The sequence below is a fragment of the Pinus tabuliformis genome, chromosome 2_2, assembly GCF_031772625.1.
Source record: "Pinus tabuliformis cultivar Carrire ecotype Pingquan chromosome 2_2, CPIR1, whole genome shotgun sequence".
Lineage (NCBI taxonomy): Eukaryota > Viridiplantae > Streptophyta > Pinopsida > Pinales > Pinaceae > Pinus > Pinus tabuliformis.
Window position 1 is genome coordinate 579,924,463 of NC_142300.1, and position 72,089 is coordinate 579,996,551.

Consider the following 72,089-nt stretch of genomic DNA (forward strand, 5'->3'; position numbering starts at 1 on the left):
GAATTTAGCCGAAGCCGAATTCATCAGAATGCAATCTTCTACTCGCTATGCGTCTTCTCATGCCTTCACGAAATTACAGAGGAGGAATGGCTGATCGTGAGCAAGGGTCAGTCCAAGAGGTTTTATATCTGCATTCCTTATGGCGGCAAGGTCCCCCCTTGAAAAGGACTCGGGCTGTGGATGTTTCTCCTTCTGAGGAAGGAAACATTAGCAAGCAGGCGAAGATTGAACCTCCCAACGAGAACAAGAAGAGAATGAAATAGTCTATAACGCGACTTTTTGAAAGCTTTTCTGGCTGGTTTTTCCGGTCGAAATCCGACAGGAATTTATTGGAATCGCAAGTTTGATAGCTAGTTTCTGCACAATGAAAGCGTCCCATGGGTTTTCGAGGGTGCTGAATCCAAATATGCAGTTAAAAAACCATTTTAACTGCAACAAATCAAGATTTAACCTCAATTTCTTACGCCAGATTCCGTCACCGGAATCTCCAAAAAGTCGCATTATAGACAACTCCAGGAATTGTTGATTTGGTGGGAACTGGTCGTGATCCAGAGCATCTACTGTTGTCAGACTCAAAGGCGGCGACCCATTGGTGTTTGGAAGGAGCGGCAGCAAGAATCCGCAGCAGAAGTGTGGTGGGCCCATAATCCACAAACCCGAAAAATGATTTTATTAGGGAAAAGGGATTTTGGTTCACCCCAGAATCTTGTCCTCATCATTTTCCCTTCCGGACATTTTTACGATTCTTTTAATCTAAAAGCATGCTTTTTTTGAAATGATAAACGTGTGAAGCAGGGTGGATGAGTGAGATACACGAGATGACAATTGGGGCAAGTAATAATTAATTTATTTGGAATTTGTATGTAACACTTGAAAAACACTAGAAAATTTGCGGAAATCTATAAATTTTATATTAGATCTTGGAATCGTTGAATGAAATGTCGGAAGGCAGGACGGGATGAGTGACATACACGGCATGAAAGTTGGGGCAAGTAATTTTTAATTTATTAATTGATATGTACATTTAGATTGACGTTGATAGAATGTGTGAATTTATATTTATTTTAATGATAGTGGGATGCCGACGGTGCAGAAAGTTTGTGGAAAGTTGTTAGGTTTTTTTTGGACTTTCAGTGCAGAGCGAATTATTTCGAAATTCGGGTGGCCAATTCACACCTTGAGCCTCCACGCCATTACTGTTTTACCAAAGAAGAACAGCTTGTGAGATTCTTGTCATTTCCTTTAAGAAAATAGTTTTTGACAATTATGTCATTTCTTTAAACCAGAGAAATTCCACTTCATTATAACTTCCAAATCTAATGATTATTGTATCTCTAAAATCAATAATGCATTTTGCTCAATGCTTAATTAGAGATCCAAAAACCTCCTCCTATTATCTCTTTTAATGCTCTCAATTCTTTTATATTCAAGGTGATTTCTGATTATATCTCAAAAATCTTATCTAAAAAGAATATTAAAACTTTTTTTCAAGTTCATAAAACACTTAAATATCTAATCAGATCCACTAAAGATAAATCTAAACCTATGTTAAACCAAGAGGTTTAACAAATTCTTTACTATTATAACAAGTTTTATATTGGACAAACAAGTAGATCCATCAAAATCCACCTTAAAGAGCACATTTCTTACACTCTCCACAACTGCATTTCTAAATTAACCATAGCCAAAGATTTCCACGATTCTAAACACCTTATATGTTTTGACCAATACAACATCCTAGCTTCTCATCCTTATTACTCCTGTTGCATCATATATGAAGCTCTTGAAGTCAAGAAACACCCCAAAATTTTCAATTATGATGATGGCTATAAATTCAACCAATCTTGGAAAAATTGCATCTATTACCTTAGTCAACAAACCTCCTTTGTTGCCAACCCTACTCCATTTCTTTTTAACTAATTCCCATAATTCAATTATTCCACACCATTCTTATAATCTAAGTTTTTATACCCTAGGGCTTGTTATTTTCACATTATTGTGTTCTTTTCTTTTCCTTTGATATAATTTCTCCTCAAAATTTACCTGCAAGTATTTGAGATGCTTCAATTTTCTTGTGCTTCTCTCTAAATTGGCGTTTAATTTTCTTGTTTTAATTTCTCATCCTACTTGCCAATGGTCATTTTCCTTATCATTTTTTTTTCTCTTTGTGAACTCGTGAAAAAGACAACTAAGCAAGCTCGTACTCATGTGACATGAGGTCAATTCCATCCATTACCATTATAACCTCCAAGCATGCCCACGAGGCCCCAGTCATGACACACAGGGGTTGAAACAATGATATCAGAAGACATGCCTTTCTAGTTTACTCTATTAACAACTAATTTATACCCTAGGAACCATTTACCTTTATTTTTTACTTTTAAACAATTACTTAATCTTTATTATTATTTCTCAACGTTCCATTAATTATTTTAATAATTCCCTTAGGATTTTTCTCATATGTATCCCCCTTAATAATTATCATTACCCCAACATTCTCTCATCAATCTTTCTTCTAGCCTTATTGCCATTGACTATGGGTGGAGTGTCCACTCAAAACATATGACATTTCAAAAATGCAACATTGTTCAACTCTAGAAAATGGTTCAAGCATTATGACAAATTATGAAAACCCTCACACTCAAGTTTTATTTAATAAATAAATTATATGTTTTATTTTTTAACAAAAAATATTATAGTTTAATTCTATTAAGATTTCATTTTTTCTCATGTTGCTCAAAATAATGGAAAGGAAAAGGGAAATGGCATTTATTTCATCTAAAATCTTGGAAAAATTGCATCTATTACCTTAGTCAACAAACCTCTTTTATTGCCAGCCCTACTCCATTTCTTTCTAACTAATTCTTGTAATCTAATTGTTCCACACCATTCTTAGATTCTAATTTTTTATTCCCGGGGGCTTGTTATTTTCACATTATTATGCTCTTTTCTTTCCCTTTGCTATAATTCCTCCTCAAAATTTACTTGCTAAGTATTTGAGATGCTTCAATTTTCTTGTGCTTCTCTATAAATTGGCGTTTTATTTTCTTATTTTAATTTCTTATCCTACTTACCAATGGTCATTTTCCTTATCTTTTTTTTTTCTCTTTGTGAACTCCTGAAAATGACAACTGAGCAGGCTTGTACTCGTGTGACATGAGGTCAATTCCATCCACTACCATTATAACCTCCAAGCATGCCCACGAGGCCCCAATCATGACACACTGGGTTGAAACAATTATATCAGAAAATGTGCCTTTCCAATGTACTCTATTAGCAACTAATTTACACCCTTGGAACCATTTTCCTTTATTTTTTACTTTTAAACAATTACTTTAATCTTTATTATTATTTCTCAACGTTCCATTAATTATTTTAATAATTCCCTTAGGATTTTTATCATGTGTATCCCCCTTAATAATTATCATTACCTCAACATTCTCTCATCAATCTTTCTTCTAGCCTTATTGTCGTTGACTATGGGTGGAGTGTCCACTCAAAACATATGACATTTCAAAAATGCAATATTGTTCAACTCTAGAAAATGTCTCAAACATTATGAAAACCCTCACACTCAAGTTTTATTTAATAAATAAATTATATATTTTATTTTTAAATAAAAATATTATAGTTTAATTCTATTAAGAGTTTCATTTGTTCTCATGTTGCTCAAAATAATGGAAAGGAAAAGGGAAATGACATTTATTTAATCTAAAATCCAATATCCAATGATAATTATTTTAGACTTATAAAATTGCAAATGAAAATTGTTAATATTGCATTAGGTCGTAGAAGGGGTATTTGGCAACATGAAATCCATTTTTGCATTAAAAACAAAACAAAATTGCAATTTCAACAAAGATTTTATAGCCAGATTTCAATGATGGAAAACAAAAAAGGGAAACTTAACATATCGTGTGCCAAAGAAAGAAAATATGGAATGAGTAATAGAAGGATATGAATTTAACATGTTGCATCCTAGAGAGGGAAGAGATGGAATTATAATATAGGGAGGGCATCTCTTTTCTACACCATTTACTCTCATCATACCCTCAAGCTCTTGGATGGATCTACAATTTTTCAAATGATAACCTTGAAATACTTTAAAAAATGATGTCTAATAAACCAAGCAGATGACTTCGTTATGGTTTTCAATCTATGCATGCCCTTTGTTAGAAATTCTTGCGTAAAATATATTTTTTGTGGAACAAGGGAAGTCCCCACTCTTAGCTTTTATTTTCAAGGTGTTTTTGTAGGTAAGAGGTAATTTAGATTCAAGGAAATGATGGCCCTTCAAAACTAGAATAATCCTAAGAGAAATGGGGTAGAGGATTATAAGAAGGAAAAGCCAAAGTTGGGGATGAATATTGTTTCTAACCCTAGCCTCAAAATAAGTTATGAACACCCCTGAAAGCAAGTAGGTCCCCCTCAACCAAACATAATTAGGAATACAAGAGACTAATAGAGATGAGAAAGTTGAGTGTATTTTACTCAAGGATCTGAGTCCTTGAAACAATAAGGTTAATGATGCTAGCTATGAGGGGCATTTCTTCTCTAGGTTTCCAAGGAAAGTCACTTAAAACATCATGATTTTCTTTGGAAGAGAAATATAGAATGAAAGTAAGGGCTTATGGTAAGGAATATGGGGGATATATTAGCAATGACCACCTATATGACCCTCTTTTCTTGCACTTCTACCATATTTTGGACAATAAAGAAATTTATGGCTAGAGTTCTGGAAGGCACACATAGATTGATGGGCAAGCTAGGAGAGGGAAGGGAAAGACCTATATTTGATATGATTTGAACAATGCTAGAGATCAAGTAGGACATTCAAAGGACTACAATCATTCTTAATAGCTTAGGGATTGTTGTTCTTGATGACATTGTAAAGGAACCCTTTATTTCCATTGAATAAGTCTTTCTTGGTATTTGTTTATCTTATGCTGACTTGTTATACTATGTTTTAGAAATCTTTTTCTATGGATGTTTAAGGTTTGCACTTTATACATCTCTATAGTGACATTTTAGATGCTTCTCATATTTTCAATTTTGCTACCTTTCATAGATATAATAAAAATTAACCATGTTATTATGACTTGAAGACGTGTAATTGGCTTGGCATGATCCCTCTCACTTTATATCAAATATCAACATGTAGGATTTTTTTCTTTTTGAAAATAATATATAGTCTTTGATTGGTTATAGAAAAGTATATCCTATGAGTGGCTTGATCAACCTTATTCTCATCATAACCTACTTGATAATTGTATTTCTATTGTATTTTCATTATAAGTTGGTTTTATTTATTAAATAGAAAAATATCATATAACTATAAAAATAAACATGTAAATATTAGTTTTAAATAATAACATCTTGTTTAGATTATATGATAAATTATTTGCCAAATAGTGAGATATGTAATTAACATACACACAGACACATAATATGATAAAATTCCAACAATTTAATTTTTATACATCGTTATATGTTAGAGAACATTTTTGATTACCTTGTAATACCAATAACTAAAGATGTATGATAGTCTCCTTTATATTACATGCTTTAAAATTTCAAAAATTCTAAGTTTCTATTCCCTAAAATTTGTGCCAAAGTCATATTGACTACTTTTGTTTTCCCATCTCTCTATGGGTGGAATGTTGTAGACCTCTTCAACCTCAAGTCCATCTTCTCCCACAATGTAGTTAAAAATACACCAAGAAATCATGGTTCCATGTATAAAATGATGCTCCTTGGGATTCAAAAGTGCACCCAAAACTGTCTTAAGAACAAATTTGTTGCTTCTTTCTTGTTGACGGTCTTTCTAAAAGGCATGAGAATAAACATGTTGTTATACCTATCAACTACCAAAAATATATAGTCATGTTCCTTTTTGGTTGTTACTAAACTTCCAACAAAATCTATGTATGTTTTCCCAAGGGAAAGTGGGTATAGGTGAGGGATGGTATAGACCTTGTTTCCTATTACTAGGCTTGCTAGTGCAACAAAGCATACATCCTCCTATGAACCTAACTACATCTTCTTACAACCTAGGCTAGTACACATATCTTTGCAAGTCAACCACTATCTTCCCTACACAAAAATGACTTACAAGCTTGGAGGTGTGAGCCTCTTTGATTAGTTGTAGTCACTCACATTTAGGAAGACATAACTTGTCTATTCTATAGAGTAACCAACTCTGTAGATGATAGTAAAATATGTTTTCACCATCGTGCACATGACTCTAACTATATAGCTATTGAAACACCTCCTTCAAGTCCTCATCCTCTATATATACTTGTTATATGTATCATGGGTAAAAGGCTTCATGTACATAAAATTTCATAAAACTATGATCTTTGATGTTGGTGACCTTGAAAGCATGTTAGTCAACTAGTTTGTGCTACCCTTTTTTATAATTAATCACTAAATGAAACTATAGTAAAGAACTCATCCACTTGTAATTCTTGATCTAATGTAACTTACTTTGGGCATGTAGTTATTTTATTGGTTGCTTATTTATGCAGATTACTATCTCCTTTCCCATCAAATAATGTATCCAATTTTTCACGATTTACTCCAAATCATAGGTCTCCTTATTGTAGGTAGGGTATTTAAGAACTTCCCCATGAAATACTTTAGAATGGTAGAATACAATCCTTCCTCCTTGCATCAAGACTGCTCCCATAATATACCCACACACATTTGCCTCCACTTTGATGGAGTGTTGCAAGTTCAATAATGCTATAATTGGTGCTTGGCTAATTGTCTGCTTTAAATCCACAAAGGCCCTTTTCTAACCATCTTCCCACTATGAACTCTTGCCACTTTATATTATGGCATGGTGTTGATGTTAGGAATTTCCATAGGTAATATTCTACCCCAACAAAACTCCTGATCTAGAAAAATTGGTAGACACCACCCACTTCATAATGGCCTCCATATTGGTAGGATATAACTTCAGCTCTCCTCCACCAATCACATGTCTTAAATAAACCAAATATTATTGTAAAAACTCACAGTTATTGAGATTTTCTAGTAACTGATGCTTCTTCAATGTTCTAGAACCTACATCAATTGTGAGATGCGCTCCTCCTAGGTAGGACCGTGTTAATGGTTGGAAATGACCAAGCCAACATTAGGGAGATAACCTAGTCAAGGTCTTAATTAGACCTATATCCATTTGGGATGGTGATTCTGATCAGTATGTGGGCACAATTACCAGCTAAAGAATTTCTCCTCATAAGGAGACTTTCTAATGTGATTTCCTAAATCCAAATGCAGCTTAAGCTAATATGAAAACAACATAAAGAGAGATATATTGTTGATCTAAAACTAACTCAATTTATCCTATCTCGATCAAGAAAGGGAACAACCCCAATCTCATCTAAGGGCAAGGTGAATGGACCCGAAATGAATCTAAGATAAAATTAAACTAATAAATCACATAAATAGATCATATGACTTACAACAATTACAAACAGATGTCCATATGTGGTTATCTAATAAGCAGTTACCATAGCCTCACATGTACATAATTAGATTAAAACATTAGTAATTGAATATAGAATTAGATACATTATTGTATTATAGAATTAATTCATATAATACAACAACAATTAGAGTGAAACAAATAAAAATAAATAAATAAATGTATATGTAATTAAAATGCGAAATAGTTATCAATCATCACACATAGGTTCTCTTGAATCCAACATTTGCATTATGATCTAAATCTAACCAACCTTGGGAAGATAGTTTTTCATTGGTTTTAGATAAGCATGAAATTAATAGTAGATCCAAAATCAAACAATACGTACCAATATGGAACATAAATAAATAAAATTTCAAAAGTTTGAAAGGCCATCAGCTAGCCTTCAAATTTAGACAAAAATCTACAAAATTGAAGATCTTGCTATAAGATTCAAGGCACAAATGATTTCAAGGATCGCTCATGAGAACATGAGCTCCTCCAAGCGTAAGTGTTTTCCCTCTAGTCGAATCCTCTAGGTTCCAAAATTCTTCCAAGAATCGAGTTTTGCAACAGTGCAAGCATTTCCTCTTGCTAAAATTGGAACTTGTAAGGTCCCCTAATAATAATAAAAATAATAAATAATAAATAATATAATATAATATTAAAATACAAGTAAATAAATCATTATCAATAAAGAAAAGGTAATAATGATAAATAAATAGTAAAAATAAATAAAGAAATATAATAGTAGTAAATAAATAATAAATAATAAAGAAAAGATAATAATAGTAAATAAATAATAAATAATGAGGAGAATATAATAATAATAATAAATAAATAAAATAGTAAATAATAAAATGGAGTTCTAAATAAATATATATAAAAGCAAACTATAAAAATTGTAAAGATAAGTAAAGTTAACAAAACGTAAAAAATAATAATATAAGAAAGAGTTAAATTAAGATAAATATTAAACTAAGTAGAACTTAAAATAAATAATTTAGATTTTATAAAAAGTTTACTCTATATATATATAGAGAGAGAGAGAGAGAGAGATTATTTTATAATAAGAAGTGTATAATATATAAGAGCTATCCATCAAGATCTATACAAGACAAAGGAACCACCGACATATGTAGTGTGGATTGAGTTTGTCCCTAGCCCATATGGTGTTACATATTCTCCCTCACAGGTATGGGCTCCCACGAGATCATCAAATAAACCCAACCCTCTCAGACCATTGGTAGAGTTCTTATCAGTTACCACATCTCAACATGCAACCAATGCATTAGTTATAACCATAGTATCATAGAAAATAATCCACATGTCAAATCTTGCATGTCATCATGAGAAAATAACATCATTGTTATCACAAAATTTTACTGTTCATAAATCTACATACAATTACCACATGCTTCACATCATAATATCTTCCTAAGTTATAACATCAACATTCAACATCAACGAACCACATGTCAATATACCTCAACATAACATCATAATCCCTATGCATATCATATTCATCATGAGAATACAACATTATTATCATATAAAACTAAATGAATAAGAACCACATGTGTATCATTATCCACTTACCTCATATCATGAAACATTCACAATATGAGAATCATCTCAATACTTATCAATATCGAACAATAATGCACTATGAATTAATTTCATTTACTTATGTAAACAATGAATACCAACTATAAATTAAGATTATTCAACATCCATCTAGAATATAGGCTATCTCACTAGAATACTATTAATGTCATGTTTTCATCAAGATACCAATTTATTTTTGATAATCATTTCCACTTCTTTCGGTTAGGAAGTTGACCATTTACAACATAGGTATACTAATTTTAAGTAAATCATTAAATTTTAAATGAGTCTCATCATCTTGAGCCATAATCTCATCATGTATCCTTCATTCCTCAAGGAAATTTTAGTGAAATTTATTGTTAACCAATTAGAAATTGTACAATTATTCTTTAAATATTCAATATTAAATGAATATTCCATGATCATTATACATATTTTGCTTATACATGTACACTAGGTCATGCTTCTTTAAGTCTTTGGTCATGCTTAATCCACATGCATGAGGGCTTGTTGAACCTCGGGTGATTTATCCATCACTCATGTAATTATCATTGTTCATCCTAAAATGATTTTGTTATCTCATTAATTTCTCACTTAATCTATTTTATTGTATGCTCACCCCATCTTTAATTTGGACCAGGAATTCTTTAATTTTCACTCATTGAATCTTTAGTTTAGAATTTGAAATACTTGGAACCATTACCACCATTATCATCCACAAAAGGTTTGATATGCCTAATGTGTTTTGCAATAACTTCTTTCAATACTAGTGACACAAACTAGTAATTTGTTTTATATGAAGTAATAATAGATGATCAATCTACCTGGGAAATAATGGGTGAAATTTAGTCAGGTGCACCCTTTATTAGTTTATTCTCACTTATTTTGTCAATTATGTGTAATCCTTTTCAAAGTCTCATTATAGAATTTCAAACGACATTTATTCCTACACTTCATGCTTGGTTTATTCTCATTAGTCTACATAGTTTATTTCCTTTTCCAATAGTTGTTATCATTGAAACATTTTCTTGGTTTATCACTTGTCATTTCTCACCAATTACAAGTGCTCACAAATCCCTACCTTGACACTTATAAATTATATAGGTTGTCACATTGGCCCATACTAATCATGTTGATCATTTCACTCATCAATTTCCTTAAGAGAACTTTCTTCTTGATAGAATCACATTTTCACTTCCTCATACCAAATATTCATAGATATATTTTTGTTTTCACAAGTAGTCTCAATTTCCTAATATTCTATGTCTGCTAGCTTCAAACATGGAAATATTGTCAAATTGGCCTTGATTTCTCATGTTGAGTCATCATGGTTTCTTTCCCTCCTCTCTTAAATGCATAAAATTTTTACACTTGGAAATGTTATTACTATTCCTCCAATCACGTAACTTATTTCCTCCAATTGATCAATTTAATTATGGATTCACTTCTTTTATCCAATGTTATCATATCCTTCAGGGCCCTTGAAAATGACCTTCTTTAGTATTCAAATTAATTAGTTGATCATCAATGTCTCCTTCCTTATATGCATCATCCTTAAATCAATCTTATATTGATTATCACCATATTCTTATATGGAAATAATTATATGATTCCACAACCATTTGCCACTGAGTTGTCCATTCAGGGATCACTTTTAGAATATTTTGACTATTCCAAAATTTGCTATCATGTTCTAGGATAGGTTATTACTTCTTGTTGATTTCTTATATTGGTTTTTGATGCCTCTACTCGCTTAGGGTGTATTTCTATAACTCTTTTATATTTATATCCTCCTTCCAAATTGGGTATGGTTACAAGGATACCATTCATTGTCGTTATTTTAAATTGTATAATTTCTTCCCTTTTTGCCTTCTTCCATACCTAAATACTACTAGTGTTGGAGATCAAACTTATAAACCTTCCTTCCTTTCTTAAAATTGTTGTCTCATTATACTTAATATTCCATCATCTCATTCTACTAATATTTTATTTTTCTTTCAACTTGGTTGCATACTATTATTTTTTCTTCCATATTCGACTTCATTTGATGTGTATCTTCAATGAATTGTACTACTATTTTCTCAATTTGATCACTTATAATATCTCCACATCTTGTGTGAATAGCTAATGTCTTCTTTACTTCTTCATATTACCTTAGCTAGTTGAGTGTATTATATAATTATACATCACTTCATATCTAATGCTCTTTTCTTAATGTCTATAGTTAAGATTTCATTATCATTCTCCCTTCTTCTAGAGCCTACATCCTTAGAGAAAAATCAACCAATAAACCATTAACATTCAACATGAATCCAAAATTTCAATCACTCCATCTTCCTTAACCAACTAATCCACATCATTATTACTAGGTTTATTTTTATTTACTTCTCTTCCAATGTAAATAATAAAATATGATCTCAATTATTGCATCCCTTTTTTTTCACAATATTCAAAGAAATTCTTTATCAATAATTAATTTACACTCAAATTTCTTATTAACTCAAAATACCACACTCAAAAAATATTATAAGTAATAATAATATAAATATTCATACTTCCAATAAATAATAAAATAAAATAACAACTTATCAATTCCAACATAATATCTTAATATTAACTAAAATAATTCAACCTTTGTTACCCATTTCAACATAATACTTTAATAATAATTAAATAAATTCAAACTCTATTATCTAATTTATTAAATAAGTAAAACTATATCATATAAATTTATTTTCATTCCTTAAAACTTGGTCATTCATTTCTATACTATGCTTCATATTAATACCTATTCCACATAATATAAGATAACACTCATTATTGTTATTAATATGTAAATTAATTCTTATCTATTTCTTGTATAACTAAAATAATTTTAGCTTTTCTTTCCAAATAACAAACTCTTTCCTACGAAAAATTTCCTTATTTTAGGCACAATGATGTATTATCCCTACCTCTTAGGAGTTTGAGTTTGGGTCAATATTTTTTATACTTAAAAAATATTCAATTCATTTTATCATTATATATATTTTGTGACATATAAATTATTTTCCTTTTCCTAATAATAAGAAAAAACTATTTTATTTTTGTGTTATTTTTTGACATATTTTTTCTATATTTCTCTAGTTTTTCTAAATTATTATTTAAAAAAAAAAAAACCTTCATAGAAAAATTAAAAATATTTATTAATCACTATTAATGTTATAGTTAGTATTATGATAATGATAACTTTGGATTTTCTCTTCTTATTAAACCACAAACCATGCGTCATATCTAAAGGAAGAAAAGTATACCTTCAATGTTATTTATATTAATATAAAAATAAATAATATCATATATTACATTTTAAATATATAGTAGAATTAAGATATATTGAGATTATCTTTATATTGATGACGTTTCATGATAGGATCGTATGAGGATAATGACACACATGTGGTTTTTATTTATTTAGTTGTTATGATAATGATGTTGTATGCTCATGATGAATATGATATACATAGGGATTATGATGTTATGATATTAGATATGTTGACACGTGGTTCATTTATTATGTGATGATATATTTTTTATGTTGATATGTTGATGTTATAACTTATGAGGATATTATGATGTGAAGCATGTGGTAATTGCAAGTAGATTTTATGACATGAAGGAGCATACAATTATTTACTATTCATAATGTGGTGATTGACAATGATGTTACATTATCATGATGACATGCAAGAGTTGGTATGTGCATTATTTTTTATGATACTATGATTATAACTTATGCATTAGTTGCATGTTGAGATGTGGTGACTGACAGGAACTCCATAAATGGGTTGAGAGGGTTGCGTTATTTGATGATCTCGTGGGAGTCCATACTTGCAAGGGAGAATATGTAACACCATATCGGAACATAGCTACCGATCAAACGAGAAAATTACCCAGTACCCATATTTTTGAGGTAGCAAAAAATCACTCAATTTTGAAAAATGGTGATTCAGAAAACACCTTTTTTTAAGCATATTTTTGGTACTTTAAATTTTTTTATGTATCAAGTATGAACAATTTTTTTAAATGTTAGTGATTTTTATGTTGATTTTGAAAAGTGTTGACGCAACATCAACACATATTTTTAGAGGGCTTATTTTTGACACTTCAAATTTTTTTATGTATCAAGTGTGAACATTTTTTTTTGTTAGTGATTTTGATTTTGATTTTGAAAAGTGTTGATAAGCATCAACTCTTTTTGTTTAGAGGGCTTATTTTTTACACTTTAATTTTTTTAATGTATTAAGTGTGGAAATTGTTTTTTAGATATTGGTGATTTTCATGCTGGTAATAAAACATAAAAAAATAAATAAATAAATAAAATAAAAAATAAAAAAACCAAAATTAACTTGTAAAAAAAATTAAATAAATTAACGGAAAATAAATAAATAAATAAATAAAAATAATATATATATATATGTGTGTGTGTGTGATATTTTTTCAAAAAAAAAAAATTAAACAAAAAAAAATCTAAAACTATTTTTTATGTTAAAAAAAAATAAAAATAAAAAAAAATAAATAATAAAAAAAAAAAAAAAATTGCCCTCCTCCCTCCCTTGGCCTCACCCCACCGCCGCCCTCTCTCACTCACCCCCGTTCACCCTCCCCACCCCCTCTCACCTCCTCAACCCCCCCTCCTCTGCCTCCCCTTCCCCCACTTTGCTCTCACCCCAGCCCCCCCTTCCTTTCCCCTTTCCCCCTTCCCCCTTCCCCCGCCCCCCACATCAACACTTTTCGATTTCAAGGTTTTTTTGCACGAAACAAAATGAATTTTATTGTTTTTCACTGTTATTTTTAAAATATATTGAAAATTTACTCTAAAAAAAAAATGGTGATACAGAATCAACATTTTTTTTATTTTTGGATTGTTTTTTCAATTTTTTTGGGTTTTTTGGGCTCAAGTACCTATTTTGAGGTAATATTTCCCATTTGATCGGTAACTATGTTTGGGTTAGGACAAGACTCAATCAACACTACATATGTCAATGGTTCCTTTGTCTTGTATAGCTCTTGATGAATATATCTTGAGGGCCTATGGGACCATCTTGAGGAGGCCAAGTGTCTGATATTGGATTGGGATGCCAAGTATGGTAGGGGTGTAAGGACTTCGATGCCTGGGGCTATACACCTTAGTGATTGGGGAGAGAGTGGGCTAACTTTGTGAGATACTCGGAGTCATTGAGTACAGGGATCGGATGCTTGCCTTGGGGCAGATGAGGTTTGAGTTAGGCACAAGCCTTGGGGCTAGCCTTGGGCTATGGTATAGACTGATGAGGCTTATGCCTAGTTCCAAAAGTGGGAAAAATGACAAGGATTCCTTGAGATTTCCTGGGTGTTGTGGAAATTTTCGATGCATGTTGGTTATACTGGTTCAACAAAGAGTGTATGGAAAACGTGAAATAATATATAACTAAGTAAATAAAGTGTTAAATGATTCAACTTAACTTCGGGACAAAGTTCTTTAAAGAGGGGGAGTATGTAATGTCCGCTAATAATAATAATATAATATAATATTAAAATATAAGTAAATAGATAATAAACAATAAAAAAAAGATAATAATGATTAAAAAAGTCAAAATAAATAAAGAAAATATAATAATAGTAAATAAATAATAAATAATGAGGAGCATATTATAATAATAATAATAAATAAAATAGTAAATAATAAACTGGAGTTCTAAATAAATATATATAAAAGTAAAATAGTAAAATAGTAAAAATAAGTAAAGTTAACAAAAAATAAAAAGGAATAATATAAGAAAGAGTTAAATTAAGAGAAATGCTAAATTAAGTAAAACTTAAAATATAAAAATAAAAGTTGCATGTTGGCACATGGAATGTGTGCATGCGGTCCCCTTTCCATTTTTTGGTTAATTTAATAGACGACGAAGAAGATGAGATTCATCATTCCTTCATCCATTCTCTTGGGAGAAAAGTGTTGTGAGACAAATGATTCCATGATAGTAGTATGTTGATTGATTGCTTGGGGTGACCAACTGTAGAAAGATGAAGCTAAGCCTATGGTTGGGTGGAAAGTTGTCCCCAAAATTTTGTTGCGGTTAGTGAGATTCAAATAATGTTCGACTCTAGAGTCACAAATAAGGAATATCATTGCTACAGGTAAGTTGTCTCTGCTCATATTTTTCAAAATTTTATGCTAATTAGTTGAATAGTTGTGTATTGATTATAAATCACATAAATTAATATAATTATGTGTATATTTTAAATCAAGGTTATTACAGGTATGTTTGATTGATTTGGATCAATTTTGGCAATATAGCAATGCACAACTTCTTCTTATTTTTGGCTCTCCATGCTCTTACATTTATACAATTTTTTGGACACTCTCACTCCTTTGGCTCATCAATGAAGTTGGTTGGCTCATAAATGAGATGAGAGCTACCATCCTCCTATCATTAAGGATTCTTGAGGCTCAAAGATCAAATGGTTAGCTCATCATGTCAAGAGTTTGAGCGTTTTTCAAGCAAGTTTTCCTCCCAAGGTATTGATTGGGCTTCTAGTGACCCTCACAACTATTGAAGAAAAAGTTGTGAGGGTACAATTAAATTCCTTTCGAGCACCCAAAAGGGTTGGCTTTTTAAGTCAACTTTAGGAAAACCTTTTGATTTTTTCTTTTCATAATGTTTACAGATCAAAATGTGTCATTTGTACAAATGAGTGTATACCATTTTTTCATAATAACAGTTTCCCCCTGATGTGTAAGGTTAGGATCAAACATATAGTGAAATAAATCATATTTTGATTTTTTATGATGAGTCTTACTGACTTCTTGAGAGAGAGAAACTTGTTGTGGAGATAATTGGGGGAAATTACCTTGACTACGAACTGAGATAAAACCATGCACTAAAGAAATATTGATAAAAAAGTATCTATACGAGGAGAACATGTCCCATGCTTGTTATGATTACTATGACTGAAATATTACAAACACATAGAATAGTCATGTCACATTAGCATTGAAGCAACTGATGTGTTGCTAGCTGAAGAAGATCGTTGTTGTTGTCTTAGGGGGCTTCTCTGACAAATAAATTGAAATGAGTTCCCCCATGCACCAGATACAAAGCACTACTAAAGGAGGTGTGTTCTAGACACATCGGTCTTTGACTAAATGAGAAAACTGCAATGGTCATAATGTATGATACACCCCTGATGTGAAAACTTATGCTGGTGTCGAACATCAGGGGGACTGGTGAAATCAATGGGCAACGAGGGTTCCCACCATTCCACCTAAGACTATCCCAAAAAGGTGAGAAAAAACCAAGGTATTTCTTTGATTATGGAAGATGAGTGTTGATGTCGACAAAAAAGAAGTGGCAACAGTGCAAAAAATGATTCTGACAATTCCATATGAATTTAAGGTAGGTATTGTAACTTGGTGAGTCAAAGGAATGATATTGAAGGTTGACAGTATATTAGGGATATGGAAAACTACTTGAGGTTGGAGCTATAATGCAAGTGGTGGAAGTCAAAACAAAAAAATCTAATCGATGGGCCCTTGGGGTCGAGAAGGCACCAAGGGGAGGTATATGTATGTTATGGCTGTCGTGATAGGTGAATGAACAAATTGTGATCAATGATATGGGTATGAGGTGAGTAAAAGTGAGCTCCAACAAAGGGCGACTAAGGACTTCTGCCAGGTATTTGACACGAAAATATGGGTGAGAATTCTTTTCCAAAAAATATTTGTACATTTTCCAAATGAATTTAAAAGTGGTTTTCGGTGTACAAACATAGAGACTAGTGCCCAAAGAGTATGATGGTCTGCTTAATGATGCAAGTGGGTAATTGGAGAGAGTGGGGGACCCATGGGTTGGTCTCAATGTGAGGTGGATGAAATGAAAATTATAACACATATGATCTAATGCAATATGGATGGATGGTAAGCCAAGTGTTGAACACGGTGGTGCATTCGTCACTATTCGAAAAGAATGGCGACTTGAGAGGAGGGTGGTAAATAGGGAACTGAAGAAGAGAGATGAGGCTTATCTTCAAACCGTGCAAATAAAATGGTTCATGGGCCTGAACAAATGGTCATGGATACCAATAGTATCAAGGGAACTATAAAATGGGATAATCCATGTGGGTGGAAGATCTATCAACCAATGTGAACTTTTACTGAGTGTGAGTGGAAGGTGACGATAAATGTGGCCGAGATGATGGACCTTATGGTAAATTTCAAAGAAATGATGTCGAGATATTCAAAGTTTTTACGGAAAACTATCATTCTAGTGAAGAATGATACCTTAACTATCGATTTGTGCACCATAGGATTAATTTCAATGTGAAATTTGTTGATTACCTGCAACTTAAAAGGAAATACCCCAAGTGAAAACATATTCATATAAAAATATGTATCCTATAAATTTTGAAGAAGATGTATTCAAAAACAGAAAGGTGCACCTGTAGGAACTCTAGATATGAAACAAGCACAAAAATGAAAACTTGGCATGAGTTGGGCCAGTGGGCTTCACAAAGTCCTGCCAGTAGATCGTTGGCAAGTGGCTTGGGTGTTATGTGGGTGGCTCAAGGTCAAACCCACGTGAACTCCCACTATAGTGTGTTGCTATAAAAGTGTTTGTATTAATATTTAAAATGGTTCATATGAACCATCTATATATATATATATATATATATATATATATATATATATATATATATATATATATATATATATATATATATATATATATATATATATATATATATATATATATATATATATATAGATAGATATATAAGGTTTCTATATGTGTTAAAACTATCACTATGTTTAAACAAACCGCTGAACCACCGCCATATTGACCCATCACCAACTTTAACCATGTTATCTGGTACCCCTCTAACTTATCATGTGCCAAGTTGGATTGGCCAATTGCAACATGCCACGTGGCACCCTCTGATTAGCCCACATGGTGCCTATAGGTTGGTCCACATCAGCTACCAACATATGCCACATGGTGTTGCCTGGTTGGGCCACGTTTCCTCTCTTGGTGGTGCTATGTGGCACTTTCATTACCTTCTTTTTTTGTGTTTGCACAAACTTTAGATGAGCATAATTTTTCCATACCGTCTCATATTGAGGTGTTGTTCACGTCGTTGGAATCGTCTCAACGAGATCTACGACTTGGTGTCATTTTTGCTGAGATTTGAGGACTTAAAATTTTGAGCCTTTTTGGATACTCCTAGATCACACATGGACTTTGATGGAAAGGATTTTTTGTGGTTGACCCATAACCATGGGTTTATGGGCAGCCTAGAACCATGATGAATGAAGATCCAAGGATTGAGTTACCCAATAATGATTGTGGGCCAAATTTGACAATGGTATTTTATGACCTATCAAGTGGACTTTGAGATAGTTTTCTTGTCGATATGCCAAGGTATGGTAGAAATTTGGTGGCTTATCTTTGTAAATTATCACTATCCAATTAGATGTTGTAAAGGATTCCTCTAAGTACTCAAGTTTCACATTTTTTGTTCCCATTGTTTTGATTTGATAGTCCCACCATGACGTTCCCTTAGCATCAAGAGGGTATTTTGTCACAACTAGAAGTATGCTTCAATATACTCAGCAAAGATATCCTTGTCGCCATGGGAACCCTTAGTAATAATAATGATAGTGGGAGACGAATATGCCTTTGTTATCACCCAGGTGCAATGGGTGGCATATCTCATAAGTAGATTACACCTAAAAGTATGGAGGTATTGAACCAATCAATCTATTGTGGGATAAGTCAATGATCCTTAAATTTCCTTCGAGAAATTATCTCTTGGAAAAGAGTATGGTAGTTATATGGTCTATAAACTAGTTTGTACGAAGATCCATTGTGTTGAGATATTGTAGGTCGCTTATCTCCATTGGAATTATATATGTCGATTCATTGTTTGACAAGTTAAGGGAACCTATTTTTGTCATGTTTCCTAGCCATGGTGGTATGGTTCGCATAATTCTATTGCTTAAAAATTCAAGCAGAGAAAGATGCCCCGACATTGTCAATAACCACTTGGGAATTCTTCCCTCTATGCCACAACCAATAAGGGAAAGCTCATACAATCTAGGAATCTTTGATAGCATTGTGGTTACACTCACAAAATTGAAATTATTGAATGAAAAATCCAATATTTTCATATTAGAAAGCTATAATAATTCTTGCAGAAGGTTTCCCAAAAGATTGTTGTGAGATATATATAGAAACAGGAGCTTGGAAATCTTTCCTACTAATTTGGGAATCGAACTTGATAACTTATTATCATTGACTCGGAGGTTAATCAACCTTGTTAACTTCGTGAGTGACAAAGGAATGTAGCCAGTGATGTGTTTGAGACCCCTTGAGTCCAAAATTTGGAGAATATAGAGATCTCATAAGGACTTCAACAACATGCCATTTATTTGGGTATTTGATATGAAGTTGTTCCCCAATAACAGTTGTGGTAGAAGAAGCCCTATAACATGTCAAGCTCATCTATAGCAAGATACTCCCGGTCAGTGACAGAATTTGGAGCCATTTCATGACTACAAACACCCAAATATGTCATCGATAATATTTATCTTAATGCCCAAAAATTCCCTTAGCCTATCCTCCTCAACATTATAGCTAAACCAAAATAAACAAGGAAGAAAAGATTTTGTCATTGAGAAAGCCACTATGAAAACATGTTGTGACACAGCATCCACTAGTTATAGGCCACATGGTGGTGTTTCTGATGATGATATTACCTTGGTTGAAGGGTTGGAGAAGGCAAAAATATTTGAATTCAACCTCACGCTTCCCATCATAGTGGGAGAATTCCTTCTGCTCATAGTAGTGCCAGAAAACATCTAGTTTAATCCCATCAGCAAGTTCATGAACGAAAGGGATGAGGTGATCATGCAAAAGCTCTTGAGCATGTGGGACAACTCGTATGAGATAGAAACTATAGGATGAGGCAGAGGCAATACTTAAGTTCGCCCAAGCATAGGTCTCAGCAAAGCTAAACCAAATGAAGAAGGAGATGTTTGCGGAGCTTGATGAAAATTTGTGTGAATCCCGAGGTTGGATTGAGTTCTCGCTTGCTCTCAAAAATCTAGAGGCCTAGATAAAAATAGAAAATTAAAAAGGAGAAAAATTAGAAAATGTAGCAAAGTCACTAGGGATCTAAATTTTTAGCACAGTGGAGTCGCCACTTGTTAGGAGGAAAATTCTAGATGAGTGTACCAAAATATCCTTTTTAATGTCAATGACAAAACAATTTAACAACAAAGGGAAGTGTGAAATAAACTTCAAAACCTTGCAATAGTCAACAACTATCTTCATATAAGCACAATATGTTAGTGGAAAACCCGCAAAAAACTCTCGAAATATGAACATAAATGCTAAACAGTATAGAAATGGAACCCAATGAAGAGACAAAGTTTTTATTTTATTAATGAAAAGTAACACATGTGGAGAATAATTTTTCGAAGTGAGTCTGTAAAGTCCTCTTTAGTGGGAGGGTTCTTTTATGTATTTACGCTGCAATTGGATTCTTCTCTCTCATTTGTTTGCAAATGGGCAATGTGATAAAATGGTAGAAATCAAGGTGAAGAGCTTGAATGTTGCAAGATCAAAATAATGACCATGATAGTGATCATGTGTGGGAGATGAGAGAAAAACCTCTCTATTTATAATAAAATGCTAGACTAGACTATATCTAGTCAAATAATAAATATTTAGTTGACAAGATCAAGATCTAACCATTATGAATATTGTATTATTTTTACGAGAGGAAAAGACTATAGAAATGGTAAATGATATTTATTTACTTAATGGAGTAGTCTACGGAGGCAGTAGAATGGCCCCTTTTCCGGCACCGGCCGGAAAATCGTCCGGCTCCGGCTGCCGGAAATCTCTCCCTCTTCCGCCACCATCTCTCCTGGTCAACGGTCGAATCACACTCAGTTTATTTGCAGAGACACACCCATTCTTCGACTCGTGAGGCGTTTGGAATTCATGCAAAACCCGGATGCAAACATTGTGGAGCCAAAAAATAATTTAAAACATATTGAACTAGCAACCTACAGATTCTAAAGAAGGAAACCTGGGTGATTTGATATATAATGGCAAGTTCCAGCTAAGGAAAGCTGGGTGCAACTAACATAATGGAGACCTGGGCACTTAATCTCAGAACCGGCCCTTTAAGATCGATATTCAATAGATTTTCGCTGCATTGTTTATAGCCATATAATTTGTTTTCAAGTAATTTAAACTACATCTGTTTGGTTGCATGTACCGTCGACATTCGCTGCATTGTTTATAGCCATATAATTTGTTTTCAAGTAATTTAAACTACATCTGTTTGGTTGCATGTACCGTCGACATTCGGAAGAATATCGATCTTAAAGGGCCGGTTCTGAGATTAAGTGCCCAGGTCTCCATTATGTTAGTTGCACCCAGCTTTCCTTAGCTGGAACTTGCCATTATATATCAAATCACCCAGGTTTCCTTCTTTAGAATCTGTAGGTTGCTAGTTCAATATGTTTTAAATTATTTTTTGGCTCCACAATGTTTGCATCCGGGTTTTGCATGAATTCCAAACGCCTCACGAGTCGAAGAATGGGTGTGTCTCTGCAAATAAACTGAGTGTGATTCGACCGTTGACCAGGAGAGATGGTGGCGGAAGAGGGAGAGATTTCCGGCAGCCGGAGCCGGACGATTTTCCGGCCGGTGCCGGAAAAGGGGCCATTCTACTGCCTCCGTAGACTACTCCTTTACTTAATTAACTAAAAAAATAATGATTAATTGAGTTAATTAAGAAAAGTGGGTGAAATAATTAATAAATAAATAAGATTTATTAATTATTTCATAGGAGGAAAGTGTAACAATTAAGGAATAATAAATAAATAATTATTTATTTAATTATTCTTGGGTGACATTATTGTCAAAATGTGTTAGAAATGATTACTAAATAATGATTTAACAATTATTTCATGGGATAAAAGTGAAATCATTAAAGAATAATAAATAACTAATGACTTATTTAATTATGCATATGGATGGGTGAAAATATTTTTAATTATTTTCATAAAATGGGTAAATATGAATGAAAGTAATTATATGGAAATTTGGGTTATTTTCACGTGAGTATATTAATTAAACATAAATATTTTAGGAAAAGTTGTTCTCTAAATTATTTCCTAAGGTGAAAGTGGGTTTAAATGTGTAAAACCAATAATATGTGGTGTATTTTGATTATCCTACTGAAAAATGGCAAGGTGATCACTTTTTGCGTGATAACAAGAAGAATGAAAAGTAGATAATACCAAACATAATAAAAAAATAAAATGTTCCTAATGAGATACAAAGAAAGTTATTAATAAGATGCAAGGAAAAGTGCATTACACAGTTACCAACAAGGTGAAAACCAAAAACAAGAAAGGTCGTAATCAATTTGTTATACATTTTGGAAGTTTTCAATGTATTTTTTGGTGTGATTTGTCTAGAATTTGATAGGGATTTATTGGAATCCAAGTTTGGGTTGTGAATTCTCCACAATCTAAGCACCCCATGGGTTTTTCATTGTGTTGAATCCATATATAAAACCAAAACCAATTTTAAACAACAAAACTCAACATTTAACCAAAAACATTCCACCCTACTCTAGCTGAAAACTCCAAATTGTATAATGTTTAAACAATGCCATAGGAATGACCAAGTCGACGCTCACGATTGGAAAAGGGTGGACAAGACACAATACAATAAGAAATGCACGTTCAAATAAATTATCAAGTGCTTTCAAGGGCGTCGTTAGATATGTTTTTGTTATATATATATATATATATATATATATATATATATATATATATAGTTGGTGAGTAGTGGGTTTCAAAATAGAATCGGCAAGCAAGCACTTTAGGTGAGTAGCTGGAAGTAAGTGTATATAGTAAATAAACTGCTCATGGCATTCATTTCTTGTGTTGTGTACTACCAGCTTTAGCATTCAGACAATGCTTTTTAATCGAATACCAGAGGTAACTTCAATTAATCACACTTGAGTCTAGGCTTAAGAGAGTCTGGATTTAAGAGAAAATCCAACAGTTGGAAATTGACACTATACACACTGCATATTATGCACCCCAAAAAATACACTAAAATTACAGATTTTTTCAGAGTCAACAAATTGAGTCTGATGTTGTTGGTGCATGTTGCATCAAGTTCAAAACTTAAGGGATATAATGTATCATCCACTTAAGGGATATAATCTGTAGTCAAGCTCTAAAACAACAAATTGGAATCGGAATTAAATATATACACTAATATTTTGATAGCCATTGAAAAACATAAAACTCAAAAAATGTTATGCTCACCACACAAAATGCAGTCATATCGACACCTCTTAATAAAAAATGATATACACTAGTAGTTCGATAACCATTGAAAAATAAAAAATTAAAAAATTGTTATGCTCACCCCACAAAATGCAGTCACTAAAAAGACTTTTTTGTCACATGCCAATTGTCATCTAATGCCATCGTTGATCACTCTGCAATACATATACCCAAAAATTCTCAAAGCATTTCACTGAAGTATATGTATTACCAAAGGCATCAAACAAGAATATCATATGAAATAGTCCTTCAATTTTCAAAGGATAATAAATTCATAATTGTCTAAGAAGATAATCTAGAAACCTTTGTAATATGGGTGAATTATTGGTGATGGAATGAGCACACCAAGAAGGAAACTAGTATAAATTGAAAGCAATGGTAGTCTATGTTTATGAAAATAATCTCTTCCCCGAACATAGTCACTAATTCACTGGATGGAATTACTCAAGTGTACAGGAGACTAAGGGTTATGAACTGAACCTCTTTTGATGTGCCTTTGCTTCCTTGCCTAAGAGAGCCTCAGTAAAACAGAGTTAGAAAGAGGGCGCATCAGTTGATGGCTTCCTTTCCTACATTACTTAATTGATGGACCACCTTATCCAAAGAGGATGAAAGGGATAGGTATAAGGGACAAGAGGAAGGACATGCTTGGGCATGCTATGTCAGTGTGGATAAGTGGTCAATATATGGGCCCATGTCGTGGTTATCTTTTCACCACTTATGCCAATTTTAACATATCATGCCACTTAATTTTTAATAGTGATGATCATGGTTTTGATTACCACCATTGGTTGATATTTAACAAAGGGTTAATATTATTTGAAGGATTCCTTGCATGTTACCTATGTTTCTCTCAGAGAAGAAGATGTCAACCTGGTGTTGAGTAATAAGATTTAGCTTAGCCAATTCATATATGTTGACATACTCAAACTTGGGTCTCCTATCTTAGTCTTCCATGGTGTGGAGCCTCTACAAGGTAGGCTCCACTCATCGGGAGTCCCTAGGATTTGATCACCATTCATGAGAATTAAAAACAAGTGGTTATGACAAATTTGTGGCTCAAACCGATCGAGAAGGGGTTGCAGAGTTGTAACCTATGGACATGCGAGATAGATGCCAAAACGTTTCCTGTTCAATGACCCTATTATCACCATGATGTGGTCAGTTCAGGTAACGATTATATGAGGTATTTGTGGTTGTCTAGAGTCAGTAGGAGCTCTGTAATTAGGTATTTTGTTAGCGAGATCCTTAGAGTGAATTCAAAGTTTTTGAGAAACAACTTTGGTGAAGATGTTAAAGACCAATAAATATTTAATGTTTCACTTTTTGTTGTTGTACGTACATCATATGTCTCATATATAATGGGTTGTTTGGAATTTTTTAAGTTGGCATAACATTTTATATTTGGTATTGTAGGAAAATAATTTTGCAATTCTTGTGAGGCCATGCCTCCGACCTAATGAGAGATCAAGATGGAACATTGATGCTTTTGATCACAATGGAAACATGCCTCGAGAGGGTTTCAACACAATTTTTCCAGAGAAGCTAGCAGCGTTGGGAAAGGTATGTGATTTTTTCTTTTAGGGTTGAGAGAATTTTCATATTTGACATGCTAGTAAGTATACTTGGGACCCTTGATTGGGTTTTGGATCAATGATTAAGCAAAGTTGATGACATTCCTCGGTGAGGTTTAAATTCTTTATAGAAATATTTCACTATGTATGAACCATCTCAATTTTGCAAGCTATGAGTGAGAGTTTTATAAGGAGTTTTCTTAATAAGAGAAATCTTCTAAAATTTGAAAAAGGGTCTCTGCAACAATACATGGAAAAACTAGTTTAGTCTTGGATTTTCTCTCCAAAGGCATGTTTCACCTTTCATAGGTCATGTCACATGTGCAAGATATTAATGTTGTAAGGAGAGCAACCTTATCGTGATAGGGGAGGCTTTTCAAACCAAAAAGAAATCTTCTACAACAATAAAGGACAAGGAAAAAATATTTTAGTTTTGCATAGGCAATGAAAGATGTGTTTGTAGCCCAACATGAAGCTTAAGAATTAATCAAGTGTGCTAAGGCTCAGAGAGCTACTGTGCTTCTATTTGCACAAAAAGGAAGTGTTATGAAAGAAGTAGTAGTAGTTACTTGTCAAGCAGTGGCCATTGTTGTTTAGATGAAAGGTTTGTATGTTAGGCATAGGTTTGGTTATCTATTTCGTAACTCAGAGACCAAAAATCCAAGCAAATAAAGTAGCATGTATAATTTATTTTATTATCTAGCTCATTAATATAGGCTATAATTTATTTTATTATCTAGCTCATTAATATAGGCATTATTTCATTGTTTTTTCTCGGATTAGCTCATGAACTAGATGAACATGTGTGTTTTGATTTACACTCACTATTTGATTGTTACAGAACTCCAGTCTACTAGACAAGCAGCCGTGATGCCTAAGGCATAAGGGAATAAAGAGAGATATTGAGAGATATTTCATTTTTTAGGTTTGTAGCATATTTTAATGTTGCACAAAAACAAGAAATTAAAGATTTATGTACATGAAAAAATAGCGCATACTTGTAACTTAATTTGAAATATATCCCCTAGATACATTCGCTATGGATATGGATATAGTGTAAACTATAAAATTGAAAAAATTAATATAAGAACTTCCTTGATGTAAAAGCGAGGAGGTATAAATTGATGTAGTATGTCCAATGTCTTTACTTACAAACATAAAACGTTATGATTTAATGCTAGCCTAAAGACTAGCATCAATCCCTTCATTGTCTAGCAGATCTCAGTTTCATCTAAGATTTTCTAAAAAAAAAAATATACATTGGCCGCAATAAGACATTGATTTGTTTGTCCAATCAAAAAACATGAATTTCTTTATAAAATAATTTTAAATATAATATGTTAAAGAAAACTTTGTTTAAATGGTAATATGAAAATAAGTCTAAAGAAATTAATAATGGTCAACGCGATATTGATTGCTATATCCCATGTCGTTTGGTAGGTAAAAGAAGTTCTAGTACGTTATAAACATGTAAATTTATTAATATATCAAATTTATAATCAATCAAAGTACTAGTGAATGAAATACATTAAAATTACATTTATATTATGACATGTTTTTATTTTCAAAATATATGAATCTTTAAAAGACTCATTCCAATATTACTTTTTAAATAAATGATATAAAATATTTAATTTTTTATCTTGAATTTGGTGTTTCTTTTTTCTTCTTCCTTTTAAAGTTAAGTCTTCATTGTTATATCATAAAAAGTATATAGCCAGTGGGGTTATTATTTTGTTATATCATAAAATTATATAGTCATTCGGGTTATTCATCTCTGACATATTATTAGAGAAATTAAACCAAAGATAAAATAATTGTTTATTTATCAATGTTTATAACAGTATAAAAGGTAATAATATCTCACAAAAATTGATGGAAGTTGTTCAACTAGATATGAGTTCAAAAATATAAATAGAGTATAACAACTTTATGACAAAAAGAGAATGGCTACCCCCAAAAATCTATCCAAAAATATAGTAACAATTGTGATTGTAAAATTAGAAATACTAAGCATCATAACAAAACTAGCAAAGAGGAACCTGGAAAACATGAAGATAGTGAAGTATCTAGGTCAATAGGATGGCCTACAAGTTTGGACGAGGGAAAAGTTTTTCAGCCTAGAGGTGAGCCCAATTTAAGGTGCGTCGGCCTTCTTTTAACATCCATCAATATCTCCTTCATTTCATCCAACTTTTGAAGAATGTTATCCTTGCACTCTTGCTTGTTTACTAGAACCTTTCCCATGAGGAGTTAATTTAGAAATTATGGTGTAGATTTGAAACTGCTCATGAATTTTTAATCAAAATCACAAGACACAACCCTACTTTATTGCTTTGTGGATGTTAATTCACAATTTAGAAAAAAAAAATCAAACATGCAATAAGAAATAACACATATGCATACTATATTTTTCCTGGGGAAAGTAATCTATTAAAAACCTCAATGCCTACTTGTTTTACTCTGATGAATAGAGATGCATTACAATTTATTTTCTCAAGTGAACACAACCTGCAAGTGAATAACCTATCTATCTACTCACTAATAAGCTCTAACCTAGAGTTAGTCAATTTTTGCCTCTGCTTAAGCCCATATTTCCTTATGCAATTCCTGAGAAATTAGGCCCCTATTATTTAGGAATTTATCCAAAATGGATTGCACAATTCCCAAGGTAGATCATCTGACTGCATGCAACACCTATACACTCAAAACTAGTCTACAACTAATGTTACACTGCCTTGGAATCCCCACCACAACTGGGGAACTCAAATTCTCAACATGCACTAGCTATTTTGAACCAATTGATCAGTTAACTAGATGATCCTTGAGTTTGAATGAAGTCCCACTGCACAACTGACCTTCCACTAGTTCCTCCAACTATTGGAACTAGTTTAACTGAAAACAACTTGAGATCACTGAATTTGATTGCTACAAATTAGCAATCGCGCATTCTTAATTGAACTCTAACTCCTCCAACTCGAATTTACTGAGTAAACTAGGTGACACAAGCCATGGCACACAATTTAATTACATCCAAGTTGTATGTTGATGTGGAAATTCAAATTTTCTCAATTTAATCAAGGCAAAGTCAAATTGAGATTTTCTTGCTGCATTTTTTCAACACTCCCTCTTAGCAAGAAAGGGATTATCAACCACCCCTATCCCACGCCTATGGAATTTGAACTTCCCTCTTGACAAGGCCTTTGTTAAAATGGCAGCATCTTGTTCCTCTATCGAAATGCACTGAAGCAACATTATCTGCCTCTGCACACAGTCCTGTAAATGGCGATACCAAATATCTATATACTTCGATCAATTGTGAAAATCAAGATTCTCAGAGAGCTTCATCCAACTCTGATTATCAAAGTAGATCATAGTTGGATCCATCATCTAACCAAACAATCCAACAAGTATATTTCTCATCCATATCGCCTTAGATGCTACTTGACTTGCAACCATGTCTTTTTGTTTTGCTAAGATGAGCGCCATAGATCTTTGCTCCCTACTATACCAGGGAATAACTGTGGACCCAACACTGAAAATTCCCCCCGATGTACTCTTTCAGTTTGATGGACTCCTTGCCTAATCTGCATCTGTGAAACCACATAGCTTCACTCCCTTGATCTGTCTATACTATAGTCCAAACTAGGTAGTGCCTCTAAGGTATCATAAAACATGTTTAGTTGCCTTCCAAAATAATTTGGTTGGCCTAACCATAGCTTGGCTCAGATGGTTGACTACATAGCACATATATGGTCGTGTGTTCACAAGATAGATGAGTGAACCCACTAGTAGCTAATAAATGGTAGCATTCACTTCCTCACCTGAAGTGGCATCCTCCGTCCTCCAATTGGCTGCTAGAGGTGTCTCCATTAGTTTACAACTCTCCATGCAGAACTTTTGTAGTATCTAATTTGCATACTTTCCTTTAGAGACAAATAGTTGCTTGTCGCCTTGCCATACATCCAACCCGAGGAAGTAGTGCATCATGTCCTTCCTTTCAAATTCCCTTGTAAGGTCCTTGCAAGATCTAATCAGCTTCTCATCACCAGTTAAAATCAAATCATCAACATATAAGACAATAATAATAAATTTTCCTTCAACTAAGATGTGATAGAGGTTTTCATCCACTTCAATTTTGGTGAAGGCCAAGCCGCTGAGATAGCTATCGATTCTAGTGTACCAAGAACAGAGTGCTTATTTGACGCTGTACAATGTTCACTTGAGTCTGCACACATGAGGCTCTCGATCAAATGTCTAAAAACCTTTTGTTTTCTCGATGTACACCTCCTCCTAAATAAACCTATTGAGAAATGTTGTTTTTACATCCAACTGGTGGATCTTCCACCCCATCTGCATAGACATAGAAAGAATTGATCTAATGGATGAGTACCTTGCTACAAGAGCAAAGGTCTCCTCATAGTTAATTCACTCAACTTGAAAGTACCCCTTGGCCACAAATTTGGCCTTATACCTCTCTATGCTTTCATTGGTGTGTGATTCACCTTAAAGATCCATCTCGAACCCACAACTGATTTATCTGTTGGCCTTGGGACCACTTCTCAAACATTGTTCTTTACAATGGATTCATATTCCTCCACTATTACATCAACCCATACATGTTACTCTCTTGCTTCCTTGAAATAGGATGGCTCAGTCTCTGCAAGCTTATTCATTAGAGCCATGTAGCCATTATACCAATAAAGTTACCTCCTCCGCCTGCGCAAATTTGAAGGAACACCCACATTCTCCCTCGCATCCTCCACAAGTATTTTAGCTTCCCTAGTTCTTTTTCTGCCTTCTCTGGATGGTTCTTCTTGGGTGACTATCTCCACTTCCTGCTCCTCAATTTGTGGTTGCTCCACAACTTCCTAAGGTTCCTCCTTTGGAACTAAAAGCTCCTCTTCTAGTGGGATCTAAAGCTCCATCTCAAGAGAGCACCACATCACTTTCTCCTCATCAAATTTTACATACCTTCATACAACTATCATTTTGAGGGATGGAAACTACACACGGTAGTTGTGATGATTTTTTGTGTAACCCACAAATACCCCCAATTCTGCGGTCGGCTCAAGCTTCTTCCTTGATTCTTTCGAGACATGGAAGTATACAGAGACTCCAAAAATCTTGAAGTGTGACACGTCCGACTTCCTCGCTGAGAAAGCCTCCTCTGGTGTAATCATACCAAGAATCCGATGAGACTCTAGTTTTTCAAATAGACTATTGTGTTGCATTCTTCAACCCATAAATTCAGAGGTAGGACTTGGTCATGCAACATCGCCCGCAGTTCTCCCACAATGCTATGGTTATTTCTCTCAGCCACCCCATTCTGCTATGGGTTGTGGGGTGTTTTCAACTCTCGTCTAATGTCTTCTTTCACATAGAAATGTTTAAATTCATTTGACACAGACTCACCTCCATTATCACTCCTAACAGCGTTCACCTTCTTGTTATTTTCTTTCTCAACCAGTGCCTTGAATTCTACGAACTTAGAGAATGTCTCTTCCTTCCTTTGCATTAATAAGATCCAACACTTTCCTGAGAAGTCATCAAGAAAAATGACAGAATATTTGTTCCTGGAAGTGGAGGTTATCGAGAGAGGTCCACTCACATCAAGTGGATCCTTTCTAGGACTGCATGTGCTTTGTTGTCCTTGTCCCGATCATGGAAACTGGATTTTGTGTACTTCCCCAAGGTACACCCTTTGAATACATATTGTTTCTCAAGTGCTCCTTTGGGGAGGCATGTGGTTATTTGTTGCATAATCTTCAGCGCACCATGATGTAAATTCCCAAGTTTTATGTGCCAAAGTTCACTGACATCGTAGCTCTGCACCTTCTCCACCTTTGTGCTTAATGCAACACAATATTCGACATTTGGATTATACATGTTATTCACCCGAACCCCAATCTGATTCACCTATCACATGGCTATGTGTCACAGGAATGCCTTTCCTTTGCTGAAGATCACATCATAACCACGATCTTCCAAAATTGCAACATAGATGAGATTTTTCTTTAGGCCTGGAATGAACATGGCATCCTTGACCTTGGGAGGGGAGACAGACTCCCTCTAAAAGGTGATTGTACCAACCCCAGTCTCCTTGTACCTTCTGCCATCTCTTGGCTCAATGTGCATCTATAGGTCTTTCTCCTCGAGGTCACTGAAGAGCTCTCTACACCTTGTCATGTGGAATGATTCACCCGAGTCCAAGTACCACATGCTCCCCATCATTGTGTTGGCCATGTATGCGATAAGGGTAAAGTCAAGCTCGAACTGTGAAGCCTAGGCTTCACCTGCTCCTCCTCCTGAGGTCTTCTTGCTTGCCTTTTTGTTTGGACACCTTGTGGCATAGTTCCTAAATTCATGACAATGGAAGCATTTAAGTTTAGACAATCTTTCTTCTTGCCCCCTTGGCTGGATTCTGGTTTGGATTTTTTATTTCTTCCCTTTTCCCTTCTTTCCCTTTCCAAAGAAAGCAAATTTTTCTTCATCCTTTCCCTTGGATGAAGTACCATCTCCGGTATTCCGCCTTATTTCCTCTTATACCAAATCGGACCATAAGCGTTCCCAATTCGGTAGTTTCTCCCTCCAGTTCACTGAATCGGTTGCTACCAACTCTTTGGAATGCCTATAAGGGTTAGTCTTACCAAGTCATCTTCTCAAACATTAATACCAACCCCACCAAGTTCATTACGAAATTGTGTGAACCTAACCAGATACTGCAGAATAATGTCATTCTTCTGCATCTTGATACTTCAAAGTTTATCCTTGATCAGTGCCAACTTCGTGTGGTCACTACTATTCTTGAACAATTATGTTAGTGCTTTCCACATTGCAAACGAAGTTTCTTTTCCATGGAGATTTGAGACAATGCGATCTCGTACTACCTCCAATATTATTTTCCTTGTCTTGGCTACATCTTTCTTCCACTAAACAAGGCTCCGGGCATCATTTTCTAGTAGTTTTGCAACATTTGTCTTGATGTATTCTAGCAATCCATTGTCATCCAATACTTCCTCCATGTGATCCTTCCATGTGATGAAATTAGAGTTTCCTTCCAAGGCATACTCTAGCCTCATTCCATTGAAGGTCATCTTCTTAGCTCTAAAGAGATCCTGATGCACTGAACTTCAAATTCAATTCTCCTAAGAAAGAACTTCAAGATTTCTACTCTAATGTGAATCTTGCTTTAATACCATGTAGAAATTATGGTGTAGATTTGCAACTTCTAATAAAGTTTTAATCAAAATCACAAGACACAAACCTACTCTACTGCTTTGCGGAAGTTAATTCACAATTTAGAACAAAATATTCAAACACGCAATAAGAAATAACACACATGCACACAATATTTTTCTTGGGGAAGGCAATCTACTAAAAACCCCAATGTTTGTTTGCATTAATCTGATGAATATAGATGTATTACAATTACTTTGCTCAACTAAGCACAACTTTCAAGTGAATAACCTATCTCTCTACTCACTAAGAAGATCTAACCCAGAGTTAGTCAATTTTTTCCTCTACTTAAGCCCCTATTTCCTTGCGCAATTCCTGAGAAATTAGGCCCCTATTATTTACGAATTTCTCCAAATTAGATTAAACAAATCCCAAGGTTGATCATTTGACTGCATGCAACACTTGTACACTCAAGACTAGTCTACAACTGATATTACACTACCTTGGAATCTCCACCATAACTGGGGAACTTTAATTCTCTGCATGCACTAGCTATTTTTAGTTGATTGATCAGTTAATTAGATGATCACTGAGTTTAACTAAAGTTCCACTACAAAACTGACCTTCCACTAGTTCCTCCAATATTTGGAACAAGTTAAACTGAAAACAACTTGAGATAATTGACTTTGATTGCTATAAATTAGCACTCCCACATGGTTAACTGAACTCTAACTCCTCCAACTTGAATTTACTGAGTAAATTAGGTGACACAAGCCATGTTACACAAGTTAATTGCATCCAAGTTGTATGCTGATGTGGAAATTCAAATTTTCTCAATTTAATCAAGGCAAAATCAAATTGAGAATTTCTTGCTACATTTTTCAACAATTAATACAAACTGACCATGAATAAATAATGATTTTGGCAACCTTGAGTGTTTCATATGTCAATGGTCCATGTTACAAGATCATCTGGGAGTTTTGAGTCCATGATGCTCTGTCTTTCATGTTGGATCTCCTCCTTGACTACATGAATCTCTAGTTGGATTTCCAAGGCCATATGAGCCTAATAATGGTGCATTGAAGCCTCATCCCTAAAAAAAGCCTTGGAACCTCCTATTAAAATTATGCAATTGTGGTCAAATTCCACTTTGGAAAACTCATATGATTAAGATAATAATTGCAATAGATTCCTCTTTTCGAGAGGACCAAAATCGACCTAAAGATCACCTCATTTGGACAAGCAGAAGTTGGTTTTTGAATTTATGTTCCCACTCATGTATATTGGATCAGGTCGGCCCTCTACATATTTATAATTGGATAGGTTGGCCTCAACATCAATGGAACCCTCATGGAAGCCTATAAATAGAAGAGACCTCAAGCTCATTTGGACACATTGATCAAGCCATCTTCTCTTCTCTTCTATTGTCTTGGTTCACACAGGTTTGACAAAGAAAGTTCGCACAAGGGTTCAAAACTACAGGGTTGAAGCTCGCACGGATCTAGGGTTTCTGTTTCTCTGTCGCACACACGTAACTAACTATGTTTTACCCCAGGCACACACACAGAGTGGTCGAGGGTGTGCCTGGGATGTCTGAGATGCTCACACATAAGCCTGAAGGGAGCGCCTAGGGTTTTTGAAGCAGATTGGGTAGTTTGGTCCCCAAACGCACACACAGAGTGGTCAAGGTTGTGTCTGGGCAGCCTCAGTCACTCGCACAGTAGCATGAAGGGTACGTCTGGGGGTTTGAGGCAGATCTGAGTTTATTTGTCCCCAATTGCATGCATACATTTCACTAGGGAGCGTCTAGGCCTACCATAGTCATTTGCACAATTCCTCCTCCATGCGTCTGGGACTAAGAGATGAAATTTCAGTATTCTGAAGACTCCGCTCAGTGACAACAATGTTCAGCAGTTGACTACAGACAATCACAGTACATTACAATCCTCATAATCATGGTTTTGAGTATAAGCATGATTAGGTTCATTTCATGGGTGTCATAGTTGTTTTATTGGTTAGTTGCATAGATGAAAATATGGATCATTGTACTCTCTTTTGCTGAATCATTTAATGACGATCTAAGCAGAAGATGGATTTGCAAGGGTTTTCCCCATACTGGGTTTTGCCTTGGTCTCAGACCAATCGTGATGTCTTTATGGTTCCTTTATGTTTTGCTACATTGATGATAATGATGTTGTTCTTTCTACATAGTTGCAGATGTTGATGAATAATGATGTAAATCTGGATAATGTAATGATGATATGGGGTGAACTTAATGTGTTAATGAATAAATGCAATTATCAAAGAAAATACCAATATAGCCCTTAGAAAAATTAGCACTACATTATCTCGCCCTCCTTCAACACACCAACATTATGCTCGTTGGTGGTCATCACAGCGAGAGGGAGGAAAAGTCAAATGGAGCAGATGTGATTGAAGGTTGACAATCGAAGGACATTTAGTCCAAAGAAGAGGTGAACACCCTCAAGGGAAGTGAAAGCCAATCTAGAGAACACGACAAGGTGTTCCTCCCCAAATTCCAGCATGGATGAAGGCAAGAGGAAAGTCCAAGGGAGACTCCCAAGCACCAACCCAAGTAGGGAGATATTGAAGCCAAAAATCATGGTAATCCAGGGAAACATCCAAAGAACAATTTCCAAAACAGAAATGGCAAGCATATTGAGGAGTAAGCATATGGTTACCTGTGTATTGATTCTAGAAACCTCCATCACAATATCGTAATCAATGCTAAGTGACGTGTAGGGTGGTAGATTATAGATTCAAGGCACCATTTTAATGTTAGATGTGAGTTGGGCCATGTTGGAGAGGACCATACCATGGAGCTGAGGCCAAGCGTCTGACAAACACAACATTCTCATCCATTGTCACCCAATTGCAAAGAATAAATCTTTCTAAGCTAGCTCAAAGAAATCCTCCTTAAAATGAAAAGTTGGAAGAGTTTCCCATGTATAATTGATTAAAGAGGGTAGAAATTTACAACCTTTATTAGTGAGCCTATCTAGAATTTTATTTCCTTAATGTTTGAGAGAAAAAAAACCATAAAAATTGGGAGAAGAGAAACAATTCTAGACAAAAATAAATTTATAGTAATTTTATCTTATTTCAAATCTAAGACAATATATTATTAAAAACAAATTATCATCTATTTCCTTTTACTTACCAAATATAAACATTTTTCCATTTTCTATTTTTCCTTTTCTTTATTATCACGGTTAAATAATAAATATTTAACCTAAATTTAAAAAAAAAATCAATATTTTTTAATCAAATTAATATAGCTCACTACCCAACTATAATTTCATAAATAAAAAAATAACATCAAAAACCAAAAACATGACAGGAGCGTGGTAAGAACCAGATCAATAGAGATTAATATATTTCACATATAAACATAAATTGATTTTTATTATTATCAAATTAATATAGCTGACTACTCAACTATAATAAATAAATAAAACACAAAAAACCAACCAGAGCATGGTAAGAACCAGCTATTACTGTGGGTAATATCCATAGAAATTAATGTAAACCCAATTTCACACCGCCTTAGGCTTACACTTAAACAACAAATGCTTACTGCTCGTATAAAGGCTAATGTCTCAGTACTAACGGATATATTCAAATGGTCATGAAATCACTTGCTATAACCAAAACAGAACCGCAGAACTCGCTACCACTTTCGGCGGCCATGAAAATCTGATAAAATATTTAGATGGAAATGTAAGCAAAAGAGAGAATAATTTGAGGTTCTACGCAGGAGCCGAGGGCTTATCACTGTTATTGTTATTGTTGTCGTGTCCAGAAGAATTCTTGTCCCAGAAGAAAACGACACTCTTGCCTTTGAGGGCATAGGTCTGTAGCGAGAGCGGGACTGGGGGAACAGGGGGCACCTCGACAATGCCTTCCAATATCTGCAGTACACTACTCATCGATGGCCTTTCATCTTCATTGTCCTGTATGCACCATCCCCCTACAATGGCAGCTCTCTTCACCTGTTCCTCGTCTGCATCATTCCCCAATTTCTTGTCAAGCACCTCCATGGCGTTCCCACTGTTGATCCGAGTTACAGCCCACAGGGGAAAGAACTCCTCCTCGGATTCCGCGTCCCCGTCCATGTTTCTCCGCCCTGCAATTATTTCAAGCAATGTCATGCCGAAGCTGTAGACATCGGCCTTCGTAGTGATGGGCAGACCGGAGAGCCACTCGGGGGCCAAGTACCCTCTGGTTCCTCTCATGGTCGTCAGAACATTACTATACTCTCTGCCCAGGAGTTTGGCCAGTCCGAAATCAGCGACCTTGGGGCAGAAATTGGAATCCAAGAGGATGTTTTCCGGCTTGATGTCGCAGTGGATGATGCAGTCCCTGCACTTCTCGTGCAGGTAATCGATTCCCCGGGCAGTTCCCACCGCGATGCCGAAGCGCGTTTTCCAGTCGAGCAGCTTATTTTGACTCTGATCATCGCTCTTGTGGAATAAAGAGGAATTCAGGGAGCCATTGGGCATGTATTCATAGACCAACAGTCTTCTGGAGCCCTCTGTGCAAAATCCCCGCAGCCGAACCAAATTAACATGCTGTGTGGTTCCAATGGTGCTCACCTCCATGCGGAACTGCTTCTCTCCTTGGCTCACACCCTCCAATTTCTTAACTGCCACGACAGAGCCGTCTGGTAGAGTCCCTTTGAAGACGGAACCGAAACCCCCGCCTCCCAGCCGCTCAGAAAAATTCTTCGTTGCATTCTGCAGCTCTCTGTAACTGAATACAGCCAGAGTGCCTGGGGTATACTCCACAGTCCTTGGCGAGCGCCTGCAACACCAAAGAAACAGCAACACAAAAGCCAAAATAACAATCAGCCCGCCTACGACGCCACCTATTACGCCTTCAAGAGTTCCCGCCTTGTTGGAATTGGACGATTTGGAGACATCAGAGGCATCTAGTCGCAGAAACAGAGAGGTTCCATTGGGGGAATCGTACATATTTAGCAATTCGCCGAACCACATTACACAATTCTGCGAATTGCCATTAAGAACATAGGCATATGCAGTGCAGGAACAATTGGCCTTACAGGCTTCGTGGCATTGCCCTTGCCCTTGCCCTGTGTATGGAACCCCGCCTGGGGGGGTAGATTTTCCCCCCAATTCTACAAACCCATCGGTGGTGCTCTGGTTTCTGGACTGGCTGCATCGTAATGGCGTCTTGCGAACACAACCGCTGGACCACTGCTGAGATCCCCATTCGCGGCTGTCCTTGGGGACAAAGCCCGTCACACAGTTGCAGGACTGAACATTGTTATTGTTGCAGGATCCATAAGGCCCACACAGGGCATAAACCTCGCATTGTTGCAGGGGCTGTTGCCAGATCTGATTCCATTTGTTTCCCGTCGTGATGTACACTCGAATTTGGCCAGATTTATCCATTACAAAGCGCGACAGAAATCCACGAGTGACATACGAATACATGAAATACTTGTACGAACCATTGTTGAAATAACTGTAATTGTGCAGAGAATTTGATGTCATGTCAGGAACTTTCGAAAAATATTGCCCGTTCCAGACACCAGTGTCCCAGTATTTGGTCTGATTCTCCCACATCAGCACGAACTGGTCGGCTCCGCTTGGATCCATCTCCAGAGCAAAGGGCCCTGGACTCGGATCCCAGGGCTTTTTCCAAGACATGAGCCTCTGGCTCATACTGAATTTCATTTCTGGCAACCATGTATCTGCTGGGTAGTCGAAGCTCTCCCAAATGCTCTCAGAGGTATTCTCGGCACTCAGCACTACCAAGTTACCAGTATCCATTATCACAGCCGAAGAGGGCTTCTTTCCATTTCCCTTGGAGGACCAGACCAGGGATCCCCCATAGGACAGAACCAGACTCCCGCTCTCTGTGAGATTGAGAACACCAGACGAGTTCTGCAGGGGCTGCTCCCTGTTGGCTACCCAAGCGATTGTTTGCGGCGATGTCGTAGCATACCAAATACCCACATACCATTTCTTAACATTGTTGTCGTTGAGATTGAAAAATCCCAATTTGAAGGTACCGCCATTAGAAATCCTGGTCTGGTTACCAGTCAGAGAGGCGCCTAACACTATGCTGTCTGACGCTGCATCTGCTCCATCGCTGGGCTTTATCCGAAGCAGCGGCACAAGCAGGAGGAAAAAACAACTCAGAGTCTGCAAGCGTCGATCTCTCATGATATTTCCACTCCCCATTCTGAAATCAGTCAGTAGCTCTGCTGCAATTCCATGCTTTGGAATGCCTTATAACGCGATGTCAGTTGAACTACCTTTAACAACTCAAGCCAGTAAACCTACAGTGATCACGGAATGACTGTTCTAATTTTGCAATTGACTGGCAGGCATACAGCAAGCCAGTAATTTTCATAGGCGCGGGAATTTTCAGAGCTGTAACAGTCTGAATCCCAGGACACGTTGTTCGCGATCCATTATAATATTTGTGTAAGTCAACAAATTTTACATCGTTATTTCCAATCGAATAAAGTAGTTCACCTTGAGACAGTTTTCGAATATTTGGACAGAACCTTCCATGAGTTGGTTCAAAAGTTAGTTGGAGCCATTTAAGTCTAGTCAATTAAGTTAAGTGAAATGCTGTCATCATTATTGTTTTGGATATATATGAGCCATTTAAGTCTAGTCAATTAAGTTAAGTGAAATGCCATTATCTTGTGAAAATAAAAATGTCATCATTATTGTTATATATATATATATATATATTTTGTAAAAAAATAAATTAATAGTCTAAAATTCAGATGTATTTGGCAAGAGTGAAACCTTGCTCTTTTATAGACCATTAGTTAGTTTTAAGTGAAATGATGCGCTTTTGCGAATTACAACTAGAAATGATTGTCCTTGTAATAACCTAACACAATAAATTCCCTAAATCTTACCAGGGTTACCACAATGACCAAATTCTCCTTTCCAAACTGGGCACAATCTTGATACCCAACTCCAAAACACTGTACTCTAACCCAGGTCCGAAAACATCTACAACAATCAAATCTCTGTGATAGTCACTCTATCTTTATACACTTCCACTACAGAAACCCAAAGATTCCCCTCAATAGCATCCTCTTCTCCTTGTATTTGTCTAAAGCACCGTCTTCCTTCCCTTTACTGTCTCCATGTCTGTGTTACTTGGAACTTCACGTGCATTCGAATCTTAGTTGATTTTCATGAGATTTTATTGAGTAAGTTCATAGGATTACTTTAATAACTTTAGTTAAGGTTTATTTTATTAATTAAATTAATTTATTTTATTTATAATTTTAATTAAATTATATTATTATTTTATTTATTTTAATTAAATATAATTGATAAATTATAATTATAATTTTTTTTAATTAAAAATTATAATATATATGTATATAAGGGCGGTATAAGTATCAAATACTTAATCTGATATACTCATTATATTTTGGTGAGATAGGAATTTATTCTTTACTTTAATTTAGACATTTCCTTGTATTAGGGAGTGAATATATAATGTGATATATATAAGCTCATTGGCATATTTAGCTCATAGTAGCTATCATAAAAATGCCTAATATATATGTTAATATTCATATTTTGTTTGCAATAATAGATAAGTTATTACAATTTTTATTGCTGATTTGACAACTAAGTTATGATAGTTTTCCATCTTAAAAATAAAAAATATATATTTTCTTTATTTTAATTATTAGAAATATTTTTATAAAGCTAATATTTTTCAATAAAATACGCATTAAACCATTACCCAAGGAAACATTTTTCTCTGCCGTTCTCATTTCTTTATGAAGCTTTTTTGACCTTGGGACAATCATTTGGCTGAAATATAAAAAATTTAGACTTTATTGTTTAAAGTAGAAAACTGTGTATTAACGGTCTATTCTTAATTATATTATAGTAAATATTTTTATTTTAATAATTAATATATATATATATATATATATATATTATAAAATGTAAGTTTTTTCGTAAAAATATTTTGAATTTATAAATATGTTCTTAAGTATCAGTTATTTATTTATTTTTACATTTATACAATTACGTAATTATGTTTATATAAGTGTTTTATTTTTGGAGATGGGATGTCAAATAATATATTAGTTTTGGTTTATTTTTAATAAAAATCTGTCATTTTTTTAATTATTTTATTTATTTATTTTTTTTCGGAGAAAAAATCGAACTTTTTATTAATAGGAATAAAAAGTTACATAGTATGTGTGTTAAGCATTCGTTTTACTGTATGATTTGTTTATCATAGAGTTCCCAGGATGATATATAGACTGCCATCTGGCAAACCTGAAAGTTTCACTGATTTGTTGTACAGGCCTCCTCTTCAAGAGGAAAACAACCCCTTTGATGAGTTTCTTAACAAAAACAAAAATGTGTCCAAAGGGTTAACATCAAATTTGTTTTTTGTGTCATCCCGGACCTCCTCAGAGAGGAAAACAACCCAAATAGGATTGACAACAAAAATATATGTATGAAAAGTAAAGACAAATAACAGTACTGTTTAGTGCATACATATATAAAAGAAAATAAAAAACGTTGTCTGTTAAAGAGACAGTGTGACAGCAGAATAAAGTTTATGTATATGGTGGTTGATCTGACACACGGATCTCGCCCTGGTCCTCATCCTCTATCCTCCAACTGCCCATATCTTGTTGCAAACCCGCTTTAGAAAGTTGGTCTGCTACAACATTGTGTTCCTTGTATATATGGCATAAAGAAAACACATTAAAAAAATGCTTTAAATGTTTTGTCTCTTCTAATAATGGTGATAAAATGTAATTCTGACATCTGCTCTCTCCATTGAACCATTTAATGATATTCATAGAGTCCCCGAAGATCTGAACCGTGAGAATGCCTAGATGGGTAAGCCAACAGAGAAGAAGTTTGAGTGTTGATAACTCCGCAAAATTTTTTGTTCCATTCCCCAGTCCAACCGAGGCTTTGAGGCATCTGTTCTGATTTAAGTAGATTACCAAGCCTGCTCCACCTCTATTATTTTGGGATGCCCCATAGAAATATGCCCAGGGGATTCCTTCCTTAATATGTTCCACTCTTATTTGTTGAGGGATGTTTTCTCTATTTGGCTCGAGAATACTAGAGTAGACTAATGCACATTGGACTGCAGTGACCTCACAAGGAATAGACTGATCCATGAATATACAGTTGTTCCTAGCTATCCAAATGCCCCAAGTGATGATAAGAGGAAGGTTTCACATGTTTCCTTCCAGATATAATTGCCACCATCTTTGCCAAGCTTCCGGAACCGAACTTCCTTCCCAGGTTACTGACTTTTGAAACAATCTTCCAACCTCCATCCACACCTTTTTAGAGAAGGGGCATTCAATGAATAGGTGTTGGATTGTTTCTAAGTCGTTTTTGCACAAAGCGCATCTCCCTGGACTTGTCTTATATCTGGCCTGTAATATGTCCCATGTTGGTACCTTCCTCTTGAGAATGCACCAGAAGAAAAGTCTAGTTTTTGCAGGGCTTTGTAACTTCCATAATAGTTTGGCCCACCAATCCGGGTTCCCCCACCCTTTCTTAGACATGAGGAACTTGTATCCATATTTTAGAGAGTAGGATCCAGAATTGGCATGAGCCCACACTAGCTGATCTGGCCTCTCTCTCAGCCTCACATTTGATCTGGAAAGTTCCTTGATAAAGACACTCCATTCTTCCCACCACTGTGGCATTAACTCTAGGTCCATCCCTGAAAGCCAGGCTTGTCCCCAAATGGTGGAGTGTCCTTGCTTCTCAATCTAATTGAGGAAATGAATGCCTTTGGAATCGAGCTGATTTATGAGGCCCGGGGATAGAGCGAAATTTTCGTTACACCCTACCCACAGGTCCTTCCCTATCCTGATTTGCTCCCCATTCCCTACTTGCCAAGACAACCCTTGCTCTATAATCTTGAAAGCATCAATGGTGGCCTTCCACACTATTGAGGCATTCCCTTTCTTTTTTTTGGGGCTTCTTATCCAGTCTTCCAAAGGAATAGGGTCGATGTATTTCCTCTTGACCACCATCGTCCACAAGTTCTCCGTCTTTATAATCCTCCATCCTGATTTCGCTGCTAACGATGGCCCAAAAGTAGTGAGATCTTTGATTCCCCAACCCCCCCATTCCTTAGGCCTTGCCACCTTCTCCCATGCCACCCATGGGAGAACCGATTCTTCCTTAGATCCTGCCCATAGGAATCTACTGCATATCCTTCTTATTCTTTCCAGAATGCCTTTCGGTACCCAAGTCAAAGCTGCCCAATAAACTGGGATTGCCAAGATAACAGATTTTATAAGGGTCAGTCTTCCAGCTCTTGAGAGCCATTTGAAGCTCCAATGTGTAATTCTGGCTTCAATTTTTGCTATAAGCCAATGCCAATCCTGCTTCCTATAAGCGTTTGGTTTCAGCCAAAAGCCCAAGTATTTAAAGGGATCATCGAGTTTCCAGACTTCAAAAGGCAATGCAGCTGATATTTGATTTGATTCTTGTCTGTTGAAACCTTCCAAGATCAATTGAGATTTATCCTTGTTCACTTGCATTCCTGTAGCCTTCATAAATAGGTCCAGGATCCTCTTGAATTCCTTTATTTCATTGTTACTTCCATTGCTGAAAAGCAAAATGTCATCTACAAATAAAAGGTGAGATATAAACAGATTTACAGCTACTTCCAGCCCTTTTATGGCCCCTTCCCTTCTGGCTTCTAGCACTAACTGACTGAGGCCTTCAGCTGCCAAAAGAAAAAGGAGAGGTGATAAGGGGCACCCCTGTCTCAGTCCTCTTTTCCCTTGGAAAAAAGTAGAAGCAACCCCATTGATAATCACCGCAAAGCTAACGCTTGTTAAACATCCCATGATCCAATTTATGAATTCAACTCGAAATCCCAGGTGAGTAAGTAGCATACGGATATACATCTAGCTTATTCTATCGTATGCCTTTGAGAGATCTATTTTCACGACTGCTCCAAAAATTGTGATTACATAATGTGTGATTAAGAAATGTTATTTATAGTTAGTAAAATAAATATTATGGTTTAATAAATATATAAAATATTATTACCATGCGTTGCATTTTTTATACTTTTTTTTGTAGTCCATTCTTTTTATTCATTTTAAGTTGTTTTTATTTAATTTACATTGCACTAAAATGGGTAGTGGTGTTGTTGGATGGGTAGTCATAGCCTCAAACAAACAATGAGGAGGTGGAGTTGGAGCATCACTTCTTGTATAGAAAAGCCACCATCTGATATCATCGTTATTGATAAATGCTTCCAACACTTTTAATTCACTAGGTTATGTCCATTTCATTTTGATTATTAATATTTACATAGTTTTATATCTAATTGTTTGAGCTAAATTTTATAGTAATATAATTAACGTAACATGGGGTGATAACAACTTTAAGATATTCAATGATGGTGAGGAGCTACAACTTTCTCTCACTTATTCTTATAGTATAGTGTTTAATAATCTTCACAACAATATGTATTAGTATATACCTATATTTCTTATCTTTTTGTAAGAAACAATGAATTATTGAATAATGGATATGTATTAGTATAAAACTATATTGCTTATCTTTTTGTAATATACTATGAAGTATTGAATAATGACTTTGTGTTTCTATCAAGATGTATCTATGAGATTTCAATGAGGATGTCAAGTCTAACACGACTCTTGAGAAAAACTTAGGGATCTTAATCACTAATACCAAGCTTGTCTATATCCTCTAACTTAATGACAACTTTTATTCTAGCTAATAGCGCCATCTACCACATCTTTTTTGGTCCCCTATCTAAGGCCAATGCTTAGCTTATCTAGGAAACATTAGATTGAGCTAGCAAGCTTAGGTAGGTAGATGCTACTATTCACACTAACCAAAGTTGTCATAACCCCAATACCATTCAAAATCATGCCTCTTATACCTCTAAATAACTATTACCACAAAATGAACATAGTTTCCATGGTCCTATGACCTTAAAGAAATTGCCACAGTAACCACTCGATATCCAAGTTTGGAATTCTTTCGTTCTTGTTTTCTTTTCTATTTTAATTCTTACTGTTGTCTCAACTATCAAATGAAAACTATTTGATGTGTTTTCCATTGTTGTTGCTATTTCTTGAAATCAATAATCATGTATTTTCTCAAATAAGTATTTAAGCAATATATTCATGTTTTAGCAATATTTTTCTTAAATTATAACTAAGTTTTCATCTACATTAGTTAATTTGTTTTCATTTCCTTTTCCATTTCAAGTTTCTTGTGTTTGGTAACACATTCACATTTGTAGGTCATTTTATTCATCCCTCGTAACAATGAAAAAAGAGAGTTAACCTCTTGGTATTTTCTTTTATGACTCAAACAAGAGTGTCCTTTCTTTTGAATGTATTACAATGACATGTAACATCTGACAAAACAATATGATAGATAAAGTCATTGAATTTTCAAAATACATTTTAATAACTATTTAATATTTTTCAATTAATATTATGTGTTTTTTTAATATAAACTTTTTTACCTATATTTTATTTACTATATATATTTTATTTATATAGCATATTGTTTTATTTATACGTGAATTAATTAAGTAATCTTTTTTAGGATTGGAGAATGTTTTTATTAAAGGTGATAAAAAAAATGGTGAAAACTTATAATGAAAGAAGGTTTGTCAGTCCAAAAATCAAAAGTTTTCTTCAAGAACACTATCTACTTTTTCTTGTCATCTAAAGCTATCTTTCCTAGACTTGTTATAACTACATGGATAATAACATCGCATGCATAGAGTCTGTAAAATACATTCAAAATATGTGTGTATTTACAAAACATTTAAGAGGTTTGTTGATGCAATTTGTTTATAGAGAAATTGTCATAACACTTTTATTAGGTTCTTTAGATGCTTTTAAAAATCATCCTCATTTCTCTCTCCATTTAGCATTTAGTTTGCTGAGTCATGAAATTTAAAATGGTCTCTTCACTTGTATATTGGACAGGGTACCTTATCTTGTAAAAGTCAATTTCAATTTATGAAAAATTCTACCCATATTCTCTTATAGTGCACATTATCTTATAATATTGTTTTTGTTTTCCTTTTGGATTGTGTGGAATAACATAAGGTGATCTAAGATAGAGTTTATTTCTTTACAAGGCTTCTTCATTCCCCCTAAGACCCTAAAAATACACCTAAGATCTTAGGGATTCATACAATTCCAAATCCATAAAGGAAAAATCACTTATTACAAACGATCAGGTAAGCCAAAATTTTCAGAGAAGGGCCAAAAACACTCTTATGGTAGCTAAGAAGAAACCGTGGACTACCAATTCCAACCAAATTTACTGAGGAAAAATTCTAAACTAAAAGAGAAAGAATTATGCGGTACTAAAATATTTACCCAATTATCTAATTATGCGGTACTAAAATATTTACCCAATTATCTAACCAAAAACAAACCACAAAAACTCCACTATTGAAGATGTCAAACTTAAATAGCCAAAAAGATAACTAGAGGAGAGGACCATACCAAAACGGTGCTACAAGTTCATAACTAAACAATGATGTCAAGAAAATAAATTTTGGTGGAGTCCAAGATGTCAAACCAAAAAGAGAGGCTAGGAAAGAATTTCCCATACATTTCCTTCCCCAACAGAGAACACAAAAATAATCACCTAATAATCTAGCACTAGACAAAAATACCTAAAAGGGTTGAACTAAAGACGACAATCTCAATACACTATGAAAGCAATTTAAGCTAGGACAATCTAACACTTACCCAAAGCATAAAATGTTGACTATGTGGGCATATGCATTGCTTCTTTATATACTTTTGACCCACTATTTAACATCCAAATGTGAGCTAGAACACAAGAGGAGAAAGAGTATAGAGCTCCATAAATCATCCCATAGGCTTTCATGTCTACCCAAACTTCAAATGAAATAATCCCATATCTCCAAGAGAAAACAAATGTAGAAGGTATGGATTTAAACTTAAATATTTCCTTTATTAGTCTCATACTATTCTAGATGGAATGTGTCCTTGCAACACCATCTTGCTTGCTTGACAAATGCCTTCCCTTATACCGTGTCTTGTCACTGACTAATGCCACACTGAAGAAATGATCTTGAGGGGTGAACCTAGGGAATGTGCATAGGTAGAACCCCATTTTATTTAAAGTTCCTTGGGGGAAGGCCTCTTAAAGTAGATATGTTTTATTTATATAGTATATTGTTTTATTTATATGTGAACTAATTAAGTAATCTTTTTCAGGATTTGAGAATGTTTTTATTAAAGGCGATAAAAAAAAGGGTGAAAATTTAGAATGAAAAAAGGTTTGTTGGTTCAAAAATCAAAATTTTTCTTCAACAACACTATGTGCTTTTTCTTATCATCTAAAGTTATCTTTCCTAGTCTTGTTATAACTGCATGGATAGTAACATCACATGCATAGAGTCTGTAAAATACATTGAAAATATATGTGTACTTACAAAGCATTTAAGAGGTTTTTCGATGCAATTTGTTTATAGAGAAATTGACAGAACAATTTTATTAGGTTCTTTAGATGCTTTTCTAAATCCTCCTCATTTTCTCTCTCCTCCATTTAGCACTTGTTTTGCTGAGTCATGAAATCTTAAATGGTTTCCTCACTTTTATATTAGACATGGTACCTTATCTCATAAAAGTCCATTTCAATTTATGAAAATTTCTACCCATATTCTCTTATAGTGCACATTATCTTATAATATTGTTCTTGTTTTCTTTTTGGATTGTGTGGAATAACATAAGGGGATCTAAGATAGATTTTATTTCTTTACAAGGCCTCTTCATTCCCCTAAGACCTTACAAATACATCTAAGATCTCAGGGATTCATACAATTCCAAATCCATAAAGGAAAAAACTACTTATTACAAAGGATTAGGTAAGCCAATTTTTCCAAAGATAGGTAAAAAAACACTCTTATGGTAGCTAAGAAGAAATAATGGACTACCAACTCCAACCAAATTTATCGAGGAAAAATTTTAAACTAAAGGAGAAAAATTTATGCATCACTAAAATATTCACCCAATTATCTAACAAAAAACAAACCACAAAAGTTGCACTATTTAAGATGCCAAACTTAAATAGCCAAAAAAATAACTAGAGGAGAGGACCATACCAAAAGGGTGCTACAAGTTCATAACTACACAATGATGTCGAGAAAATAAAATTTTGTGGAGTCCAAGATGTCAAACCAAAAAGAGAGGCTAGGAAAGAATTTCCCATACATGTCCTTCCCCAATAGGGAACACAAAAATAATCACCTAATTACCTAGAACTAGACAAAAATAGCTAAAAGGGTTGAACTAAAGACAACAATCTCGATACACTACGAGAGAAATTTAAGCTAGGACAATCTACCACTTACCCAAAGCATAAAAGGTTGACTATGTGGGCATATGCATTGCTTCTTTATATACTTATGACCCACTATTTAACATCTAAATGTGAGCTAGAACACAAGAGGAGAAAGAGTTTAGAGCTCCATAAATCATCCCATAGGCTTTCATGTCTACCAAACTTCAAATGAAATAATCCCATATCTCCAAGAGAAAACAAACGTGGAAGGTATAGATTTAAAGTTAAATATTTCCTTTATTAGTCTCATACTATTCTAGATGGAATGTGTCCTTGGACCACCACCTTGCTTGCTTGACGAATGCCTTCCCTTATACCTTGCCTTGTCATTGACTAATGCGACACTAAAGAAATGATCTTGAGGGGTGAACCTAGGGAATGTGCATAAGAGATAGAACCCCATTTTATTTAAAGTTCCTTTGGGAAAGTTGCAAGGCCTCATTTGCTTGATTATTTTGGCTAGCTTCTATCTAAAATTTGAGATTCTAGAGATAATTGAAGCTAGTTGAGAGTCTTTCATAGGCTCTTGGTCAGTTAAAGACTTAATGATAATTCTTGAATCTGTGATGACAACCAATTCTCTTACTCCAAACCAATGGTGATGGACATGTACCCTAAAATAAGGTGTATTCCTTGGCTTGATTTTTTTTGTACAATTCATAACCCTAAGCATAGAAAGATTCCTCATTTTCTTCCTAGCCTACTACCCTTGAAATAAAAACCAATATTTATAAACAAAATATATCATAAGTCATCTTGTATTTCTCTCAAACTATATATAACTAATATTTATTAACAATTTAATCACTTTCATTTATATTTAATTTAAATGTATTTATTTGCATAAATTTTTCATTTAATTATTATAATTGATGGAGAGACTCATGGTTGAATGTTGATTATTTCGCTGTAACCATACAAGATTTGTTAATGTATACTTGTGTACATTATTAATGCAACATCAATATATATGCCTAAGAGTTGCTCCAAACACAATTCTTCAAATGGAGGGAAAAAAAACCACTATATACTTTCATAGCTTTGTCTTAAGCCCAACTATATAAATAATCAAGAATAATCAGAATAATCAGAATTAGTAATATTATTTTACTCTTAAAAAACATGGGAAGCACATTCATTGATGGGAAACAAACCCATGGTTAATTTATATTATTAAATCAACTTAAAGGTTGAGCAATGTTCTACAAAGCACTGCAGAATCTTGATTCATTAAAGTTTTTGTGCAAACCCAAAAAACCAACAACAATATAGAAATAATTATAGTAGTTTAAAAAACAAACAATCATCAAAATTTTTGTGCAAACCCAAAAAACCAACAACAATATAGAAATTGTTATAAGCATTTATTTCATTTACAATCCAATGGATGAAAAAGCAAGCATTTATTTCATTTACAATCCAATGGATGAAAAAGCAAAAAAATTAAAAGAAAAAGTAAATAATAATGAAATAATTAACTTATTAAACAAGTTAATATTTAGTTAAAAAATTCTTAATATCTATTAAATTTATATTAATTAAATAAATTAAAATCATTTATAAAAATATATATTTATATACCATTTATAAATTTATATAAATTAAAAAATATTAAAATAATTTAATAAATATAACTTAAAAGATTCATATTAAAAAAATAATAATAAGGAAAAGGAAGTTATGTAAATTACAACGTACCCTTGTTAAAAAATCTCATAAACATGACTTATAGCTCACCATAAAATAAAGCAAACAATTAAAAAAGTAAGTAAGTAAGTAATATATATATATATAGATATAAAAGAAGAGGTTATATTTGTAATATGTTATAGCTTTTGAAATTATGAAAATACTAAAATGTTAGAAATTTTTCAAAAGAGAGGGCAAAAACTCCTTCAACTAGTGTGTCTGGGCCTTCACAGCATGGTTTAAATGACCTTAAAGAAACATAAACATTTGTTTTTCCAAGTCACAAACAAAACATTAGAAAGCTTATAAACATTTACAAATTTGTTTGACTTCTACATCTAACAGAACTTGGCACCATATGAGGCGGTCCAATATGAAGACAACAGTCAAATTTGAAGCTAGAAAGCAACCGAAAAAATGAGAAGTAAAGATCCACTCTGCCTCTAATAAGTGAAACTAACAGAAATGTAGGGCACTCCATTATCAAAAGAGGTGAAGCTGATAACACTAGTCATGCAGATCGACCTCTTTTAGAAAGGAGGTTATCCACCCTGTTTTTTTCACGGAAAATGTGGGTGACTGAAATGTGTTTAAATGAAATTGACAGGGCACGAATCTGATTCATCTAGTGGAAAAGAGAGGGCATATTGAAATTGGAAAGACATTGAGCCCACTCGATCACATATTTGGAGTTGTTTGCAATCATAATCTCTTCGATTTCCGTCTAGCTTGCACATCTCAGAACACCCAAAAGAGCTAGCATTTCAACTATGTTATTAGGTCCAACACCCCCAAACTAGCTGAAATGATAGGATTTTCCCAGTTCCATAACAATATAGGATCCACATCCACATTCCCCTTCTAAAGATGCTCCATCAAAGAAACCCACTGACTTTAACAACCCGATTTCCTTATAGGAACTAATTTTTCTTTGTTGCTTTGGCCTCCTAGGTCCAATCTCCTAAAAAAAGGCCAATATCTTCAAACTTGTGTGCCTCACATCAAGAGTGATTTAGTTAAAAATTTTAGCAATCCAGCTCCTCCAAATTTCCCAACATATATAAAAGGGAAGTATTCTATATTATTTCAGCTCATGTGTCCACTGTGATAGACACAATTCAATTGAGGAACTGTCCATGTCAACTTGGATATTGTAAAACATTGATACCTCATGCCAAATAGATGTTGCAAATGGGAATTCCAAGAAGAGGTGAACTATTTCTTTGTTTGATCCACCACACAGAGAGCGTATGCTAGGACCCTCAAATGCTCTTTTAATGAGGTTCTCCCATGTAAGGATCTTGTTTTGAGATGTCAACCACATGAAACACTTAAGCTTTCAAGGGACCTCCCATTTCCACATTTTTTCCACCCGAGTGCCACCATTGGGAAGCCTACACCCCTATATGATGTATATATATGCTTCCTTGGTCGATATTTTCCCTTCTGTCACACTCCCACCCCAGGCTAGAGCATATTTCGCCTCTTACAACGCAATTCCCACATAAGAGAGCATATACCTATATCTCTCCCACGTGACAACCCTAGATCATTGACATGCGACCATCTAGGAGAAGAGAGAAATGAATCACGTTGACTGGCGAGTTGACCCATAAAATATAAGCCTGTGTGATTTAGAAAATGAATAATTAGCACAGATAGTAGATGGCTACATTCCATGTCCTTGATGGCATTGAGAGCAATTTTTATCAGCCTATTTTTCTCCCTAGGGTTAGTCCTCTTGAGTCACTATGTTGTTGACCTTTTGCCCTAGCTTTGACCACCCTTTTTCCCAACCTTTCTCCTAAACCGAATGCACAATGGCTTATGAGTGTCATTGGAACCTTCCAACCGCACACATGACACTCCTTACATGCGTTATGACCGAAATTTTATAGTTTGGTCCCTGTGATTGGGAGACTTATTCTAGAGACTTATGATTCCTAGGATATGAGTTCAACTCATCACCTTATCTCATCTATTTGAGCTAGCTAGGACACATTATTGAGAATATTCTCTAACTTCTCTTTGTCTTAGGTGTCTATATTCATCCTCCTGGGAGTCTTCTCCTTCTTATTTATACTTGGCTATCCTAGAGGGTCGGGGGAGTGAGAATATGTGAGTCATAATCAGAGAACTATAAAGAGTCATATGTTGTTGCTATTGTGATTCAGTTTTCGAGAGCTTCATGCTGCTTTGTATCATTATTCATTATAGTGGGGAGACTTTGCCATAATTAAGAAAGGAACGCCAAAGCTGAAGGTATTGATGTACTCTTTGATATATGGTTAATGAAGATTCATGTTCCTTTCCTTTACATTAGTGTTTGCAATGATTTATATTCATGTATTTCTTGATGTTTTGAGCTAACAATCTTATGCAGAAGATTACTAGTCATCTTTGTTTGTTTGTGCTTATGTGTAGGCTTGGGATTGGTAGTGAAAGGAAGAGATCTCTGGATTGGAGCGAGAGAATTTTGTATCATGCCCAAAACCCTTCAGCAACCTGGCAAGAGGCAAGGTACTTTCTCAAACCCTATAGCATTATAAATTGCATGGAGATTGCTTGCATAATTAGTTAATTAGGGATTTTTTTTTTGCCTTGGGTTAGACATATACTTTTGTTGTCTGGTAATCCTAATAGGGAATAGGATTGCTGAACAATGGCTCTTTGTGTGTATAATTTACTACAACACCAATAGAAACCTTGTCCATCTTTCCTACCTCCCATCTCAGGTTGCCATAGAGCCAGTACTTGGCCTGTAACAGACTTATCCATATTTGTGAGACTCTTTTATTTTCCAGAGCACCAACTTTGATCCATTCCTCAAGGTTTAGATTGCTAAGGTATTTTTCTCCAACAATATTTTTTCATAGACCCTCACTTTAAAGGATCTCCAAATATTTTTGACCAGCAGAGCCAAGTTAAAACTTCCAGTAACTCTAATGCCCCAACCCCGTCTACTTCATCCCTAGAGATTACATCAAGACAAACGAAGTGAAATTTCTTTATTTTCTCATTCGTCTTGAGAGAAAATTTGTGATAATTGCATTTATTCTTTTAATAAATACTTTGAATAATTTAAACAAATACATCTAATATATTAATATGCCTACTCAAATTATTTTAATTAATATAAATTGATCACCCATTATCAACCACCTATGTTCCCACAGAGTTAAAAATCCCAATTTGAAGGTATCACCATTAGAAATCCTGGTCTGGTTACTAGTCAGAGAGGTGCCTAACACTATGCTGTCTAAAGCTGAATCTGCTCCATCATTGGGCTTTATCTAAAGCAATGGCACAAGCAGGAGCAAAAAACAACTTAGAGTCTGCAAGTGTCGATCTCTCATCATATTTTCACTCCTCATTTTGAAATCGGTCAGTAGCTCTGCTGCAATTCCATGCTTTGAAATGCCTTATAACGCGATGTCAATTGAACTACCTTACCAACTCAAGCCAGTAAACCTATAGTGATCACATAATGACTTCTAATTTTGCAATTGACTGGAATTTTCAGAGCCGTGTCAGTCTGAATCCCAACGCACGTTGGTCGTGATCCATTATAATATTTGTACAAGTCACCAAAATTTACATTGTTATTTCCAATCAAGTAAAGTAGTTCAACTTGAGACAGTTTTCGAATATTTGGATAGAATCTTCCATTAGTTAGTTCAAAAGTCAGTTCATTTCGTGGAGCCATTTCAAGTCTAGTCAAGTAAGTTAAGTGAAATGTCATTATCTTTGAAAATAAAAATAAAATTACATCATTATTCTTTTGGATAGGTTTTAATATATATATATATATATATATATATATATATATATATATATATTATTTTGTTAAGAGTTTGTTATATATATATATATATATATATTATTTTGTTAAGAGTTTGTTTTTTTGGACATAAGGAAACTGGTTAATTGCTCAAGATCCAGAGTTATTTGGCAGGAGTGAAACCCTGCACCCTTATTGATCACTAGCTAATTATTCCAAGTGGCGTGGTTTTCTAAGAGTGATGAGTCAGTGTGCTTTTGAGGATTACAGCTAGAGATGATTGTGCTTGTAATGACCTAATCAGAATAAATTCCCTAAATCCTACCAGGTTTTAACAATTGTAATTTAAACAGGAATTTATCAATATAATTCACTCATACATACCTGCTTTCTATGTTTGAAGTTGATCTTATGTTATTGTAGGTCCAAATTTGCTCTCGTTACCATAATGACCAAAATCTCCCTGCCAAACTCTGCACAACCTCGATACCCAGCTCTAGAAAACTATAGAATTTCATTATTGTGACCCCGTGCTGAAAAGCATGAAAAACAATTAAGACTATGTGATCCTCACTCTATATATACTCTCTATTGAAAAAAATCATCTTTATACACTTCCACTCCAAAGATCCAAAGATTCCCCTCATTAGCATCCCCTTCTCCTTGTATTTCTCACCATCTTCCTTCTCTTGTTTATTAAGTGGCTCACATGCCTTAGAATCTTATTTGATTTTCATGAAATTTTATTGAATAAGTTCACCTTTTAAAAATGTAAATGTATGCTACTTAGGATTACTTTAATCTAGTTAAGGTTTATTTTATTAATTAAATTATTTATTTAATTAATTTATTTGATTAATAATTTTAATTAAATTATACTATTATTTTATTTATTTTAATTAAATATATTTTGTAAATTATAATTATAATTTATTTTTTTAATTAAAGATTATCATATATAGGTATTGGCATCCCCTCTTTTAAAGATTATCTATGTAGGTATTGACATCTTTTTTATAGTATTTGTTGTTGATTTATTCTTCATTAGAGTTTATTTTTTTGATCCTTTGTGTTTTTATGTATTTTATCACTTTATTCGTTCTTAACTCATTTTAGTATTTTTGTTATTTGTTTAATGGGCCGAGCCTCATATTTTATTGTTGACCTTGTTTTATTTATTGATTATGTTTCTTTGGATATATATATATATATATCTTTTTATTTATTTATTTTTATTTTATTTATATATATATATATATATATATATATTTCTCCTTTTGGAGTTCTAAGGCTCGGTGAAAGAGTTTTGAGGCTCAGTGAAAGAGTTAAACACGTACTCTATATATACACTTCCTCTACGATATAAGACCATAAGGCTCGCATCTTCGGTGATCAGTTCTGAGGCTCGCTATATGACCAAGGCAGAGGCTCGCATATAAGACAGAGGCTCACATATATTCTTCGACATTTAAACCCGGTTCTGAGGCCCGCATCTCTGGTCTGCGGGTTGCGGTGGGCACGGGCAATTTGCAATCAGGTTTGTTGATATCAGGTGCACACATTCCTTATCTTTTTCTTTTTCTAATACATATTTTCTCATATAATTTCAAGTATGAATATTTCACCACAGTTACCAAAGATTACCAAGGGCAGACCTAGTACAGTTACTCTACAAGGCCTTTATAAGAATATAGAGTCTTTAGAGAAACGTAGAGAAGAAAGAGAAGCCAAGCTACAAAAAGAGTTAGAAGCCATGCTGGAAAACAAATTTGCATCTCTTGAAGACACGATCCAAAAACAAATAGAAAATAAAATAGAACTACTGGAGAATGAAATGGAGGCAATGGAGACTAGATTGCAGGTTCTAGAAAAACAAAACCAAGATACTAACCAACCATCCCAACAAGGAGATGATGATACTTTAGAGAGTCTTAAAATGAAAGACATGATTAAAGAACTAGAAGAAAAAGCTAACAGCCGCCTCACTCTAAATAATGTGGTAGATAAGTTAGATATCAAACCAATTAAAGATGAAATGAAAAAATTAATAGAATTAGACCACGAATGTAACAAAAGGGCTTTGAACCTTATAATCTTCGGCTTAAAAGAGGAAGTAGATGAGGATACTTTAGCCTTAGCCCAAACAGAATTACATAATAGATTACAAATTGAAACAATGTGTCTCACATAAGCAACAGGGTTGGGGAAATTAACCGAGAATAAAGGAAGACTAATTTGTATAAAGGTGAGTTCCACTGATCATAAGTACGACATACTTAATAAAACCTCAAGTCTAAAAGGAACATGAATATTCATAAATGAAGATCTCATTCCAGAAGATCAAGCAGAATTAAGAAAGGAGGTTCAAAAGGTAAAAGAAGCTAGAAAGGAAGGAAAATGGGCAATAATCAGAAATAGAAAAGCCTTTATTCGAGATAGAAACCAAAAAGATAGTAATCAATAGAAATTAAACATGCTCCGGATCCTTTCTTGGAACTGTCGGGGCTTCCTATGGAACAAAGGCCCCAAGCTAAGTTGCATTTCAAATGATGTTGATATTATTTTTCTTGTTGAAACTTGGGAACACGAAGAATCTAAGGTCCCTAACATAGATGGCTTTACGCTATGGTCTACCTGGAACAAGCGATCCTCCTGTAGAGGCATTAGGGGAATAGCTTGTTACATTAAGAAGAACATCTCCCCCCATGCCAGGATTTATAAAAACGACCCTCATAACCAATATAGTTGGATAGAGATCAGTGACATTAATAATAAAAAGTCCTACATAGCAATATTTTATTCCCCCCCATCAATTCTAACTTCTATAAGAAGAAGAATCTACATAAAACTAACCCTTACATTGGTTTAGAGAATGATATGTCTAGCCTAAGGAATGACAGTAATATCCTTTTAATACGTGACTTTAATGCTCAAACTTCAAACAACCAAGCTATTATTCTAGGCAATCATTCCAACCCTAATCCTCTTTGGTTAGACGAAGACCCTACTCTGGCTAGTAGGTAGAAAAGGAGCTCTGAAGACCTGGGGGAAAATGCTCAGGATATCATAATTTGCAACGGTCTAAAGAAGTGGCCCAATTCCAGCAAGATGACTTGCATCCATGGACTTGGTAGCAGCGTGGTAGACTATGTTATTTCCGATCTTTCATTATACAAAGAAATAATAAATTTTGATATCTTAAATGACCAAGAACTTGACTTTGATCATAGGCCTTTACTTATAACTCTCAATTTTGTCATGCATAGATTTCCCACAGAAAATAATACTTACATCCAAAAGAACTTAATATTTGATCGAAATAAAAACGATCTCTTTCTAAATGAATTAAAAACTAATTTGCTTCATTTATCTAGTATAGACAACATAGAAGACCTCTATCATTGTTTTATTACAACCCTCTCATATTCTATTAACAATTTCTCAATTGAAGTTTCAAATAATAAAAGAAATAGCAAAACCAATCCATGGTATAACAAAGGTTGTAAAAGTGCGAGGAGAGAAATTAAGGAAGCTGTTGATGAATCTCTTAAAATGGACAAGATAAAAATGTACAAAGCCCTAACTAAAAGGAAAAAGAGGCAGTACATTCGTCAAAGACAGGAGAATCTCTTACACCTCTCTAAGGTAGCTCCTAAGAAATTTTGGAGGCAGATTCTGACTAGGAAGACTAAAGATAATAATAAAATTGCTCTTCACGATTGGAATTCCTATCTTAAAAAGCTTTATGAATCTCCAAATGTCATGGATAATTTGGAAACCCTGCTCACAACGAAAGAAGTTTTCTCTTTAGAAGACATTAAGTTTGGGGTTAATCACCTCACTAATGGGAAAGCTAAGGACATTGAAGGTTACCAGGCGAAAATCTTAAAAATTGGAGGTCCTGTCCTCATCCCCCACATCCACAAGCTTTTCAATCAAGCAGTCAAGCAAGGGTTCCCTAAACCTTGGACTGAGAGCCTCATTATCCCTATTTTTAAAAGTGGGGATACAAATAACCCCTCTAATTATCGGACAATTATGATCAGCCCTCTCTTAGCCAAGTTATATGGTAGTATTTTGGAAAAGAAGTTAAGCATATCGATTGAAAGTGAAGGTAAGCGGGCTAAAGGCCAAGCAGGTTTCAGAAGGCTTCACTCAACAAAAAACCACCTCGTTACGCTTAGGATCATTGCGGAGGAATGTCGTAATGATAAATCCAATTTATTTTGTTTCTTTGTGGATTTTAGAAAGGCTTTCGATACGGTTCCTAGATACAACCTTTGGAATAGATTAGAAGAGCTAAAGGTTCCTCTTGAGTTGAGAGCTGCCACTATAAGATTATACGAGAATGTAATTGCCAAGCTAAAGAGCAATGAGGGGTGGTCGAAAGATATTAAGTGTAACATCGGAATTAAACAAGGTTGCCCCCTCTCCCCTACCCTATTTGGCATTTACATCGAGAAGCACGATGGCTATTTAGAGGAAGCAAGATGTGATGACACGATCTTAGCTAGGATAGTCATCATCCTTCTTCTCTATGCTGACGATATTGTTCTTTTCGCAAGGTGTCCATCTGATCTTGATAAGCAACTCAAGCTTCTTAAGGATTTTTGCTCTACCATGGGTATGACTATTAACACTGACAAAACAAAAGTTATGATTATCAAATCCAAGAAGGACACTTACGCTAATTTTATGTATGACAATAATAACTTGGAGGAAGTGTACTCTTACAAGTACCTAGGAATTGATATTCATCACAAATTCAACTGGAACCATAGCAATGAGAAAAGGATTAATGGGGGGTGGAAAGCTTATTTTGGTCTTGAAAATAATTGTAAAACAACAAACCTCGTAATGTCGGATAAAAAGAAGTTCCTCTTTGAAACTTTAGTCACTCCTGTTATCTTATATGGCTGTGAGGTTTGGGGTTGCAGCATCTCCAGAGAATCATGGAGAAAGATTGAGCAAATCCAGAAGCATTTTATAACTTATAACCTGAAAATTAAAAGTAATACACCCTATCCTATTCTCCTTATAGAAGCAGGTCTTTCCCCTATTGAGAGCCTAGCTATGATTAGGTTTTTGCTGTACAAGCATAAACTCAATAACATAGACGATCATAGACTTCCTAAGCTAGATTTAAATTCCAACCAAAACCACCTAAGGCTCAATCGGGGGTGGCATAAAGACACAAGGGCCTAGTTAAACTATTGGGAGATCAACAAGAATGGTGCATTGCAAAACATTAATAACATTAAAGATATTGTTACTTCTAAGTTCAAGGAAAAAAAGTGGTGTGAGAAAGATTTAGCGGCTAAAAGAAAATTAAGTTATTATAAGAAGGTCATCAACCCCACCCTAGAATATCAAAAGTATCTCTCTATTTTAACTAGCTCAAAGAAGAAAATTAATATAACAAAGATTAGAACGAATTTTCATGAGCTCCATAGTGAAACCAGTCGTTGGGCAGCTCTTAAAACACCATTGATGGAAAGGATTTGCCATATATGTGAGAATAGGAACATCGAGGATGAAAACCACTTTCTCTTGAAGTGCCCCACGTGCAACCACATTAGATCTTAGTTTCACAATCTTTGTTACAATACTGACCTTTCTAGCCTTTTACAATGTCAAAATTATAGTGAGCTTGGGAGGCTTCTCTCCAAGCTTTTTGAGTATAGGAATAAAATCTTAAATCAAAATAAATAATTTGTTTCTTTAGGTCCGATAGACCAATGTTTGGTCTCAGTGGACGTTAACCACCACCACCATCATCATCATTTTTGTTTTATTTTATTTATTTTTTCTATTAATTAATTTTATTTTATTTCCATTAGTTATTTTATTTATCAAATGATCTTGTCTCGATTTTGACTCCTCTTCTTTAAAGTTTGATTTTGATTATTTATTTATTTATTTTAAAAACTAGTTGTTTAATTAATAAATTAATAAACTAATAATATTACAGTTTAAATATTATTTTTCAAAAACTAATAATATTTGGTTTTAATAAATTAATTTAAATATTATTTTTCAAAAACTCGTTGTTTAATATAGTTGTTACATATTAATATTTTTATAAATTAATAAACTAATAACATTATTTAAATATTATTTTTCAAGAACTAGTAATATTTGGTTTTAATAAATTAATTTAAATATTATTTTTCAAAAACTAGCTATTTAATATAGCCGTTAGCTATTAATATTTTTAATAAATTAATGAAATAATATTATTATTTAAATATTTTTTCAAAAACTAGCGGTTTAATATAGCCGTTACATATTAATATTTTAATAATGATTTAAATATTATTTTTCAAGAACTAGTAATATTTGGTTTTAATAAATTAATTTAAATATTATTTTTCAAAATTAAGTTTTTTAATATAACCGATATCCATTAATATTTTTAATAAATTAATAAAATAATATCATTATTTAAATATTTTTCAAAAACTAGCCATTTAATATAGTCTTTACTTAATAATATTTGTTTTTAATATATATAAATTAATATTATAATTTAAACAAAATTGTTCAAATATAGCTGTTACTTGAAATTATGTCTCTACATTGTTCTCTATTTAAGCCTTTGCCATGGTCTGCCTCTTCATCTGGTGCTCATGATGAACCACACTTGTTGGTTCGAAATGCGTTGGCTGAAAAATTCTCTCATTGATTTCTACCGAAAGACTTTGTTTAATTTATATGATATATATGTATATAAAGGTAATATATGTATCAAATACTTAATTTAATATACTCATATATATATATATATATATATATAAAAGTATAAAATACTTAATTTAATACACTGATTATATTCCGGTGAAGTAAGAATTTATTTCTATAATCCATTTGTTACTTTATTTTAAACATTTATTTATATTAGTTAGTGTATTAACTCAAAATGAATTATACTCATATTTTGTTTATAATAATAAATGAGTCATTATAATTTTCATCAGTGATTTAACAACTAAATTATAATAAAATTTCCCCTTCAAAATATATATATATACTAAAAATATTTTTATAATAAAAAAATAAAATTAATTATTAGAAATATTTTTAGAAAACAAGAAACTTTAACGAAACATTTTTCTCTACCGTACTCATTTTTTTTTTTGACCTTGGGACAATCATTTGTTGAAATATAAAAATTTCAGACTTCATGATTTAAAGTTGAAAAAGTTGTAAATTAACATATATTAACTATCCATCTTGGACTTTATGAAGTTTTTTCTTGACGTTAGGACAATCATTGGACTGGAATATAATTTTTTAGACTTTATTGTTCGTAATTAACATATATTAACTATCTATCTTAGACTTTATTGTTTAAAGTAGAAAATTGTGCATTAACGATCTATCCTTAATTATATTATGCTAAATATTTTTAGTTTTTATGTTTTAATTTTAATAATTTTTTATTTTTTATTTATAAAAATGGATCTTTTCCAGAAAAATATTTTAAATTTATAAATATGTTTTTTTTAAGTATTAGTATTTTTTTTTTTTTATACTTACATATATGTATGTTTAAATTAGTGTTTACATAATTATGTTTATTAAGTGTTTACAGTTGGAGATGGGATGTCAAATGATATATTAGTTTTGGTTTATTTTTAATAAAAGATGTAATTAAGAAATGTTATTTAGAATTAGTAAAATAAATATTATGGTTTAGCAGATGTATTAAATATTATTACTATGTATTACACTTTTCATATCCTTCTTTGTAGCTAATTCTTTTTATTCAATTTAAGTTGTTTTTATTCAATTCACATTGCACTGAAATGGGTAGTGGTGTTGTTGCATGAGTAGTCATAGCCTCAAACAAACACCGAGGAGGTGGAGTTGGAGCATCACTTCTGGCATAGAAAAGCTACCATTTGATATCATCTTTATTGATAGATGTTTCCAACACTCTTAATTCACTAGGTTATGTCCATTTCATTCTGATTATTAATATTTACATAGCTTTATATCTAATTGTTGAGCTAACTTTTATAGTAATATAATTAACGTAGCATGGGGTAATAATGATTTTAAAATATTTAATGGTGGCGAGGAGCTACAACTGGTAATAATGACTTTAAAATATTTAATGGTGGCGAGGAGCTACAACTTTCTCTCACTTATTCTTATAGTATAGTGTTTAATAATCTTCACAACAATATGTATTAGTATATACCTATATTTCTTACCTTTTTGTAATAAACTATGAATTATTGAATAATGGATATGTGTTAGTATAAAACTATATTGCTTATCTTTTTGTAATATACTATGAAGTATTGAATAATGGATTTATGTTTGTATCAAGATGTATCTATGAGCTTTTCAATTAGGATGTCAACTCTAACACGACTCTTGAGAAAAACTTAGGGATATTAATTATTAATACCAAGCTTGTCTATGTCCTATAACTCAATGGCAGGTTTTATTCTAGCTAATAGCGCCATCTACCACATCTTTTGTGGTCCCATATCTAAGGCCAAATGCTTAGCTTATCTGGGCAACATTAGATTGAGATATCAAGCTTAGGTAGGTTAATGCTACTATTCACACTAACCAAAGTTGTCATAGTCCCAATACCATTCAAAATCATGCCTCTTATACCTCTCAATAACTATTACCACAAAATGAACACAGTTTCCATGGTCTTAGGACCTTAATGAAATTGCCACAGTAACCACTCCTTATCCAAGTTTGAAATTCTTTCGTTCTTGTTTTCTTTTCTATTTTAATTCCTATTGTTGTCTCAACTATCAAATGAAAACTATTTGATGTGTTTTCCATTGTTGTTGCTATTTCTTGTAAATAAAAAATCATTTATTTTCTCAAATAAGTATTTAAGCAATATATTCATGTTTTAGCAATATTTTTCTTAAATTATAACTAAGTTCTCATCTACATTAGTTAATTTGTTTTCATTTCCTCTTACATTTCAAGTTTCTTGCGTTTGGTAACACATTCACATTTGTAGGTCATTTTATTCATCCCTCGTAACAATGAAAAAAATGAGTTAGCCTCTTGGTATTTTCTTTTATGACTCAAATAAGGGTGTCCTTTCTTTTGAATGTATTACAATGACATGTAACATCTTACAAAACAATATGATAGATAAAGTCATTGAATTTTCAAAATATCATTTTAACAACTATTTAATATTTTTCAATTAATATTATGTGTTTTTTTAATATGAACTTTTTAACCCATATTTTATTTAGTATATATGTTTTATTTATATAGCATATTGTTTTATTTACACGTGAATTAATTAAGTAATATTTTTTAGGATTGGAGAATGTTTTATTAAAGGTGATAAAAAAATGCTGAAAACTTAGAATGAAAGAAGGTTTGTTTGTTCAAAAATCAAAAGTTTTCTTCAAGAACACTATCTGTTTTTTGTTGTCATCTGAAGCTATCATTCCTAGTCTTGTTATAACTACATGGATAATAACATCGCATGCATAGTCTATAAAAAACATTCAAAATATGTGTGTATTTACAAAACATTTAGGAGGTTTGTTTATGCAATTTGTTTATAGAGAAATTGTCAGAACACTTTTATTAGGTCATTTGGATGCTTTTCAAAATCCTCCTCATTCCCTCTCCCCATTTAGCATTTAGTTTGCTGAGTCATGAAATCTAAAATGGTTTCTTCACTTGTAGATTGGGCATGGTACCTTATCTTGTAAGTCCATTTCAATTTATGAAAAATTCTACCCATATTCTCTTATAGTGCACATTATCTTATAATATTGTTCTTGTTTTCCTTTTGGATTGTGTGGAATAACATAAGGGGATCTAATATAGAGTTTATTTCTTTACAAGGCCTCTTCATTCCCCCTAAGACCCTAAAAATACATCTAAGATCTCAGGGATTCATACAATTCCAAATCCATAAAGGAAAAATCTACTTATTACAAAGGATTAGGTAAGCCAAATTTTCCAGAGAAGGGTTAAAAACACTCTTATGGTAACTAAGAAGAAACAATGGACTACCAATTCCAACCAACTTTACCAAGTTAAAATTCTAAACTAAAGGAGAAAGATTTATGCGGTACTAAAATATTCACCCAATTATCTAACCAAAAACAAACCACAAAAACTCCACTATTAAAGATGCCAAACTTAAATAGCCAAAATAATAACTAGAGGAGAGGACCATACCAAAAGGGTGCTACAAGTTCATAACTACACAACGATGTTGAGAAAATAAATTTTGGTGGAGTCCAAGATGTTAAACCAAAAAGAGAGGCTAGGAAAAATTTCCCATACATTTCCTTCCCCAACAAGGAACACAAAAATAATCACCTAATAATCTAGCACTAGACAAAAATACCTAAAAGGATTGAACTAAAGAAAACAATCTCAATACACTATGAAAGCAATTTAAGCTAGGACAATCTAACACTTACCCAAAGCATAAAATGTTGACTATGTGGGCATATGCATTGCTTCTTTATATACTTTTGACCCACTATTTAACATCCAAATGTGAGCTAGAACATAAGAGGAGAAAGATTTTAGAGCTCCATAAATCATCCCATAGGATTTCATGTCTACCCAAACTTCAAATGAAATAATCCCATATCTCCAAGAGAAAACAAATGTAGAAGGTATAGATTTAAAGTTAAATATTTCCTTTATTAGTCTCATACTATTCTTGATGGAATGTGTCCTTGCAATGCCATCTTGCTTGCTTGACAAATGTCTTCCCTTATACCATGTCTTGTCATTGACTAATGCCACGTTGAAGAAATGATCTTGAGGGGTGAACCTAGGGAATGTGCATAGATAGAACCCCATTTTATTTAAAGTTCCTCGGGGAAAACTGCAAGGCCTCGTAAAGTATATATGTTTTATTTATATAGTATATTGTTTTATTTATATGTGAATTAATTAAATAATCTTCTTCTTTTTTTCTTTTTTTTTTCTTTTAAGGATTTGAGAATGTTTTTATTAAAGGTGATAAAAAAATGGTGAAAATTTAGAATGAAAGAAGGTTTGTTGGTTCAAAAATCAAAAGTTTTCTTCAACAACATTATCTGATTTTTCTTGTCATTTAAAGTTATCTTTCCTAGTCTTGTTATATCTACATGAATAGTAACATCACATGCATAGAGCTTGTAAAATACATTCAAAATATGTGTGTACTTACAAACATTTGAGAGGTTTTTTGATGCAATTTGTTTATCGAGAAATTGACAGAACACTTTTATTAGGTCCTTTAGATGCTTTTCAAAATCCTCCTCTTTTTCTCTCTCCATTTATCATTTAGTTTGCTGAGTCATGAAATCTAAAATGGTTTCTTCACTTGTATATTGGACATGGTACCTTATCTTGTAAAAGTCCATTTCAATTTATGAAAATTTCTACCCATATTCTCTTATAGTGCACATTATCTTATAATATTGTTCTTGTTTCATTTTTGGATTGTGTGGAATAACATAAGGGGATCTAAGATAGAGTTTATTTCTTTACAAAGCCTCTTCATTCCCCCTAAGACTGTACAAATACATCTAAGGTCTCATGGATTCATACAATTCCAAATCCATAAAGGAAAAATCTACTTATTACAAAGGATTAGGTAATCCAATTTTCTGGAGAAGGGTCAAAAACACTCTTATGGTAGCTAAGAAGAAATAATGGACTACCAACTCCAACCAACTTTATCGAGGAAAATTTTAAAACTAGAGGAGAAAAATTTATGCGTTACTAAAATATTCACCCACTTACCTAACCAAAAACAAACCACAAGAATACCACTATTTAAGATGCCAAACTTAAATAGCCAAAAAAATAACTAGAGGAGAGGACCATACCAAAAGGGTGCTACAAGTTCATAACTACACAATGATGTCGAGAAAATAAAATTTTGTGGAGTCCAAGATGTCAAACCAAAAAGAGAGGCTAGGAAAGAATTTCCCATACATTTCCTTCCCCAACAGTGAACACAAAAACAATCACCTAATTACCTAGAACTAGAAAAAAATAGCTAAAAGGGTTGAACTAAAGACAACAATCTCGATACACTATGAGAGAAATTTAAGCTAGGACAATCTACCACTTACCCAAAGAATAAAATGTTGACTATGTGGGCATATACATTACTTCTTTATATACTTCTGACCCACTATTTAACATCCGAATGTGAGCTAGAACACAAGAGGAGAAAGAGTTTAGAGCTCCATAAATCATCCCATAGGCTTTCATGTCTACCCAAACTTCAAATGAAATAATCCCATATCTCCAAGAGAAAAAAAATGTATATGGTATAGATTTAAAGTTAAATATTTCCTTTATTAGTCTCATACTATTCTAGATGGAATGTGTCCTTGGACCGCCATCTTGCTTGCTTGACAAATGCCTTCCCTTATACCTTGCCTTGTCATTGACTAATGCCACACTGAAGAAATGATCTTGAGGGGTGAACCTAGGGAATGTGCATAACAGATAGAACCCCATTTTATTTAAAGTTCCTTGGGGGAAGCTGCAAGGCCTCATTTGCTTGATTATTTTCCCTATTATTTTTCTCTCTTAAGACATGGAAAATTAAAATTTTGGCTAACTTCTATGTAAATTTTGAGATTCAAGAGATAATTGAAGCTATTTGAGAGTCTTTCATAGGCTCTTGGTCAATTAAAGACTTAATGATAATTCTTGAATCTGTGATGACAACCAATTCTCTTACTCCAAACCAATGGCAATGGACATGTACCCTAAAATAGGGTGTATTCCTTGGCTTGATTTCTTTTGTTCAATTCATAGCCCTAAGCATAGAAAGATTCCTCATTTTCTTTTTGGCTTACTACCCTTGAAGTAAAAACCAATATTTATAAACAAAATATATCATAATTCGTCTTATATTTCTCTCAAACTATATATAACTAATATTTATTAACAATTTAATCAATTTCATTTATATTTATTTTAAATGTATTTATTCGCATAAAATTTTCTTTTAATTATTATAATTGATAAAGAGACTCATGGTAGAATGTTGATTATTTAGCTACCATACCAGACTTGTTAATGTATACTTTCTTGCATTATTAATGCAACATCGATATATATGCCTAAGATGTGCTCTTTACACAATTTCTTAAAATGGAGAAAAAAAAACTTTCATAGCTTTGTCTTAAGCCCAAGTATATAAATAATCCAGAATAATCAGAATTACAATAATATTAATTTACTCTTAAAATACATGGGAAACACATTCATTTGTGGGAAACAAACCCATGGTTAATTTATATTATTAATTCGACTTAAAAGTTGAGCAATGTTTTACAAAGCACTATAGAATCTTGATTCATCGAAGTTTTTGTGCAAACCCAAAAAACAACAACAATATAGAAATAGTTATAAGCACTTATATCATTTAGAATTTAAGAAACAAACAATGTAGTTGATGAAAAAGCCAAAAAAAATAAATAATAATGAAACAATTAGCTTATTAAACAGGTTCATATTTAATTAAAAAGATCTTAATATTTATTTAAATTTATATTAATTTAATAAAATTGAAATTTACATAAATTAAAAAAATATTAAATTATAAAATAAAAATTATTTATTAAAATATTTTAATTAAATAATTTAATAAATATAATTCAGAAGATTCATATTAAAAAAATAATAATAAGGAAAAATACTTTAGGTAAATTACAACTTAGCTTTATTAAAAAAAACTCATAAACCTGGCCTATAGCTCACCATAAAATAAAGCAAACAATTTACATGATAAAAATGTTAGTTTTATATATATATATAAACATTTTTTGTTTCATTAATTAAAATAAAAGGAGGTTACATTTATATATATATAACGATTTTTGTTTCATTAATTAAAATAAAAGCATATTATATTTGCAATATGTTATAGTTTTCGAAATTATGAAAATACCAAAATGATAGAAATTTTTTAGAAGAGAAGGCAAAAACTCTTTCATCAAGTGTGCTCAGGCCTTCACAACATTGCTTAAATGACCTTAAAGGAACATAAACACTTGTTTTTCCAGGTCACAAAAAAAACATCAGAAAGTTTATAAACATTTACAAAGTTGTTTGACTTCTATGTGGAATAGAACTTGGCACCATACGAGGCGGTCCAATAAATGAAGACAATGGTCAAATATGAAGATAGAAAGTAGCCAAAAAATGAGAAGTAAAGACCAACTCTGCCTCTAATAAGTGAAACTACTAGAAATGCAGGGCATTCCATTATCAAAAGAGGTGAAGCTGATAACATCGGTCATGCAGATCGACCTCTTTTAGAAAGGAGGTCATCCACCCTGTTTTGTTCACTGAAAATGTGGGTGAATGAAATGTTGCTAGGGCACGAATTTGATTCATCTAGTGGAAAAGAGAGGGCATATTGAAATTGGAAAGACACTTAGCCCATTCAATCACATATTTGGAGTTGCTTGCAATTACAATCTCTTCGATTTCCATCTAGCTTGCACATCTCAGAACACCCGAAAGAGCTAGCATTTCAACTCTGTTATTAGCTCCAATACCCCCAAACTAGCTGTAATGATAGGATTTTCCCAGTTTTAGAACAATATAGGATCCACATCCACATTCCCCTTCTAAAGATGCTCCATCAAAGAAACCCACTAGCTTTGACGACCCAATTTCCTTATAGGAACGATTTTTTCTTTGTTGCTTTGGCCTCCTAGGCCCAATCTCCTAAAAAAAGGCCAATATCTTCAAACTTGTGTGCCTCACATCAGGAGTGATTTGGTTAAATTTTTTAGCATTCCAGCTCCTCCAAATCTCCCAGCATATATTGAAGGGAAGTATTCTATATTATTTCAGCTCATATGTCCACTGTGATAGACGTGATTCAATTGAGGAACTATCCATGACAACTTGGATATTGTAAAACATTAATACCTCATGCCAAATAGATGTTGCAAATGGGAATTGCAAGAAGAGGTGAACTATTTCTTTGTATGATCCACCACACAGAGAATGTACGCTAGGATCCTCGAATCCCCTTTTAATGAGGTTCTATCATGTAAGGATCTTGTTACAAGACACCAACCACATGAAACACTTATGCTTTAGAGGGACCTCCCATTTCCACATTTTTTCCACCCGAGTGCCACCATTGGGAAGCTTACACCCTTATATGATGTATATATATGCTTCCTTGGTCGATATTTTCCCTTCTGTCACACTCCCACCTCAGGCTAGAGCATATTCCGCCTCTGATAGCACAATGACCACGTAGGAGAGCATATACCTATATCTCTCCCACCCGACCTCATGGGCCAATGACAACCCTAGATCATTGGCATGTGACCATCTAGGAGAAGAGAGAAAGGAGTCATGTTGACTGACGAGTTGACCCATAAAATATAATCCTGTGTGATTTAAAAAATGAATAATTAGCACAGATAGAAGATGGCTACATTCCATGACCTTAATGACATTGAGAACAATTTTTATCAGCCTATTTTTCTCCCTAGGGTTAGTCCTCTTGAGTCATTATGTTGTTGACCTTTCGCCCTGCCTTTGACTACTCTTCTTCCTAGCCTTTCTCCTGAACCAAATGCACAATGACTTATGAGTATTGTTGGAACCTTCCAACCGCACGCAGGTTACTCCTTACATGCGGTTATGACCAAAATTTCATAGTTTGGTCCCTGTGATTGGGAGACTTATTCTAGAGACTTATGATTCCTAGGAGATCAGTTCAACTCATCACCTTATCTCATCTATTTGAGTTGGGTAGGACACATTATTGAGAAGCTTCTCTAACTTCTCTTTGTCTTAGGTGTCTACATTCATCCTCCTGGGGGTCTTCTCCTTATTATTTATACTTGGCTATCCTAGAGGGTCATAGAAGTGAGAATATGCGAGTCATAATCAAAGAACTATAAAGAATCATATGTTGTTGCTATTATGATTCAGTTTTGGAGAGCTTCATGCTGCTTTGAATCCTTATTCATTATAGCGGGGAGACTCTGCCATAATTAAGAAAGGAACACCAAAGCTGAAGTTATTGATGTACTCTTTGATATATGGTTAATGAAGATTCATGTTCCCTTCCTTTACATCAGTGTTTGCACTGATTTATATTCATGTATTTCTTGATGTTTTGAGCGAACAATCTTATGTGGAAGATTACTAGTCATCTTTGTTTGTTTGTGCTTATGTGTAGGCTTGGGATTGGTAGTGAAAGGAAGAAATCTCCGGATTGGAGCAAGAGACTTTTTCATCATGTCCAAAACCCTTCACCAACCTGCGAGGAGGCAAGGTACTTTCTCAAACCTATAGCATTATAAATTGCATGGACACTGCTTGCATGATTAGTTAATTGGGGATTTTTTTTTGCCTTGGGTTAGCCATATACTTTTGTTGTCTAATAATCCTAATAGGGCATCGGATTGTTGAGCAATGGCTCCTTGTATGTATAATTTACTACAACACCAATAGAAACCTTATCCCCCTTTCCTACCTCCCATCTCAAATTGCCACAGAACCAGTACTTGGCCTGTAACAGACTTCTCCATATTTGTGAGACTTTTTTCTTTTCCAGAACACCGACGTTGATCCATTTCTCAAGGTTTAGATGGCAAAGGTATTTTTCCCCAACAATATTTTGCCATAAACCCTCACTTTAAAGGATCTCCAAATATTTTTGATTAGCATAGCCAAGTTAAAACTTCCAATGGCATTCTCTAATGCCCCAACCCTCGTCTACTTCATCCCTGGAGATTACATCAAGGCAAACGAAGTGAAATTTATTTATTTCCCCATTTGACTGAGAAAAAATTTGTGATAATAACATTTATTCTTTTTATAACTGCTTTGGGTAATTTGAACAAATATATCTAATATATTAAAATGCCTTCTAAAATTATTTTAATTATAATAAATTGATCACCCATTACCAACCACCTATGTTCCAAGTGCCCACATAGTTAACTTCTTTTCAATTGGTTTAAAAAGCCAATCCCAATCCAAACAATCGTATTTGTTTAGCTTTAGGACAAAGCCCAATCACCTCAAGCCCCATCCATGAAGCTCACTTCTACCTCAAGTAAGCATGCAATCTCACAAATTTCAATTTCGTTCAAATTATTTATTAAAAAAATTATATATATATATCTATATATATATATATATATTCATAAAACTTTTAATATAAATATTAATTTTTTTTTTCAAACCTGATATTAATAAAATATACAACTTACCTATCAAAGAAAGTAAAGATTCTTATCGATGAAGAATAACAATTGGTTTAATGGATTTAGAATAATATTGATTCAAATTTACATTAAATTAAATAAAATTTAAAACATTTAAAAAATATGACTTACATATCAAAATTTTAATATAACTATTAATATTATAGCCAAATTTAATATTAATAAAATTTTAAATTAAACTAGATTCACAAAATTTTCCTATAAAAATAGTTTTTTCGCTTTTTGAATATGGATTGTTATTTTAAAGTAATAATTTTATAAAAGTCATGCACCATCAATAAATAAAAATGCACATAAATAGTATGAAAAACATCCCATTTAAATCATATGTAACATTATAATTTAACAATATTTTTATTATTTTTATTGATCAGTGTAATTTGAATGAATAAAACTATAATTAATTGTAGTTAAATATGTCTATGGTAATTAATGAAAATGTTGATATGGGATATAGGGAATGATATTAAATATTAGCATAGAAATGTCTGAAAGGCACAAACGAAATATGTAGAAAAGAAAATAATATGAAAAGAGCTTAATTATTTTTAGTAAATGGTAAAAGATGTATGCCATATGACATCATGAGAAATTTTATGGCTTTTACAACAGTAAAGTGGCTCGGCTCGTATTTATATTATTTACACGTAATTTTTTCATCTAGAGTCATTCACTTTCATTATATTTCAAATATCATGGGTTAATACAATGGGTGAATATCATAAATCATTATGGTAAAATTAACAAATGATTGTATATTGTAAAAATTAATTGTACCATTAGATTTTTATTTTGTTTTCCACCACATTTCAAATGCCATGGTGGATACCATGGTTTACTAAAGCCATGGGCTTGTAAACCACCAATAGTAGAAAAAAAATGTTGACCGTGTTGATTTATTGACATCCTCCTAAATCAATCCTTCACCCTTAAGAAGCAATGGTCTCCATTGCATCAAGTTTCCTCATTAGATGGGGAGACTTTTGTCAAATTTGGCTCCTAATGAACCACTTGCCTTGGTGAAGAAATCACCCTGCTTTGACAACCTGGTAGATTTGTATGCTTTATTGGTAGATATCCTTTGTCTTGGTGTTTATGATTCAATCCATTATAGCCTAAAACGTGTGTGGAACCCAATGCTAGTCATGCCACTATTTATACTTGGAATTGGCTGTTGTAGGACACCATGAACTTGTTGTGGAAATGTTGGGTTCGTTCAACAATTTTGGTTACTAAATTTGTTTTAGCCAGAGAATGGGAAGACTTTTTTGGTGAAGATGCAGATAGAAGAGTAACACCCATGGGAGCTAATAGCTAGAACCAAAAACACGTCTAAAAAGGAGATATGGCTAATAAAGTTGGGGAGATATTTGTTATATTCATGCTAAGGATATGGAAGGTTGATATCCCATGTATCTGGATTTTTGACCTTGAAGTGTGGAGGAACCCTTGTAGGTGAGGTGAATATGTCTTTCGATCCTTCTACAAGCTTGTCCACCTACATTTTTTTTCTATAGAGAGAACTTGTGTTGAAAATGCGGTGGTTATAGTGACTTGTTGCACACAATTTGACCAAACCATGGAGAGGAAAAACTTGGAAATATGAGAAATTACTTTTAGGCATTGTTTTTCCAATATTAATGAATTTGCAGTAGTTGGAACTACCTCTAGTAATTTATAGAGTTGATCCCCCAAAGTAGAAATGACACCATGAGGTC

The 72,089-nt window shown here is 33.5% G+C and overlaps 1 pseudogene; it reads right to left on the reverse strand.

Annotated features, from left to right (window-relative positions):
* Positions 1 to 35,640: 35,640 nt before the first annotated feature.
* LOC149193995 (G-type lectin S-receptor-like serine/threonine-protein kinase At2g19130 pseudogene) lies at positions 35,641 to 38,682 on the reverse strand (annotated as a pseudogene).
* Between the last annotated feature and the right edge of the window lie 33,407 nt (positions 38,683 to 72,089).